This window comes from Heloderma suspectum, chromosome 6, assembly GCF_057233095.1.
Source record: "Heloderma suspectum isolate Gila_16-S chromosome 6, 16-S_ref, whole genome shotgun sequence".
NCBI classification, from domain to species: Eukaryota; Metazoa; Chordata; class Lepidosauria; order Squamata; family Helodermatidae; genus Heloderma; species Heloderma suspectum.
In genome coordinates this window covers 111,835,708-111,906,914 of record NC_139463.1, presented here as the reverse complement: position 1 = coordinate 111,906,914, position 71,207 = coordinate 111,835,708, and the positions used below count along the sequence as shown (strand labels likewise).

General features: G+C 46.8%; 3 protein-coding genes across 4 annotated transcripts; 1 reads left to right on the top strand and 2 right to left on the bottom strand.

Annotated features, from left to right (window-relative positions):
- Positions 1-6,374: 6,374 nt before the first annotated feature.
- On the top strand, positions 6,375-12,697 carry LOC146342540 (uncharacterized). 2 transcript variants are annotated; one of them, XM_084808585.1, is made up of 4 exons: positions 6,375-6,438; positions 8,042-8,182; positions 9,122-9,201; positions 12,000-12,697. In XM_084808585.1, exons 1-4 carry the CDS (start codon positions 6,390-6,392, stop codon positions 12,057-12,059), a joined length of 330 nt encoding a protein of 109 aa, XP_084664711.1. In that variant the 5' UTR covers positions 6,375-6,389; the 3' UTR covers positions 12,060-12,697. The 2 variants fall into 2 exon arrangements, with proteins under 2 accessions (XP_084664711.1, XP_084664712.1); XM_084808586.1 differs by lacking the exon at positions 6,375-6,438 and adding an exon at positions 7,349-7,527 and having other exon boundaries at positions 8,037-8,182.
- Positions 12,698-30,347: 17,650 nt separating this feature from the next.
- On the bottom strand, positions 30,348-49,109 carry LOC146342539 (vomeronasal type-2 receptor 26-like). The gene is made up of 4 exons (XM_084808584.1): positions 48,954-49,109; positions 42,546-43,400; positions 31,320-31,446; positions 30,348-31,246 (listed from the first exon to the last, which is right to left on the bottom strand). Exons 1-4 carry the CDS (start codon positions 48,987-48,989, stop codon positions 30,348-30,350), a joined length of 1,917 nt encoding a protein of 638 aa, XP_084664710.1. The 5' UTR covers positions 48,990-49,109.
- A 901-nt stretch (positions 49,110-50,010) lies between these two features.
- LOC146342538 (vomeronasal type-2 receptor 26-like) lies at positions 50,011-66,539 on the bottom strand. Its single transcript, XM_084807886.1, has 2 exons — positions 65,865-66,539; positions 50,011-50,187 (listed from the first exon to the last, which is right to left on the bottom strand). The coding sequence occupies exons 1-2, from the start codon at positions 66,537-66,539 to the stop codon at positions 50,011-50,013; spliced, it is 852 nt and encodes a 283-aa protein (XP_084664012.1).
- Between the last annotated feature and the right edge of the window lie 4,668 nt (positions 66,540-71,207).

Here is a 71,207-nt window from a genome sequence, read left to right as displayed (position 1 = left end):
ACTAACCATTTGTGTGATGCCATTGGAGACAGTAAGTCATTTCAGGAGACATAATTCCAGGGAGGGCAATCTTCACACATCTGACACAAGAGGCACAGCAAAGGGGTGGGGTGGGGGTGGCATCAGTGGAGGGAATGAAAATGAATTGTATTTATGTGTTTGTTTGTTTGTTTCATTTCTATACCGCCCAATAGCCGAAGCTCTCTCTGCAGTTCACAACAATTAAAACCACAGAGTGCAGTATTGTTGTTGTTCAGTCGTTTAGTCATGTCCGACTCTTCGTGACCCCATGATAGGGATGTACAAAAGGCACTTACCTTTCATGGATTATGTTGATGGTGGGGGGGAGGTGCTCCGTCCCTCCCCCTGGAATCCTGGACGGGGGGGAGGTGCTCCGTTCCTCCCCCCCCGGAATCCTGGCCGACCGGCTGTGCTCTGCAGGGATTCTGTGGAGCCACCGGCAGGCTCTGCCAGCAGCCGGTCATCAGGCTGCTGGCTAGCAGGGACGCAAGTGGCGGTGGCCATAGCTGCCGCCATTTGCATCCCTGCAGTCAGCCGTGAAAGGCTACATAAATGTTTACGTAGCCTATCATGGCTGACTTAAAAAACAAAACAAAACAACGCACGTACGCAAATGGTGGCGGTCACGGCCGCCGCCATTTGCGTTCCTTATTTTGGCACGTCTTAGTCTATGTCAAGATTTACGTAGACTAAGATGGCGAAAATAAGGGGAACGCAAATAGCGTAGCGGACGTAAATCTTGACGTAGACTAAGACGTGCCAAAATAAGGAACGCACCACCATTTGCGTATGCGCGTTGTTGTTGTTTTTAAGTTGTTGATAATATTTTTTTTTTTTTTTAAGTTGTTGATAATATTTATGTAGGCTAGAATGGTGAAAAATAGCAAACGCAAATGGTGGCTGCTGTAGCCGCCAGTATTTGCGTACGCGTTTTTTTTTTACTTTACCGTGATAGGCTACGTAAATATTTATGTAGCCTATCATGGTTAAGTACAGGGACGCAAACGGCGGTGGCTACGGCCACCGCCATTTGCGTCCCTGCTGCCCAGCGGCCGGATGTCCAGCTGCAGGTGGAGCCGGCCGGAGGCTCTGCAGAATCCCCGCGGAGCGGAGCCGACTAGGCAGGACTCCGGGGGGAGGGACGGAGCGCCTCCCCCCCATCGAGGATTCCAGGGGGAGGGACAGAGCACCTCCTCCCCCACCGCGAAGCAGATTCGCAAAACAGTAAGTGGCTTTCATACATCCCTACTTCTGCCTAAACATGCTTAGGACTGTGCCTAAATGGCTATTCATAATTAATAGTCTCCATTTATCAACATTTAAAAATATACTATTTCCCTGTGAACCACATTCATTAGCTTCTCTCTCTCTCTCTCTTTGCATTTTAATAATCTTGATATAGATTCACATGTAAATACACTCCAGTAAGTAAAGATTTCTGAATTACACTAAAATAAAATGGAGAACATAAATTGGAGAAATCCCAGGTGCCTATAGAAAAAGGTTTACTATATGATGATGATGATGATGATGACGACGACGACGACGACAACGCGTTTTGGAAATATTGGTTTCCTTCGGGGGCCACAATAAAAAGATATTAATACATCATCTTAGTTATTACATGTTAGTCCAGGACATATAAAACATCTCAAACACTTGTAAAATAAATGATTACTATAAAATTGTTTAAATTTCACAACACATTTTAACCTACATACAATTATGGGTTCAATCCTATGCTTTGCTGGCTGGGGAATGCTGGGAGTTGTAGGCCTTTTCTCTTTCTAAAAATGCATAGGATTGTGCCAAATACTTCCAACATCCATGTAAAAATCAAGAAACATTACTTTTGCACATATTAAAAACAACAGGGTGAAAAATGTGGACAACAAAGTGCAAAAATTTGTTATTGTCTCTGTGTATAAAAGACTTCAAATGAGAACATCAGGATTACTTTAACCACAATAATTATCGTGTTAGAAAATAAAACATCAATACTTGTTTGTAATGTTAAAATAAAAACCTTCCTCACATAAGAACAGATCAATAACTTGTCCATCTTATATTGCACACTTGAAACTAAGCAGTACCTTTTATATAAGCGTATTAACATATTAACAGCAAATCATATAGATTGTGTTGAACAACCTTTATAGCAGGATGGGCTTCATGAAGTAAATTTGTAGTAATGAAAATGTACCAATTGTAAATAGCTCCCCAAAACAGCATCCCTAAAGCATACTCTTCAAAGAGAGGATTTATCAAAGAAAAAACCTAAACTATAATTCCCTTATATTATGCCACCATTAAAGTCCTCACATCATCCAATTTTACAGGGGAAAAAAACCTTTTTTCTTTTTCTTTTTTACAACAGGCATTTGTTCTCCTGTGAAAGTCTGCTGTTCTTTAGAATTGCCTTAAATGGTTAAGGGAGCAATCCTATGGAGATAGGCGGCTGCCCCCGAACTCGGAGGCGACCTCCTATCCCATGCAGGGAAGGAGAAGCACAGAGGGATCATTCCCCCCACACTTCTCCTGCCCTGCATTTGTGGCTAAACAGCCAATTTCAGCTGTCCAGCTATGTGAAGGCGGAGTGGGGGAGGAGGTTGCCATACAACACATAGGATGTGTCATGCCAGCATTTCCTCCTTCCCCACCCCAGAAGACCCCCCCAGAACACTCCATTTTGGCAGCTCTATGCTCCCCTTTGGAGCGCGGAGTGTGGCGTTGTTCCGTGCTCCCTGCATGGAAGTGGGGGAAGGTCAGTTCCCAGAAAACCAGATATTCTATGGCTCTCTAGCTGCTGACTAGCAGCCATCGGATTGCTCCCTACGAAACTTTATTTGAATGGCCAGGAAGACAAATAGGTAAGGAAAGAGAGGTTAGGAATATCCATACTAGAAAATGGTTTAATACACAACCTAACCACAACTTTATGCCCTTGCATCTTGTGCCAAATACGAACAGAGGGTAGACTGACCAAAAATATTTTATACTCTTGAACAAGCCATAGTTTTCCCAAGAAAATGATTTGCTTAATGCCCACGAAGTCACCTTATCTTGTAGTCAATATCCTAAGACAGACAAACCTTGTCCATTTATTGCCAGAAAGGCTCCTGAGGGCTAGCTCAAATCATTTGGATAAAATGCCCATAATTGGCTACATTGGCCTGAAATATTGATGTTATGTGAGGGGAACAAAATCTCCTCTCTGCCTTTCCTGATTCTGAAAATACATACATACATACATATCTTAGAGGATTATTATCACGTTTACAACAATGGCAAATAATCAACATCTTCATTCAGTCCTATGGGAGAAACACTACAAAGGTTTAAAATCCAAAATATTTCTCGTCTAAGGAGCAATTCATTATTAGAGCCATGCAGTTTTTCTATTACCCAAAAGGTAACAGAAGTATCAACAACCTCAGATATGCAGACGATACCACCCTAATGGCAGAAAGCGAAGAGGATCTAAAGAGCCTCTTGTTGAGGGTGAAAGTGGAGAGTGCCAAAGCTGGTTTGAAACTCAACATTAACAAAACGAAGATCATGGCATCTGGCCCCATCACTTCCTGGCATATGGAAGGGGAAGACATGGAAGCAGTGACAGATTTTATTTTCCGAGACCAATCTCGGAATCAGGCTCTGCAATTGCTGCTTTCAGATTATTTTGGCTGCCACATTTGTAATTTGGACTTTAGGGGTGGACGAAAGTCACTTACCTGTCCTCGAAGATTTCCCGCGGTGGGGGGGAGGCGCTTCGTTGCTCCCCCCACGAAGTTCAGACCGGGGGGGGAGGCTTCCCGCCTCGCCCGGCCGAAATTCAGGCCGGGGGGGAGGCTTCCCACCTCGCCCGGCCGAAATTCAGGCCGGGGGGGAGGCTTCCCACCTCGCCCGGCCGAAATTCAGGCCGGGGAGGAGGCGCCTCGCCTCGCCCGGCCGTGAAATAAACAGTTAAAAAAAACAGAAACGCCCCCGTGATTGGCTACGTGACGATTAACGTAGCCTATCATGGCTAGATCTGCAAAGTCAGCCGTGATAGGCTATGTAAATCACCACGTAGCCTATCACGGGTGACTTTAAAAAAAAAAAAAGCATGTACGCAAATGGCGGCCCCCATAGGGAGCCGCCATTCGCGTTCCTTATTTGGTCACAGTAGTCTACGTAAATGTTTACGTAGACTACGGCGAAAATAAGGGCAATGCAAATAGCAGAGCACTATTTGGCAGAGCACTAACTCCACCTCATCCCTGGAGCTATGCACAACACCATCTGCATCTGTATTGTGGTGGATGAAAATTGGGGCCCGACTGCCAACACAGCTGATGCTCTTGAAGCATAGAAATCACCAAAACCCTTCCCAAGAAAGGAGGAAGCTGTGCTACAAGCCCTGCCAATGGGGAACCCTGCCTTGGAGAAACTGTTGAGAAATTTGCCTCCCCCTGGAGAAATTCAGTGAAATTGTCTCCCAAATTTCTCTGTCGGCAATAGGGATGGGGGAGAATTTCTCCCCGAAACTTCAGGGGGCCGAGTGCCAACGCATTCGGCTCCCCAAAATCGGCGGTGAAATTCTCCGCCCCCCCCCCGGGATGGGACTTACCTTTGAAAAATGTCCCTCTCGGCGGCAGGTCCCAGCGGCGGTTCACCGGGTTTTCTTCGGGGGTGGGGGCGGAAGCCGGGCTTTTGACCAGCTGCCGCCGCCACCATTACAAGTGAAGTAAAAAAACAACAACCCCGTGATAGGCTACGTAACGATTAACGTAGCCTATCATGGCTAGATCTCCAAAGCCAGCCATGATAGGCTACGTTAATCGTTACGTAGCCTATCACGGGTGACTTTGAAAAAAAAAAAAGGATAAACTCAAATGGCGGCACCCATGGGGCACCGCCATTTGTGTTCCTTATTTGGTCCCTGTAGTCTACGTAAAGATTTACGTAGACTAGGGCGAAAATAAGGGCAATGCTATTTGCATTGTCCTTATTTTCTCCGTAGTCTATGTAAATCTTTACGTAGACTACAGGGACCAAATAAGTGTCAAGGGCTCCTTGGAGGGCTCTCTCAGTCTAATCCAGTAGCCACGTCCAGACACAGACAAAGGGATTCTTTTCAAAGCTTTATTCTTCTTTTACAACTTAACAACTCTACAGGTAGCAACTAGGTCTGAGCAGCAGAATACCTATGCCCTAAATTGGAACAGTTGGTCCCCGTTTGAAAGGGAATTACTGGCAGACCCCTGAACTTAAGGACTAGGGAGAGTCCCTCCCCTTTTCCCTTGGATCCTCTGGGCGCAGCCGTTGTTTGAGCACCAACCGGGCACTACGCCTCCTTTCTGCGCCCTCCATCAGGCGCCGCTCTCTGCGTCTGCGTCGCGCGTCCACCAAGACTGCTTCCTGCACTTGATCACTCCCTGGACTGCTTTCTAATCTAGGAATGCTGGTGGGAGGAATCTCCGTCAGCTGCGGGCCCTGGGAAAGAGGAGTGCGCTCCTCTCCCAGGAGCGACTGCTCTTCCTCAGAATCAGAACTACTCTGGGATTCTATGGGCTCAATGCCCACCCTGACAATAAGGAATGCAAATGGTGGCACCCCATGGGCGCCGCCATTTGTGTACGTGCTTTTTTTTTTTTTCAAAGTCACCCGTGATAGGCTACGTAACGATTTACGTAGCCTATCACGGCTGATTTTGCAAATCTAGCCATGATAGGCTGCGTAAATCATTACATAGCCTATCACGTTTTTTTTTTTTTTTTACTTTTGTAGTTCGTGGCTGGGGAGATGGGGCGCGTCTCCCCAGCCTGAATTTTGGGTGGGTGAGGCGGGGCGCCTCCCCCCCGCCCTGAATTTCAGGGGGAGAAGTGAAGCTCCTCCCCCCGCACCACGAAGCAAAGCTGTGAAATTTAAGTGACTTTCGTACATCCCTATGTAGCCATGATAGGCTAAGTAAATACTTACGTAGCCTATCACGGCTAATGCAGGGATGCCATTTGCGTCCCTGCGGAAGCTGTGATAGGCTACTTATGTATTTACGTAGCCTGTCACAGCAAAACTAAGGGAACGCAAATGGCGGCAGCTATAGTGGCCACCATTTGCATTCCCTTTTTTTTCCTTTTTTTTTTTTTGCCATTTTAGCCTAAGTAAATATTTACGTAGGCTATTACAGGGGGGGGGGGAAGGGAATGCAAATGGCGGCCACCGTAGCTGCCGCCATTTGCGTTCCCTTAGTTTTGCTGTGACAGGCTACGTAAATACTTATGTAGCCTATCACAGCTTCTGCAGGGATGCAAATGGCGTCCCTGTGTTAGCCGTGATAGGCTACATAAGTTTTTACTTAGCCTATCACAGCTACCTGGAAGAAGCGAATGGCGGCCTCAGACAGCCTCATTCACAAGTCAGCACATACGGCAGCAGGTAGGTGCTCCATTAGGGCCCATTTCGCAGGGGGGGGCGGGGGGGCTTCGTTCTGCCACGGATTTCAGGGGCTGAATGCACTGGCATTCGGCCTCAGTGAGATCCGTGGCGGAATTCTCTGACATCCCTAAGTTTTTCTTCTGCTGTTATTAATGTAACATACACATGCTTAGGCTGCCTTTCTGAGCAGGAAGAGAAATGTGCAGTTCCAAACATTCCCAAATTCACTGCAGACAAATCCGATGAAATGGGTTTTCCTGCCTGACTGTAGGGATGTATGAAAGTCCCTTACCTGATCCCGAAGCTTGATTCGCAGTGGGGGGGAGGTGCTCCGTCCCTCCCCCTGAAATTCTGGCTGGGGGAGAGGCACCCCGTCCCTCCCCCATGAAATTCTGGCCGGGGGGAGGCGCCCCATCCCTCCAGCCTGAATCCTCCTGTCCTGCCGGGACGCAAATGGCGGCCATAGCCGCTGCCATTTGCATCCCTGCAGTCAGCCATGATAGGCTACGTAAATGTTTACGTAGCCTATCACGGCTGAGTTTAAAAAAAACCAAACAAACTGTGCATACGCAAAGCCGCGATTTACGTTCCTTATTTTGGCACGTGTAGTCTACGTAAACATTTACGTAGACTACAGCGAAAATAAGGGAACGCTATTTGCTTTGCCCTTATTTTCGCCGTAGTCTACGTAAATCTTTACGTAGACTACAGGGACCAAATAAGGAACGCAAATGGCAGCTCCCTATGGGGGCCGCCATTTGCATATGCGCTTTTTTTCCCCCAAAGTCACCCGTGATTAGCTACGTAACGATTTACGTAGCCTATCACGGCTGACTTTGGAAATCTAGCCATGATAGGCTACGTTAATCATTACGTAGCTTATCACAGGGGTGGGTTTGTTTGTTTTTTCGCGGCCGGGTAGACGGGGCGCTTCTACCCGGCCTGAATTTTGCCAGCGAGTGATGGGGCGCCTCCCGCCCGGCCTGAATTTCGACCGGGCGAGGCGGAGCACCTCCCCCCCCCTCGCATGAACTTCGGGGGGAGAAGCGAAGTGCCTCCCGCCCACCGCGAAGCAAGCTTCAAGGACAGGTAAGGGACTTTCGTCCATCCCTAGTGAAGAATAGGAAGACAGCAACATACTTTTTCTGGACATGAATACACTTGTTTCCACATTGTCAATGCAATTTCATTGCCTGACTTGTATTTACAAAATCACTACCCCAACTAGAACTGCAACCCTCTTGCCAGATGAGTGGCTCAGATTGTGCTGTTCAAAGTATCAGGAACAAGACTGTCAGGCGCTGTCTGCACTTTGCCCCACTTTTGAATGCCACATTGGCTATTAATATCATCCTTCAGTCTTATTTAGGGGTGGACGAAAGTCCCTTACCTGTCGTCGAAGGACATTCATGGTGGGGGGGAGGCGCTTCACTGCTCCCCCCGCGATGTTCCGGCCGGGGGGGGAGGCTTCCCACGAAAAATAGGGAATGCAAATGGTGGCCACCGTAGCAGCTGCCATTTGTGTACGCTGTTTTTTTGGGGGGGGGTTAGCCGTGATAGGCTACGGACATTCTTACATAGCCTATCACTGCTGCAAGGACAGCAATGGAGGCCGCAGCAGCCCAGCTGCGGCCGGCCAGGAGACCAGCCGCCACTGCCACCACTGCCGCCACCGCCGCCGGAGCCGCTGCCGCCGGAACTGCTGCCGCCGCCGAATCTACCACATCTGCCGCATCTGTCCCAGGTAAGTGCCATCCCAGGGGGATTCTGCGGAGGGGGGCTGGGGGGGAAAGGAGGCCAAAAGAATCCGGCCTCACTGGAATCTGTGGCGGAATTCTCTGCCATCCCTAGTGTACACTGTTCTCACAAGGCAGCTTATAAAAGTATTAAAAACATGAACATACAAATTACAAGTTATAGGTATTTAGGGATGTACGGAAGTGACTTACCTTTTGCGGATTATCTTGATGGTGGGGGGGAGGCGTTCCGTACCTCCCCCTGGAATCCTGGACGGGAGGGGGAGGCGCTCCGTTCCTCCCACCTGGAATCCTTGAACGGCCGGCTGTGCTCCGCGGCAGCTCCACGGAGCAGGTGGCCAGGCCCAGCCTGGCCAGGCCAGAGCCGTCCGCAGCCAGATTTCTGGCTGCAGAGGGCTCCGGGTTAAAAAAAAAAAAAACCCAACGCGTACGCAAATGGCGGTGGCTACAGCCGCCACCATTTGTGTTCCTTCTTTTTACCGACTTAATCTACGTAAGTATTTACATAGACTATGGGCGAAAATAAAGGGGAACGCAAATAGCGTAGTGGGCGCCATTTGCGTCCCCTTTTGATTTCCCATTTTAGCCTACGTAAACATTGACGTAGGCTAAAACGGTGAATGAAAAAGGGACGCAAATAGCACCGGCTACGCTATTTACGTTCCCCTTGATTTTTGCCGTCATAGTCTACGTAAATATTTACGTAGACTAAGATGGCCAAAAAGAAGGAACGCAAATGGCGGTGGCCATAGCCGCCGCCATTTGCTTATGCGTTTGTTTTTAAAACCCACCCCCAACCATGATAGGCTATGTAAAGATTTACGTAGCCTATCACACTTCTTTTCTTTTTTTTTTAAACCTAGCCATGATGGGCTACGTAAAACTTTATGTAGAGTATCATATCTTTTTTTTCTTTTTTTCACAAGCCTGGCTTTCGGAAGACCAGCTGCCGCAGCCAGAGCCGGAACCTCCGCGGAGCTGCCACCGCCCGGAAGATCCGCCCCAGGTAAATCTCGTCCCGGGGGTAGGGATGTACGCAAGTCACTTACCTGGTCTCGCAGCTTTTTTTGCGGTGGGGGGGAGGAGCTTCGCTTTTCCCCCTGAAGTTCAAGCGAAGGGGGGGAGGCTTCCCGCCTCGCCCGGCCGAAATTCAGGCCGGGGAGAAGCGTTCCGTCTCCCCTGCCGCGAACTACGAAAGAAAGAAAAAAAAGAAAAAAAGACCACGTGGCCATGATAGGCTACGTAAATCGTTATGTAGCCTATCACGGGTGACTTCGGAAAAAAAAAAAAGACCCCGTGGCCGTGATAGGCTACGTAAATCATAGACGTAGCCTATCACGGGTGACTTTGGAAAAAAAAAAAGCGCGTACGCAAATGGCGGTGCCCATGGGGCGCCTTATGCATTCCTTATTTACCCCTGTAGTCTACGTAAAGATTTACGTAGACTACGGCGAAAATAAGGACAGCGCTATTTGCGTTGCCCTTATTTTCGCCGTAGTCTACATAAAGATTAACAATTACAACGTAATTGTAAATATTACGTTGTGATTGCTTACGGATTTCCTCCGTAGGGGGGAATTCCCCCATTGCTTCCGCCGTACTCTCGCCATTGTGGATTGCCTTGGCCAGAACTTTTCCACTATTTTCGTAATTATTTACGTATTTTTTGTTGTTGCTGCCCGAAATATGTTTCCCACTTTCCCGCCTTTTGTGTCCTCCCATGCTGTCTTGTTTTCTTGGACAGAGACAGGGACTGTGATTTTATTAATTTCTGTGTATTTGTGCTTAATGATCCTCACGTTTACTGGGTCTTGTTAACCTTACCCTAACCGCCTCACAGTCACAATAAAAAAAAAACGGGGCTGCAGCTCCACTTCCGCAAAATCTGTCGTCGACTTCCTGCTAACTTCCTGAATGTCGCCTGCATTTGCACTTGCGTCTGCGTGGGGATTTGTGGGTGGAGTTCTGTGGTGTGGTGGTGGTGGTGTGTTAGTGGTGGTGCTTGCTTATTATTGGATTTCCTGTTGTTTGTTCATTGTTGTGGTTTTGTCTTGTCTGTGTGTGTGTGTGTAGTTGTGCATTGTGGTGTTTTTGTCCGGTTTGGTCTGTGTGTGTGTGTAGTTAAGTGGTGGTTGTGCGCGTGGCTGTCTTGGTGTGTGTGTTTGTGTGCAAATTGCAAAATGGCTGCACCAGTGCGTGGCAGGAGGTGGGACCATGAGGAGACCAAGGCCCTCCTCATCAACAGTAAGCGCAGCGAGGTGGTGGCAGTGCTGTTTGGCAGCTCCTCCTGCCGCAGTGAACTTTATTGGGCCCAGATAAAGAGGAGGATGGAGCGAGCGGGCCACCATCGCACAGTTGGACAACTGAGGTCCAAATGGAAGGCACTCAAGCAGTCCTTCGTCAGAGAGGGGATTGCTGCTGCCGAGCGGAGGGCACCGCTGTCCAACCCCCCCGCCTACTACTGGCGCATCTGCAGAGTGTGGGTCCAAGCAGGCCGGCTCCCATTTTTGCAGAAGTTATAGCTATCCCATCATCAAGCTCAACTAAATATGAAGACAAGGATGTGTACCAAAAATGAAGCTATCTCTTTGTGGTCTCATGCAGAAACAAACAAATCCTGACATTTAGCCTGCAATCCTATGCTTGCTGAACTTGGACAGAAAAAGGTCCCATCATCTTCCGGCCACTTTGGCTGGTTGAAGAAGGGATGCTGGGAACTGCATTGTTTTTCCCTGTACAACCACATACATAGGATTATGCGGGCCTGGCTACTACAACTCATATTACACACTGACACACTGTCCATTTCCAGGGAAATGCTGCTGCTGCCAGTCTCTGCAGTGCACACAGGAGGACTGGCACCAGCCCAGCAGCAACAGGACCAGCCTCTCGGTGTGTGCACATAATCCTTCTTCATGTAGTGATTGCTGAATTTTTGCACCCCACCCGCCCCACCTTTCTACCAAGACATTGTCACTCAAGTCAACTCATGAGCAAGTGTTCATCTGAGACCTTGGAGATCTGGGTATAGTCCACTCAGCCATGGAAGCTCGCTGGGTGACTTTGGCCCAGTCAGAAAGCCCCAGCCTACTACCTCAGTGTTGTTGTCAGCATTAATGGAGAGGAAGAGGCTAATGTGAGCCGCCTTGGGTTCCTTGCGCTAGGAAAAAAGGTGGCATTTATGCAATGCATCACTAGAATGAACAGATACGATGGCATTGCAAATGTAGAAGTGGGGTGACTAGAAGTGCAATCCTGTGCATGTTTACAGAAGTCCAATGGTCCCCATCACACCAAAACTGTCAGTACTGTATAATCTGCCTCCCTAATTATCCCCTCATCATTAGACCTTGTGGTGGGAGGACAGAATCAGTGGTCCTTATGGTAGTGGGGATGGTGATAGACAGATCAGTGACTGTGGTTTTGTTCACTCACCACATATATAAAGGCATTCATTCTGTTACTGTGACATCCCACAGCTGCGCATCGTGCCTTGCTGGTGGAGGAGGCACTGAGGGCCGCGGAGAGGGAGAGGACAGAGGAGGAGGAGGAGGAGGAAGAAGAGGAGGAGGAGGAAGAGGAACAGCCAGCAGCAAGAGGAGCAGCATCTGTGGAGGAAGGCCACCCTTCTTCCACAGATGAAGCCCCTCCTCTTGTGATCCTGACGTGTCTGATAAGAGACGTCCAGATGCTCAGGAGGACCTGTAAGCAGTACTACAGAATGGCACCTGACCTGAGCTAACAACTCTGCCTGCAAGATGCATATTACCATTGTGCTTTATTCTTCTTTCTTTCTACACACAGGTGACGACCTTCGAAGAAGGGTGGAGGCCCTGGAGTGGGAAAGCCATCCTCCTCCTATGAGCTGAGGCCTGCAGCCACAGCCAGCCAGCCCAACATTGTTTTTGAATTGTTGAATTGTTTCTGTGTTTTGTTTTGATCTGTTCTGTTTGTATATAAAGTTCTTTCTAAAAAATAGGTTACAATTCCTTGGTTCAAGTCCACAGATATAATTTCTTAAATCTAGATCATTGTACACAATGATCTCTGTGTTTGCTTACTGTTAACCGCAACAAGAATGCCTCCCCAGAACCCCAGCCAAACGAGAACAGCTTCCCTCATAGGGAGATGGACAGTCCGCATCCCTGATGTTATGAATGAGTGCATTCAAGACGAGGCTGGACAGCCATCTGCCAGGGATGCTCTGACTTGGATACCTGCATTGAGCAGGGGGTTGGACTCGATGGCTTTGTAGGCCCCTTCCAACCCTATGATTCTGTGGCTCTACGATTCTATGAAGTATGCTTTGTTTTATGTGTAGGTGCATATCACATACATGTAAACTGGACGCATACCAGAGGGATCTTTTCACATAGAGCTCTCGGTGCTTAGGAAAACCCAAAAGCTGAGGGAGTCCAGGGAGAGACCACAACAAGGTTTTTGAAAGCAATTCCATGATTTATGAAAGAATTTTAAATGAATTAAAAGCACATGGTAACATCAAGAGAAATAGAACTATACATACATTTGGGGAATCAGAATCATACTAACATTCAGAGGGGTAAAGACACACATATACAGTCAATAGCGGAGTACACTGGGATGCATAGAGAACTCTGTGTGTGTGTGTGTGTGTGTGTGTGTGTGTAGTAGGGATGTACGCTGTTGTATAGTCCGCCACACACAGTCAGGTAGGGCAACTGGATTCTGCATGTGAGGTATTATAAAGCTCCGCCACATATCGCCAGTGCTTTGGGCTCTGCCCAGGCCAGACAGGGACTGCAGGTTTGGACAAAGTTCTGAGGGACACCTCAGTGTGACCACTCACAAGTTGTATCATTCTGCCTCATTGTCCCTCAGAACTCTGGCTCACACTAGCAGCAGTGTCATCATCCCAGGGGTCCTCCTTGTCACTTGATGACTGCTCTACTCTGCTGCTGACAGCTGGGGGGAGGTGCTCCTTGGGAATCCATCCCCTGTTGGAGCGTATGAAGGCGAAGGTGGAGACATGTTGTGGTGTGAGTCTGCTTCGGTGGGCGGTGACAATTTTGCCTGTGGTGGAGAAAAGCCTTTCAGAGGCCACACTCGAGGGAGGGCAAGATAGATGCCAAATGGCGACTTTGGTCAGATGTGGCCAAACGCCACGTTTTGTATCCCAGTATAGGAGAGGATCACTCTCTGGGTTGATCTGTGTTCCCGAGAAACTCTCTCTTGAATAACCTTCATGTTCCCGGACAAGCACATCATAGGCTGATGCTTTCCTGGCTGCTTTGGCACATTCCCCCTGCCTGCGCCCACTTACACCAAGCTCCACTGCCATTGAGGAGTAAAAGCTGAACTTGAGACAAGATGCCCCTGTGTCTGACTCTGTTGGTGTGCAGCTGCTGTGGCGTCATCATTGCCCCTCCTGCTGGTGATGGTGCTACTGCTGCAGATATTGTCTTCAGGGGAGGTAGTGGTCCTACTAGCCTCACCCAGCTCCTTCTCATCCAGCTCATCTCTCTGGAAGCACTCCATGACTTTCTCAGTCAAATATTCTTTTACACTTTGGAAGTCAGGGTTGTCATTTGGAGGCTCCGCACTTGTTGTGCTATCCCTGAACTGTGGTTCAAGGAATGCAGCAGCAACGTATTTCATGTCCCCCCTGACTGAAGTGATGTGTTTGTTGGTGCCCAGCTCCTGCAGAAGGAATTCTGCAAGCCTAACTGCAGGACTGGGGAATAATTGACTGCCTCCAGCACTGGTGCACTCACAAATCTCAGAATGGCGTTTTCTCAGCACCCCCTCTATGATCCTCAGCACAGGTAGCACTTGGCCCAGTGTGGCATAGTCTGCACTCAGTACTGCTGTGCATTCATCAAAAATTTTTAAAATGTCCACCAGGTCTTGCATCCAGAGCCACTGATGCGGTGTGACAAAAAATTTGGAGTGGTGTTGTTTCTCAGTGATGTGGTCATTTATAGCTGGTCTCTGCTCACAGAGTCTCTGAAGCATATGCAATGTGCTGTTCCAGCGTGTGGACACATCCAAAATGAATTTGTGTTCTGGAAGGCCACGGCTACGTTGGATGGCGCCAATTGCCTCCATTGCTGAGCAGAACTGCCTGAAGTGGGTGCAAATGGATCGGGCCACCTTAAGCAGCTTGCCAATTTTAGGGGAGGTGTTGCTCAATCCAGAACGCACCACAAGGTTCAAGCAGTGCGCAACGCACGGAACGTGGTTTAGCCGTGCACTGTGGGCTGCTTTTAGGTAGTTTGAGGCATTGTCTGTTGCTACACAGCCCACTGTAAGATTTAAGGGGGCCAACCAGGACTGAACAACACCACTGATGCTGCTGCTGACGTTTTCCGCTGTGTGTGTCCCTGAGAGCATTGTGAGGGACAATGTCGCTGTTCTACGACTCAGTCGGCTGCTCGCACTGATGGATACCCATTGCACGGTGACACAGATAAGACTTTGTTTGGTTACTTGTCCATGTGTCACTCGTCAAATGTACACTTCCTCCAACTGCACATTTCAAATCCTGTTGGAGCACCCGTCTGATTGCAGAAGCCAGGGCTGGAATGGCTACGCCACTAATGTAGTGACGAGAGGGGACATCCCACCGAGGGCACATGCTCTTAATGGAGGTCAAAAGGTCTTCATCTTCCACCAGGGAGAAGGGAAGCATACGTGCTGCAATGGCCACTGTCAGGAGGTGGGTCCACAGTCGTGCCTGGGCACTGTCAGAGGGTAATTTCTGTGTCAGCGCAAGGCATTTCTCCAGCGAGACCTGCCTCTTAGCGAAGTTGCCTTCTGTGCCCTTCCCACCCAGACCACTTTGCGTGAGGTCTTTGGAAGATGAGGCAAAGGCGGTACTGTTCTTTTTGGATGGTTGTGGCTTCCCATTGCTATCTTTGGGCACAAGAAGCAGATGATGCACCTCCATGTGTCGCCTCATGGCAGACGTGCCCACTCGTGGACAGCCCCCTTCTTTTCCTAGCCGCACACAGCTTCGACAAATATCGCACATCACGACATAGTGGTCATTCTCTGCATATTTGAAGAAGCACCACAAATAGGGGCTCACCCTGCCACCACCATTTCTTCTTTGGGGAATGGGGGTTTCGGTTCCAGATGAGGTGGCAGCTGGAGCTGCATGTTTCCACTCATCTGTGGATGGTGTTGTTGATGGTGTTGCTGATGGTGCTGACCAGTGCTTAGCAGGGGACGTTTGTTCCTGAGGTTTGGGATTGCTCCCACAGAACCCAGAAGGCTGGAAGTGGAGAACAGAGTCAGACCCAGTCTCAGCAGGGACATCATTGATATAGAAGAGCTCCTCATCATCTTCGCTGTCCGGATCACTGATGACGCTAAGTCCTCCGGCCTTTTTTTCAAAATCACATGAGCCGCCGCCCATGAGGTGATCATCAGCAGGCAGCTGTGGACCTGGTTCACCTGTCCCACTTCTGCTGTCTGATGCAGGGAGGATGGTTGTGGGTGTCTCTGTAAAGATTCAAAATAGATAGAAGCAGAGTTTCATGAGAAATGCGACTTTTACACATGAGTAATAGCCAAGAGAATAAAACTGTGTTGTTGTAGCAATCTATGAAACATAGCTTGGAGGACTTGCAATCAATCCACATGACACAAGGTGCAGTTGTAAGCTACTCCTGCACTACCGAGCACTGAGAAAACACATTAGGTGCAAAAACAAAAACAAAAACAACTGTACAGACTTGGAAACTCAACGAGAGTTATCTAAACGTGTCCTCACTGGTGAAAGTCTGAAAAGCATGGGGGAGGAGATATCTGGCTCCCCTGCAAGGTCCACTCCTTTCATCAGCTCTATTATACCATTGTGTGGGACTCATCACCCACAGGGCTGGCCCAAAGCATTTTGGTTCCTGAGGCAAAGGGTAAAATGGCACCCCTCCATCCTACATAGGGCGATAGCTGAATCTTACTTGAACAGTGACAATGGGAGAGCCTCTTCCACCACACCAGAGGACAACAAGCTGGCTGAGGAGCTACAAGGCAGTCTGAGGAGCACCCCCAGTTCTGTGCCACAACACCTCGCTGCTCCCTAACGATAGGGCTGGTCCTGACCTAAGCACATACTTGGCGAATCACACTGCCTTTTTACAGGGTGCATTTGTGGTCTCCCAGGAGCAGTGCCTGATTAATCAGGCCCTCTTTTTGTAGTAGCCATATCGGGGGTCAGACTAAAAAGACTAAATAAATCTCTGACTCAGATTTCTGCAACATTTTAAAAACCATCCTCAGAAATGTAATTGCTTAATCAATTCACATTGCAGCTCTAGTTAAAAGAGATCAAGCCCAAACAAGACAGCAAACTATGATGAATGGCTTTGGAAACAAAGCAAGCACAAAACACTGAAATGTTTTCCCATCGAAAAGGTGTATCATTTGAGAAAGTATTGCAGTTCTTTTAAAGACTTGGGGTTTTCTTTAGTACTGGAGCACCATGTAACATTTAAATAATATGAAATATGTTCACAGCAATGAATATGAATGAATGTAAAACAGTTGTGTATGTTTTGTTGTGTTGAAGAAGAAGATCCCTTCCCCAAATGCTCCCCTCCAAAGGTTTTGAACTTCAGCTCCCATCAGGCCCAGCCGGCATGACCAATGGTCAATAATGCTGGGAGTTGTAGCCCAAAACATCTGGAAGACTGCAGGTTGCAGAAGGCTAATGTAGGGACTATTCAAATATTCAAAGATATTTATTTGTATCCAGATATTCACAAGCACCTGTGGTGACAGAGTCTTACCAGATTCATCCTTTGGAATGAGGTAGATATCTTGACTTTCATCCCGCCACTGCAGAGTCTCCTTGGGAACATTTTCATCTGCTTTGGGTTTGGAGACACTGCCCTTCCGCTCACCATCCAAGAACTTTCTTCCTCTTCCTCTGGAGTTGTGGCCGGCTGTGCCTGTGCCACTTTCTGTAGCGGAAATTGGTGGTGTGTGCTGCTTATGGGTGCGGGGTGGACTGGGGCTGGGGCCGCTGTTGCTGCTGGTCACACCTTGGGCTTCCTCCACTTCCATCTCATTATTAAAATACCGCTGAAATGCAACCTCAGCGGTGTATGTTCTCGCCGGGCGTCCACGCCTCTTTTGAATGCTGGATTGACCACGGGTTCCTCTTTTCTCCATGTTCATGTCTCTGGGCAGAAGGAGACATAAATGCATGTGGCAAAGCTGAAATCATGTGAACAGCCTACAATCGCAGATATAGTACAGTGTAGAAGTAGTTACCCTCCAATCCAGCCATTCAATGCTAACTAAATAGGGGCATATTGTACAGCAGACTAGGCTGAAAAGCCCAGGATGGAGGATGTGGTCCATCCATGCCCAGGAGGATGGGGGATGGAATCCTTCCAGCTCCCCCCTCCCCCCACCCCAAAAAGAAATACATAGGCAGGCACATGGGTGAATCCTGGAAAGCCCAGGAGGATGGGGATGGAGGCCTTCCAGCTCCCCCCTCCCCCTGCCCCAGAAAGAAATACATAGGCAGGCACATGGGTGAATCCTGGAAAGCCCAGGAGGATGGGGGATGGAATCCTTCCAGCTCCCCCCTCCCCCCACCCCAGAAAGAAATACATAGGCAGGCACATGGGTGAATCCTGGAAAGCCCAGGAAGATGGGGGATGGAGTCCTTGCAGGATGCCTTCCCACCCAGTTCCCCCTGTTCCTCCATCTCACCCCAAAATCACTACGCATAGGGGCACATTCAGGTAAAGTAAACATACCTTCACTGTAATAAAGAAAAAAGAAAAAAGGTTGAACTGCAGTGCCGTAGAACGTGGGGATGCAGAGAAAGAAACACCCTCCTTGCAGCAGCTGGGATGGAGCAGCAGCGGCGCCTGTTCTAGTCTGTCTCTGGACTCTGGAGTCTAGCTTGGAGCAAGTGAGGCTGCTGCATGACCGCCGTCCTATCTATGTGAACTAAAGTTGGGAATCCAGGGGATAAATGGTCGATGAGTTCCCTCCCCTCAATGACGTTATCTTCCTGGTGGGGTGGGGGGGTGGTCTGGAGGGATCTCACTCACGTGACCTTACCTGACCTGAACCTGACCTCACACAGACAATAAAACTATAAAACAAAAGATGAGGCTATGCAGCTCAGCCTCAGGGCAGGCAGGCTACATGCACTTCGTGACCCCGTCCCTCCCAGCGAAAGAAAGCTGCGTCGTAGCAGGAAAGGAAACTGCATGTTTATTAAATAGTTTTGTGAAATCCTTTTCGCCATCTTTCATCCAAATTTGCGAAGTTGCCTTCGTAAATACCTTCGTAAAACTTTTGGCAGATAAAAAAAATAAAGTGTCGTGTGAGCTCACATTCGGGTAGACCGGGGTGCCCCATCCTGGAATAGGGTTCGGCGAACCGAATGTGGCTGATTTTGGGCCCATTTCACTTTCGAGAGAATTTCTCTGACATCCCTACCCGGGGGAGATCTGCGGGTAGGGATGGCAGAGAATTTCTCCCCGAATCTTCGGGAGGCCAAGTGCCGATGCATTCGCCCCCCCTAAAGTGTTGGGGAAATTCTCCGCCGGTCCCACGCCCCCCCCCCCCCGGGATGGGACTTACTTTCGGTGAATGTCCCTCCTGGTGGCGTTTTGGCGAGGGCGGGGGTGGCGGCCAGTCTCCCGACTGGCTGCCGCCACCACCATTACAAAATACAAAAGTAAAAACAAACACACACACACCCATGATAGGCTATGTGGCGATTTACATAGCCTATCATGGCTGACTTTGGAAATCTAGCCGTGATAGGCTACGTAAATTGTTACGTAGCCTATCACGGGTTTTTTTTTTCCTTCACTTTTTCTTTCACTGCCGGGGAGGAGGGGCGCCTCCACCCCCGAGCCTGAACTTCGGGGGGAGAAGAGAAGCACCTCCCCCCACCTCGAAGCAAGCTGCGGGACATGGTAAGTCCCTTTCCTCCATCCCTATCTGTGGGGGGGGCAGGGGGGGCAGGCCGTTCTGCCACAGATTTTGGGGGGCCGAATGCACTGGCATTCAGCCTCATTGAGATCTGTGGCAGAATTCTCTGACATCCCTATAGGTTTTATTTATTTATTTATTTATTTATTTCATTTTTTTATACCACCCAAAAGCTGAAGTTCTCTGGGTGGTTCACAAAATTAAAACCACAAAAATAGAACATAAATTACAATATAAAATATAATAGATTGAAACTATGGAATAAAAATACAAGTGTAAAACCTAGCAGCGCGCGCACATATGAACATGCACGCGCATACACACACACACCAGTAGCAGCAGAAGCTAATGATGTTTAAGCACCGTTAGCATCTGCAGACTGGAATGAATGTGTTCAGTTATGCCTTAACCCCCGCGCCAGCTTGTGTGGCTGATGGGGGGGCCTTTGTGGGCGGGTGGGCTAAGAGGACATGGCCGCCAGTCATTGGTGCACCCCCAGTGGCATCACCATGGAAGCAGGGGCTGGCAGAGTTGCCTTAAGCTCTGCCCCCCTCCCATCTTCAGCTGTCTCGCTCACATGGCTCTGTCAAGTGCGAGGAGGAGCCGACGGCAGAAGACTCAGTGAGAGGACAGCCTCGTCCGCCTGCTTTTTTGCCTCTCACCCAGGGCGCGGCCTTTCTGTGCACCGCCACCTGCTCCATGGACACAGCGGGTGCAGTGGCTGGCACCAGCTGGCCTTGTACTTGCAGCTGCCGGCACGCAGCAGTTTTTTGGGGGTGCAAGTGATTGCTCTAAACGCCGCACCATGTCATAGAATCATAGAATCATAGAATAGGAGGGTTGGAAGGGGCCTACAAGGCCATCGAGTTCAACCCCCTGCTCAATGCAGGAATCCAAGTCAGAGCATCCCTGACAGATGGATGTCTTGAAGGCCCCCAGTGTGGGAGAGCCCACCACCTTCCTAGGTAATTGGTTTCATTGTCGTATTGCTCTAACAGTCAGGAGGTTTTTCCTGCTGTTCAGCCGGAATCTGACTTCCTGTAACTTGAGCCCATTATTCTGTGTCCTGCACTCTGGGATGATCAAGAAGAGATCTGGCCTTCCTCTCTGTGACAACCTTTCAAGTACTTGAATAGCACTCTCATATCTCCCCTCAGTCTTCTCTTCTCAAGGCTAAACATGCCCATTCCTTTCAGTCTCTCTTCATAGGGCTTTGTTTCCAGTCACACAATCTCACGCCCCTTATCAGCCCTCTGCGTCGCCGCTTCCACTTGCGCAGCGGTAGGCACAGTCCCAGCCTGCACCTGGAGGTCCCCGTCGCCAGCAGCTGCAGGCTCTGGCTGGGTCTGTCAGGCGTCGGCTGCCGTTCCGGGCACCGCGCACACCCCACGCCTTCAGGTGCTCCTGGGGGTCCCCATCGCTGGCGGCCACCAGCTCTGGCTGGTCCTGTCAGGCGTTGGCAGCCGTGCTAGGCAGCTTGAGTGCCCCTGCATCGTCCCCTTGTGTCTGCTTCCGGCCATTCGGCCAGGGTGGATGCAGCAGCCAGATCCAGCCAGCCCTGGTTTATCACTGGCAGTGAGTGGCCTCTGTCAGTCTGCAGGCTCCTTGCCAGGCACGCTGTACCACGGCGACCGCTGGGCCTTCCCTCATCTGTCACCCATGCATAGGGATGTACGAAAGGTTGGGGGGGAGGCGTTCCGTCCCTCCCCCAGGAATCCTCGATGGGGGGAGGCAATCCAGTCCTCCCCCCCAGAATCCTCAATGGCCGGCTGTGCTCTGCGGCAGCTCTGTGGAGCCGCCACCAGGCCCAGGCCAGAGCCGTCCGCAGCCGGATTTCCGGCCGCGGAGGGCTCTGGGTAAAAACAAAAATACGTACGCAAATGGCGGCAGCTACAGCCGCTGCCATTTGCGTTCCTTATTTTTCGCCATCTTAGTCTACATAAATATTTACGTAGACTATTACAGCGAAAATAAAGGGGAACGCAAATAGCGTAGTGGGCGCTATTTGCTTCCCTTTTTGATTCGTAAATATTTACGTAGGCTAAAACGGCGAATCAAAAAGGAATGCAAATAACGCCCACTATGCTATTTGTGTTCCCCTTTATTTTTGCCGTAAATAGTCTATGGTATAGTCTACTATTAGTCTACTATTAGTCTAAATAGTCTACTATTAAGACTAATAGTCTTAGTCTACGTAAATATTTACGTAGACTAAGATGGCGAAAAATAAGGAACGCAAATGGACAAAATGAGGAATAAACATACCAGGGAATATGAAGAACTATATTCTTCCATTATGTGTGTGTGTGTGTGGGGGGGGAATCTCCCTCAATCCAGCTGTTCCCTGGAAACCCCCCCCCCATTCACCCAAGGGTCTTCTGAGATAACTAACAGGAGGTCTGATAATGAACTGGATGTGGAAATACAAAGCTGAGCAGAGAGGAGAACCAGCTCTGTGCATGTCTACTCAGAAGTAAGCCTTATTGAGTTCAATGCAACTTACTCCTACACATGTCAGCACCCCGCTTGCCCCCAGCTCAGCTCTGTATTTCCACATACAGCTCATTAGCAAACCTCCTGTTAGTTATCTGGGTGACATTGGGCTGGACTGTCACCACTACACCATACTTCTGTTATATGAAACTCTTGAAGAAAAAGAGACAGTATAATGGAAAGTTCTTTCTGAAGGAGTCACACTTCACTTGTACAAATGCAGCATGTAGGGAAAGATCAGCAACTTATATTCTCTTTGTTTGAATAAAAAGCACACTCTGCACATGCTCAGGGAATGGACAAAATGAGGAATAAACATACCAGGGAATATGAAGGACTATATTCTTCTTGTGTGTGTGTGTGTGTGCGTGGAATCTCCCTCCATCCAGCTGTTCCCTGGAACACCCCCCCTTCACCCAAGGGTCTTCTGAGATAACTAACAGGAGTTTTGAGAATTCTCTGACATCCCTAGAACATGGTAGCTAATCCTTCATTCAATTCCAGTAACTTCTTCAGTCATTTAATGAAGATCTAAATCTAGGAATGGGTGAGATGTTGCCAGCTGTACGGTACCAATAGTAGTTTCAATGAAGGAGCAGAACAGAATAACACAGTTGGCCAATTGTTAGCCCACCCATCTCCTCATCATTGACCCTGACTTGCTGGCCTCAGAAGCCAGAATTACAGTGACTGTCTTGGCCAAAATGCAAGGAAGCGGCACCAAGAAAGTGGCACTTCTCTCAGGCATTTAGCAGCATATAGCGCGAGTCTCTTGATGGTCTCTGGCTGATTCTTTTGAATTGTTTTACATATATGTTGTTGCCGTGTGTGTTATTTGCTTTATGCCATTATATGAATGCTTTTTTATATTTCATATAATGTATTCTAATGGTTTTTAATTGTTGTGAACCACCCAGAGAACTTGGGCTATGGGGAGGTATAGAAGAAATATAATAAATGAATGAATGAATGAATGAATGAATGATTGAATGAGAAGATCATGCCAAAAGCAGTTTGTCAAAGGAGGCATGCCAGATGTTCAGTCTGGCAAATCAATAAGGCACCACAAAGGAAAGAGAGCTGGAGGGATATTGGCGGAGTATAGGTAATAGGTTATATCCCTATTGTTGACTTTGACTAAGGGGGTCTGCTGGTGCTTCATGAAGATCCCTCCCAAGCACCAAAGCTGTGATGGAAGAAAATAACTAATATGGATATCCAGGTTCAATTTTCATAAGACAAGAAGCCTATATCTTCAGAAAAATAGAAATCTTGGTCATTATTTGGATAATGGTCTTCTCGGCATTGAAAACAGTAATCCATGTCTGAAAAAGAAAACACGGTTTTCAGCAAACGGCAACTCTATGTATAGTACAGCTTTCCCTATTTGGTGCCCTCCTGATGCATTTGGACTACAATTCCCATCATCTCCAGCCAGCATTGGACATGCTTGCTGGACAATGATAGGAGTTGTGGTCCAACCCATTTTGAGGGTACCAGGTTAGAGAAGGCTGGTAAAGAGCAATATTTCAATCAAGTATGCCTCCCCTTTAAAAATCATATGAAATTATGAGGATCCCTTTTTTGATTTTATGTCCCCTTGTTTTACCCACTGCCTCCCAACACATTGGCTCCCTGGGTGAATGGAGGAACCTTCTTTTTCAGCCAAGCAGGAGAAAGCCTTCAAAGTTTGGATTTCACTGGCTATTTAGGGCACAACCCTATGCATGTTTAGACAGAAAAAAAGGCCTACAACTCCCAGCATTCTCCAGCCAGCATGGCTGGCTGGAGAATGCTGGGAGTTGTAGGACTTTTGAAACATGCTTAGGATTGTGCCATGCAATTCATCTGGCAGAGCTTGGCATCTTTTAAAATATTTTTTTTAAGCAGTTCCTTTAGGTGGGAAAGCACTGCTTGGGTGGGAAAGCAGTGTCTTGTCACCTCCAAATCAGGAGGCAATTTGCTTTCATTGGGATTCCCCTCCATCCTTGAAAAGAGGCAGACACAGGCAAACCTCCAGAGTTTGCAAATGGCAAACCGGAGAACAAGAACTGGATTCAATGGCTGTGGATGATAGAACGAAAGATCCCTAACAATCTACGAAAAAGAAACGGAACAAATTTGATAACATTCGTACATAACTACAGTAGAGCTGGGCATCATCAGCATATTGGTGGCACCAAACTCCAAAACTCCGGAAAACCTCTCCCAGTGGTTTCATTTAGATATTAAATAATGTGGGGGACAGAACAGAACCCCAAGGGACCCCACAAGCTAATGGCCACCAAGTCGAACAGGCATCCCCCAACACCACCTTCTGAGTTTGTCCCACTAGGAAGGAATGGAGCCACTGTAAAACAGTACCCCCAAGTCCCATCCCAGTGAGGCATCCCAGAAGAATACCATGGTTGATGGTATTGAATGCCACTGAGAGGTCCAGCAGAACTAACAGGGAGACACTCCCCCTATCCTGTTCCTGGTGTAGGTCATCCACCAAGGTGACCAAAGCTGTCTCCATCCCATACCCAGGCCTGAAACCAGATTGAAATGGATCAAGATAATCCATTTCATCCAGGAACCCCTGGAGCTGGGAGGTCACCACATGCTCTAATACCTTGCCCAAAAATGGTATGTTAGGGACTGGATGATAGTTATCTAGTATGGGATGGTGGGATTCAGGGATGGCTTCTTCAACAGAGGTCTCACAACCTCTTTTAAGCATAATGTTCCAAAGAGGGATTAACCACTCCCATTACCCACTCAGCCAGTCCTCCTCTGGCCTCTTGAATAAGCCATGAAAAGCAAGGATCCAGCATACATGTGGTGGCTCTCACCACTCCAAGGATCCTGCCCACATCCTTGGGCTGAACAAATTGAAAACAATCCATCGACACTGAACAAGCAGGAGCCAAAGTGACATCCACAGGATCTGCATCAACTACAGCATCCAACTTCCAAGTCAGAATGGTTCCAAGCGATTTTATCAGCAAAGTGCTGAACAAATTGTTCACAGCAGGCTGTCGAGTAGTCAGAATTTTTATCACATGGGCCAGGAAGTAGAAGGCCCCTGGCCAGTTGAAATAGCTCCGCTGGCTGGCTCCCTACAGATGCAATGGTGGCAGGAAAAAAAGACTTCTTTGCTGCCCTCACTGCCATGGAGTAGGCTCTAGCCCGTTTTTGATCGGACTTGTTCCGAGTTTTCTGCCAACGTCTCTCTAGTCTCCGTCTCATTCGCTTCATCACCACCAGTTCCCTAGAGAACCAGGGTGCTGGTCTGGCTCCAGTCCATGAGAGGGGATGCTCAGGAGCAATCGTGTCCACCACCCTACCCATTTCCCTATTCCAGAGATCAGCCAGGGCTTCGACAGAACCACCTGCCGAGGCAGCAGGAAAATCCGCAAGAGCTGTCAGGAAACCATCTTGATCCATCAGCCTCCTGGGACCGACCAGCTTAAATGGTCCCCCATCCCTGCCGAGGCACTGAGTTCCAGTGAGTCTAAACCCCACCAGGTAGTGACCTATCCATGACAACAGAACAACAGAAAGTTCCTCCACACCCAGATCACCGTCATCCTGCTCAGCATAGAAAACTAGAGTGTGACCTGCTGTATGAGTGGGGCCAGAAACCCCTTGGGACAGACTCATAGTCATTATGGAGGACATGAAGTCCTGAGCCACTCCCAACTAGGGATGTATAAAAGTGACTTACCTGTTCGCGGATTATGTTTATGGTGGGGGGAGAGGCATTACGTCCCTCCCCCCGGAATCCTTGAATGGCCGGCTGTGCTCCGCAGCAGCTCTGCAGAGCAGCCGGCCAGGCCCAGCCAGGCCCAGCCAGGCCAGAGCCGTCTGCAGCCGGATTTCCAGCCGCGGAGGGCTCTGGGTAAAAAAAAACCCCATGTACGCAAATGGCAGCGGCTATGGCTGCCGCCATTTGAGTTCCTTCTGTTTGGCCATCTCAATCTACGTAAATATTTATGTAGACTATGACGGCGAAAATGAAGGGGAACACAAATAGCATAGCAGGTGCTATTTGCGTCCCTTTTTCATTCACCATTTTAGCCTACGTAAACATTTATGTAGGCTAAAATGGTGAATCAAAAGGGGACGCAAATAGCGCCCGCTATGCTATTTCCATTCCCCTTTATTTTTGCTGTCATAGTCTACGTAAATATTTATGTAGATTAGGACGGTAAAAAGAAGGAACACATTTGCATACGCGGTTGTTGTTTTTTTAAACCCACCCAAGCATGACAGGATACGTAAAGATTTACGTAGCCTATCACGTCGTTTTTTTTTTTTTAAACCTAGCCATGATAGGCTATGTAAATCTTTACGTAGCCTATCACGTCTTTTTTTTTTTTTTACACAAGCCTGGAAATGGCGGCGGTGGCAGCCAGTCGGAAGACCAGCCGCCGCAGCTGCCACAGCCACCGCAGCTGCCATCACACAGAAGATCCACCACAGGTAAGTCTCGTCCCAGGGGGTATCCGCGGGGAGGGGCAGGCCATTCTGCCACGGAGTTCGGGGGCTGAATGCACCAGCATTCGGCCTCACCGAGATCTGTGGCGGAATTCTCTGACATCCCTACTCCCAACCGGGCAGGATCAGCATGGATGTTGAAGTCTCCCAGCAGAACAAGCCGATGGGATTCCATCCCCGCTGCCGAGATCACCCCAGCTAGCTCAGGAAGGGAGACTGTTGGGCAACAGGGTGGGCAGTACACCAAGATAATCCTTATTCTGTCCCGAGCACCCACTTTTAAGTATACACACTCAAACCCAGTAGACTGTGGGCCAAGGCACCTGGTGAGGGGGATAGTATCATGATAAATCACTGCAACTCTGCCCCCCCACCCCCCAGGTCTAGCCTGCTGTTCTACAGAAAACCCTGGAGGACAAAGCTGAGATAGATTAACACCCCCAGCTTCATCCAACCGGGTCTCTGTAATACATGCCAGGTTGGCATGCTCATCCAAGAGCAAGTCCTGAATGGCAGCTGTCTTACCTTTCACCAACCTGGCATTCACCAACAGTATTTTCAACCCAGGGAGACTGCTGCTAAGGCTATCCAGGTTACTTGTATTGGGGGACTGCTTGGGGACAACCATGTAGGGATGGCAGATAATTCCACCACGGATCTCAGTGAGGCCGAATGCCAGTGCATTCGGCCCCCCGAAATCTGTGGCGGAACAAAGCCCCCCCACCCCCCACCCTGCGAAATGGGCCCAGAACAGAGCCCCCAACCCAGGAGGTGCGCGTGAAACAGAGCACTTACCTGCTGCCATCCGCACCGACTAGCGAACGGCGGCCGCCTCCACGGCCACCATTCGCTTCCTCTTCATAGATGTGATAGGCTACGTAAATACGTAGCCTATCACGGCTAACCAGGGATGCTTTTTGCGTCCCTGTGGAGGCCATGATAGGCTACATAAGAATTTACGTAGCCTATCATGGCAAGGTAAATCAAAACAAAACACACACATGTACGTAAATGGTGGTGGCTACGGCGGTCGCCATTTGCATTTCTTTTTTTTGCTGTTTTAGCCTACGTAAATATTTACGTAAGCTATTATGGCGAAAAAAAAGGAACGCAAATGGCGACCACCGTAGCTGCCCTCATTTGCGTATGCTTTTTTTTTTTTTTACTTTGCTGTGATAGGCTACGTAAATATTTATGTAGCCAATCATGGTTAAATAACAGGGACGCAAGCGGCAGCGGCTACGGCAGCCGCCATTTGCGTCCCTGCTGCCCAGTGGCCGGATGTCTGGCTGCGGGAGGAGCTGGCTGGCGGCTCCACGGAATCCCCGCGAAGTGGAGCTGGATGGGCAGGACTCCAGGGGGAGGGATGGAGCGCCTCCCCCCTCGTCAAGGATTCTGGGGGGAGGGACAGAGTGCCTCCCCCCCCACTGTGAAGCAGATCTGCGAAATGGTAAGTGACTTTCGTACATCCCTACAACCAGGACCCTGTTATGGTCCCCACTCCCCTAAACACGCAACTGTCTCCCCAACCATATCTCCCTCTGCCCTCTATACTTGTGATGGCTGCTCCCTGTGTCCCTTCATCTCCCCTTCTTTCTTCGAAGCACATCCCTCCAAAGATAGATGTGTACCAACACCCCCACCCCTCCATTAACAAGGGGCATGACCCTCGCCCTCGTGTGCTCCAAAAGTGGGTCCCTCAAAGGGGTGAACCCCTTTGTTGTTGACCCTTTGGTGGCCGTCCTGCTCCCACAGGAGCCTAGCTTTTATGCCCCCAGCCCAGGAAGGTGACACAATTGTGCTGGGAGGGAGTGGCAGTCCTGGGAGAAGCTGCTGAGTCAGGGCTTTAATCCTGAGAAGAGGCAGCGCTCACAATGATGTGGTGGATCAGGAGTCCCAGAGGCAGAAGCAGAGGTCACAACAAGCAGCAGACTCCCTATCCTTCCACCTTGCAGTTGTTCTTGGTTGGGGTCCTTCTCCCCCTTCCAAGGAAAGGTGTGGCTTTCACCCTCCTTGATGGGGAAGGAGAAAGTCACTTCTGATGGTGACACATAGTTCTGAGGTTTGCCTCAGGCGGACCAATTGCACCAGACCGTTTAGTATCGCTCTACCAACCCTCTGGAACATATTAGCAAGTCCCATTACACAAGCATCAACTGTTTTAATGTTTAAATATCTTCTTATGACCCATCTTGTCACTCAGGCTTTCCTCAATGTGTTACTCAGCCAGATATAGTCTGTAGTACCCAGCAGAGTGTATTATTTTATTGCAATTCAGTAATTATTTACTTTTGTATTTTAGTATTTTACTTCTTTATTATAGTAGCAATTACACTGTCTGTTCACTGCTTTGATAACTTTGTGGAAGGCATTATCTACATTTGTGTATTAAATGAAATAAATTAAAAGCCAAGGGACTAGCCATGATAGCCTTGTCTGGACTCACTCAGGAGCTGAGATACCCAGTCTGATATTTAATGGTCAGGAAAACCCCAACTTTTTCATGAAAGTTAGGAGCATAAGAAGAGCCATGCTGGATCAAATCAAGGATCCATCTGGTCCAGCATTCTGTTCACACAGTGGCCAATTAGCTGTTGACAAGGAGCCCACAAGCAGGACATGAGTGCAACAGCACCCTCCCACCCATGTTCCCCTGCAACTGGTGTACATAGGCTCACTGCCCCTGGTACTGGAGGTAGCACATAGCCATCAAGACCAGGAGCCATTGCTAAACTTTTCCTCCAGTAATTTGTCCAAACCCCCTTTAAAACCATCCAAACTGGTGGCCATCACTACCTGGTATTCTCTGGTAGCAAATTCCATAGTTTAACTATGTGTTGTGTGAAGAAGTACTTCCTTTTATATGTCCTGAATCTCCCACCAATCACCTTCATAGGATGACCCTGGGTATGCTCAGAGAGGGAGAAAAGTGAATCACTTTCCACATTATCCACACCATCCATACCCGTACCAGTTCCTGGAGAACATGAGGAGGAGGGTGATGTTGCACTTTGGGATGTATGAAAGTCACTTACCTTTTCAAACGGCGACATTTGTGGTGGGGGGGAGATGCTCCGTACCTCTCCCCGAAATTCTCTCCAGCCAGTTCCGCTCCGCAGTGAACCAGACATCCAGCTGCTGGGCAGCCTGCAGGTGCACAAAAGGGGGCTGCTGTAGCCGCCACCATTTGTGTCCCTGTATTTTGCCGTGATAAATATTTACGTAGCTTATGTATTTACGTATGTAAATATTTACGTAGCCTATCAGGGCAAAAAAAAACCAGCGAACGCAAATGGTGGCGGCTATGGTGGCCGCCATTTGCATTCTTTTTTTTTTTTTGCCATGATATGCTACGTAAATATTAGTGTAACCTATTACGGCAAAAGAGATGGGCGCAAATGGCAGCCACTATGCCATTTGCGCCCCTCTCTTTTGCTGTAATAGGCTACGTAAATATTTATGTAGGCTATCATGGCCAAAAAAAGGGAACGCAAATGGCGGCCACCATAGCCACCGCAATTTGTGTTCCCTTTTTTTGCCATGATAGGCTATGTAAATACTTATGCAGCCTATCACGGCTTCCACAGGGACGCAAATGGCATCCCTGCGTTAGCCGTGATAGGCTACATAAGTATTTACGTAGCCTATCACGGCTATAGTGATGAAGCAAATGGTGGCCGCGGATGCAGCCACCATTTGCAAGTCAGCACGAACGGCAGCAGGTAGGTGTCCTATTTTGCATGCCTTTTGTGGGGCGGAGGGTGGGAAGGCTTCATTCCACTACGGATTTCGGGTCCGTGGTGGAATTCTCTGACATCCCTAGTTGCACTCATGTCCTGCTTGAGGGTTCCTGGTCAACAGCTGGTTGGCCACTGTCTGAACAGAATGTTGGACTAGATGGACCCTTGGTCTGGTCGAGCATGGCTCTTCTTATGTTCTTAATATAGATTTGTCACAGCAATTGTATTCTGTTTAGAAATATGAGGAGAATGAAATATTAACACTATACATGAATTTAGATCCACTCATGACTTCAAACTATTTGCTACATTTATGTTCAAATAAAGGTACAATTTTGAAGTATAATGCAGGCTTATATCCAGGAAAAGTCAGATATGAAGAAGTCCCAGTGGGACTATCAGACAAATTGTCTCAGTTAAGTTACCACCCAATCCTGACAGCAATAACTAACTTCAGCTGTATCAAGATTATACATGTTTATAATATTTAATGTGTTCTTCTTAGCTGCTCTTTCCTGTTCAGTTCCGGCCTCAGTACAATGATATAGCATTTCAGAGAAAAAATGCAACCCAGTAAGCCTGCACTGGAGGCTAAGATGGAGAAGACCTCCACAGCCACCATGTATTTCCCCTTGGTACTCAGGTAGGTTGGAACGAAGGATAACCAAACACTGCAAAAGACCAACATACTGAAGGTGATAAACTTGGCTTCATTGAAACTGTCTGGCAATTTCCTGGCTAGGAAAGCTACAGTTAAACTGACAATAGCCAAGAAGCCCAGAAAGCCCAAGACACAATAGAACATGTTGACGGACCCTTCATTACATTCCAATACCATTTGCTTTGTCATGGAGTGCATGTCCAAATCTGGATATGGATGAGAGGTTGCCAGCCACAAAGTACAAATAGTGGCTTGAATGAAGAAGCAGGAAAGGACTATGAAGGTTGCCAATCTTTTCCCTACCCATTTCCTCATCCTAGTTCCAGGCTTGGTGGCCATGAAAGCCACAATAACAATGATGGTTTTGGCCAACACACAAGAAACTGCCACTGAGAAGATGATGCCAAAAGCTGTTTGTCGAAGGAGGCATGTAACTTCCTCAGGTTGCCCGATAAATAGAAAAGTACAGAGGAAGCAGAGCAGGAGGGAGATCAGAAGACTGTAGGTGAGGTTCCGGTTGTTGGCTTTGACCATAGGAGTATTCTTGTGCTTCATGAAAACCCCAAGTACCAAAACTGTGATGAAAGAAAAGGAAAGAGCAAGAATGGCCAGACTGACTCCCAACGGTTCTTCATAAGAGAGGAAGCTTATTTCTTTTGGAATGCATAGATACTTCTCATGGTTTGGATACTGATCTTCTGGGCACTGAAAACAGTCATCCATGTCTGAAAAAAGAAAAAAGAAAAGGTTTGAAATATGGCAACTGCATCACAGCCAGTACTTTTGAATATGTCTTACCATTTTTGTTAGAAATCTTCCCTTCTGGACATGGAAGGCAATCATAGCAGCAAAACGGTTTCCCTTCCTTTTTGGCTTTTCTATAACCCACAATGCAATTGTCATTACAAACAGAGAGGGGCTGCACCTGTACATACATGAAAAATGTGAATGCTTCAAATCAAGATTCCAAAAATATGTTTTCTTAGTATCTTAGTTTTTATTATACAATTAAGTTGTGGTTTGATGGGCAGGTATAACAGGGTTATTTCTTGACAGTGCTGTATATTCAACCTCCATCATCATTTATTAGGGATGGTGATGGAGTCTGGTTGGGGGCTTGAGCTTGGTGGATTACCACCAGCTCGCCCCCCTGGACTGGAGTCTGCAGACTGCCACACTTGCCTGACTTAGCACACATTGAGTTGGGCAAGCACGGCAGGTCTCATTGCTCTGCCAAGCCCCCATTCTGTGTAAAATGGCAGGTCAGCCTTTTCTGTAAAGGCCGAATTTTATGCAAATGGCAGTTGTAAAGAGACCAATTTATTCAGCTTTACAGCTGTAAATGGTAAATGGTAAAATTGGCCTTTATGGAAAAGGCTGAGCCACCATTTTGCGCAGAATACAGGCTTGGCAGAGGAGTGAGACACCACACGCCACACACCGGGCACCCGCCCAGTGGCTCACTGCAGATGGCGAGCAGGGTTGAGCATCCAGTGGGCATCCGGAGAGCAGTGCCCAGCACAGAATGGGGAGAGTTCACACATCCTTATTATCTATTGCAATATTGAAAATGCTGACAATGTGGGAATACTTTGCCTTCATCTGAAGGCATATTCTTTATATTGTTTCTGGTATGTTTTACATTTTACTCTTCATTTCTACTAAGCCTTTCACTGTGACAATTGTTAAAGCTACATGTATGAAGAGAGTTCTATATGTTGAAGTGGCAGGAGTGGGCTGCCTAACTTCCTCAACCCCCAGTTTTTTGCAGGCTCTGTTTGGAATGTGAAAATATGGGTAAACCTGTGCTGCTGTTGAAAGTCCCTGACACATAGAGGATCTTTATTCCAGGAGTAGCTGATCCACCACCACCCTTTTTGGATTGGGAAATGTACGTAGGTGGTGTTGATTAGTTTTTTGTATATAGAGTGTGATTCATGATAAACATGCAAATTCTTTGATGCAGTAAAAAGGAAGTGTGCTTTGTCTGTGCATATTATACATCTCCACAAGGGCCTGTCTTAAATTTTTGATATAAATGGATATCTAATACATATGTAAAAACTAGTTGACATCAAAGATAGCATTTTATCCATCTTAAAAGGAATTTCAGATACATGTTGCCAAACTCCTTTTGGTTTAAAGGGAGCGAGGCATGAGAACAACTTTCCTTTGTTATATTAGGCATTTAATGTATTGGGACTCTTCCAAGAGGAATCTGAAAACATATGATAAGAGTAGGGGTGCACGAAAGTCACTTACCTGGTCTTGTAGCTTGCTTCGCGGTGGGGGGGAGGCGCTTCGCTGCTCCCCCCGAAGTTCAGGCAGGGGGGGAGGCTTCCCTCCTCGCCCGGCCGAAATTCAGGCTGGGGGGGAGGCTTCCCGCCTCGCCCGGCCGAAATTCAGGCCAGGGAGAAGCGCCCCGTCTCCCTGGCCGCGAACTTCAAAAGAAAAAAAAAACGCCCCTGTGATAGGCTACGTAACGATTAACGTAGCCTATCATGGCTAGATCTGCAAAGTCAGCCGTGATAGGCTACGTTAATCGTCACGTAGCCTATCACGGGTGACTTTGGAAAAAAAAAAAAGCGCGTACTCAAATGGCGGCCCCCATAGGGAGCCGCCATTCACATTCCTTATTTGGTCCCTGTAGTCTACGTAAAGATTTACGTAGACTACGGTGAAAATAAGGGCAACACTATTTGTGTTGTCCTTATTTTTGCCGTAGTCTACGTAAATCTTTACGTAGACTACAGGGACCAAATAAGGAACGCGAATGGCGACTCCCTATGGGGGCCGCCATTAGCCGTACGCGCTTTTTTTTTTTTTTTTTTAAGTCACCCATGATAGTCTACATGACGATTAACGTAGCCTATCACGGCTGACTTTGCAAATCTAGCCATGATAGGCTACGTTAATCGTTACGTAGCCTATCACAGGGGTGTTTTGTTTTTTTTTACTTTGCTTGTAATGGTGGTGGCGGCAGCCGGTCGAAAGACCGGCTGCCGCCCCTGACGAAGACCTGCCGAACTGCCACCGGGACCCGCTGCCAGGAGGGACATTCGTGAAAGGTAAGTCCCATCCCAGGGGGGGGGGGCAGAGAAGTTCTCCCCGAACAACCTTCGGAGGACCGAATGCATTGGCGCTTGGCCCCCCGAAGTTTCGGGGAGAAATTCTCTCCCATCCCTAGATAAGAGGCCCTGTAACAAGCACACTTGAGACAAATAGTAAAACATGTTAGTCAGCTCTGGCCTATATAATACAAATCAGAAGATCTGTTTTTCAAAGGTACTGAGCACCACTATCTCCCATTGACTTCAGCCCCTCTCAACTTTTAAAAATCTAACCCTGTTTCTGTAACAAAAGTGGATATAACATATGGGTGATAGGTTTAGATATGCTGGAAATTAATTTTAATGTTATTTGTGCAGGGCTATCTTGTTAGCATATGCATTTTTGTCTATGGGTAGTAATTCAGCAAGGCCTTTTCTCAGACACCCAACACTCATGCATAGAATGCAGACTTCCTGTTATCTGTGGTCCCAGCTTGCATTGCAGAATATACACATAGAGGGGAATGCACAAAGACATCCACTGCTCAGACATCCAAACTCAACTAGTTCGAGATTGGGGGACACAGCCAGGCAGCCACATGCTATCATAGCAAGGCCAACATCATGTTCCCACTGCCCTTTCAACACAAGAAGCCCCCATCATGCATATAATGCATACAGTGGCCTCATGACTGAGCTAACTCAGTGCTTGAAGAGTGAACCACTTCTGAAACATTGTGGAATACACTTGACACCCCCCTCCCCCAAAAGATTTTACCTGGTTGAACTCAGGAGGCCATATGATGGAATCTTCATCAATAGTGACAACTTTTTCAGAGGGAGCTTTTGGATCTGTCTTTCCAATTCTGGCTCTATGAAAGGACTGGTTTGAGAACGTCACCCAATTGATGATATCAAATCCTGCTACTAATTCCCCATTTTGATTGAAAGAAATTGTTTCTCCAGCAGCATTGTTAAATGAGACACTTGTCAGAAACTGATGGAGCTAAATTGGAAAATAAGGAAAGAATAATGATTTACTCAGGCAAATATACAATAGGGTGATTATAATAAGAGATCTGTGTCAGAACCTGATTTCCTGGAGCCAAGGCAAAAATCACACTAAGACCTTTTATTGCAGTACTTTCTGTAATTAGCTATGAGCTTTTGTAGTCCCAATAATGATCCAGTTAATGGATTACATCCTAGTTCCCTGACAAGAATCAGTTCATGAACATGATAACAAAAGACCCAGACTGCCCTGGGTTCAAGCACATAGAATAAATCCAAATACGTTCACAGTTCTAGTGAAACCAGGAAGCTTCTTTCCAGCTTACCAATATGTTGCTTCCAGCAGAGTATACTTCTGGTTTGTTGTTGTTGTTGTTGTTCAGTCGTTCAGTCGTGTCCGACTCTTCGTGACCCCATGGACCATAGCACGCCAGGCCTTCCTGTCCTGCGCTCTCTCCCGGAGCGTGCTCAAGTTCATATTCATTGCATCCGTGATGCTATCTAGCCATCTCATCCTCTGCCGTCCCCTTCTCCTTTTGCCTTCAGTCTTTCCCAGCATCAAGGTCTTTTCCAGGGAGTTTTCTCTTCGCATTAGGTGGCCAAAATATTGGAGCTTCAGCTTCAGTATCTGTCCTTCCAATGAGCACTCAGGGTTGATTTCCTTTAGGATGGACTGATTTGACCTCCTTGCAGTCCAGGGCACTCGTAAGAGTCTTCTCCAGCACCACAGTTCGAAAGCATCAATTCTTCGGCGCTCAGCCTTCCTTATAGTCCAGCTCTCACAGCCATACATTACTACTGGGAAAACCATAGCTTTGATTAGACGGACCTTTGTCGGCAAGGTGATGTCTCTGCTTCTTACTATGCTGTCTAGGTTGGCCATAGCTTTCCTCCCAAGGAGCAAGCGTCTTTTAATTTCATGGCTACAGTCACCGTCTGCGGTGATCTTGGAGCCCAAGAAAGTAAAATCTGTCACTGCTTCCATTTCTTCCCCTTCTATATGCCAGGAGGTGATAGGGCCAGATGACATGATCTTCGTTTTTTTAATGTTGAGTTTCAAACCAGCTTTTGCACTCTCCTCTTTCACCCTCAACAAGAGGCTCTTGAGATCCTCTTCGCTTTCTGCCATTAGGGTGGTATCGTCTGCATATCGGAGGTTGTTGATAATTCTCCCGGCAATCTTAATTCCGACCTCTGATTCATCCAACCCGGCATTTCTCATGATGTACTCTGCATATAAGTTAAATAAGCAGGGTGACAATATGCAGCCTTGTCGTACTCCTTTCCCAATTTTGAACCAATCGGTTGTTCCATCTCTGGTTCTTACTGTTGCTTCTTGATCCTCGTACAGGTTTCTCAGGAGACAGGTAAGGTGGTCTGGTACTCCCATCTCTTTAAGAATTTGCCACAGTTTGTTGTGATCCACACAATCAAAGGCTTTAGCGTAGTCAATGAAGCAGAAATAGACGTTTTTCTGGAATTCTCTTGCTTTCTCCATGATGCAGCGAATGTTGGCGATTTGATCTCTAGTTCCTCTGCCTCTTCTAAACCCAGCTTGTACTTCTGGTAGTTCTCGGTTCGCATACTGCTGAAGCCTAGCTTGTAGGATTTTGAGCATCACCTTGCTGGCATGTGAAATGAGTGCAATTGTGCGGTAGTTTGAACACTCTTTGGCGTTGCCCTTCTTTGGAATTGGAATGTAAACTGACCTTTTCCAGTCTTGTGGCCACTGTTGAGTGTTCCAGATTTGTTGGCATATTGAATGCAGCACTTTAACAGCATCATCTTTTAGGATTTTAAATAGCTCATCTGGAATACTGTCATCTCCGCTAGCTTTGTTGTTACTAATGCTTCCTAAGGCCCACTTGACTTCACTCTCTAGGATGTCCGGCTCAAGTTCAGTGACTGCACTATCATGGCTATCAGGGACATTCAGATCTTTCCTGTATAGTTCTTCTGTGTATTCTTGCCACCTCTTCTTAATCTCATCTGCTTCTGTTAGGTCCCTGCCTTCTTTGTCCTTTATCATGCCCATCTTTGCACAAAACGTTCCCTTGAGATCTCCAATTTTCTTGAAGAGATCTCTAGTCTTTCCCATTCTGTTGTTTTCCTCAATTTCTTTGCATTGTTCATTTAAGAAGGCCTCCTTGTCTCTCCTTGCTATTCTCTGGAACTCTGCATTCAGTTGGGTATATCTTCCCCTTTCTCCCTTGCTTTTCGCTTCCCTTCTTTCCTCAGCTACTTGTAAAGCCTCATCAGACAGCCACTTGGCTTTCTTGCATTTCTTTTTCTTTGGGATGGATTTCGTTGCTGCCTCCTGAACAATGTTACGGACCTCCGTCCATAGTTCCTCAGGCACTCTGTCTATCAGGTCTAATCCCTGAAATCTATTCCTCACCTCCACTGTATATTCATCAGGGATATGATACTTCTGGTTACACTGGTTTAAATACAGGGGATTGGGTGCTAAAGGTCATTATTGCACATTCAATCCTGGCAGCTAAAACATGCTCTCAGATGGTTGCTGCACCTCACTGGATGCCACTGAACCACCCTCTTTAGTTGATGGCACACCAAAAGTGACACCCCTGAAACTCCCTCTCCTGCAGAGATCTTCTCTAGCTGCCTTGTTCCCATGGAAGATGTCCCTGGTTGAGAAACAGGGGCCTCTAGCAAGGTCAGATCTCCAGACTGTGGAAGGTAGGCCATATCAGTGTCCTGAGACTCATCCCCTCTGGACTCATTAGCCAATCAGAGGCCTGGTAGAACTGACTTCTCAGTTATTTATTCATTCATTCATTCATTCATTCATTTCATTTCTATACCACCCAATAGCCAAAGCTCTCTGGGCGGTTCACAAAAATTAAAACCAAACAGCACACAATAAAACAATTTAAAATATATAGAACATTAAAACCATAATATAACAATACAACCACAATAAAACCTAGCAGCAGTGCAGGAGTTTAAAATACAGATTTAAAACAGCAAAGCCAAAAGTCTAGAAAGCTAAAATGCTAAAATGCCTGGGAAAATAAAAAGGTCTTCACCTGGCGCCGAAAGGAATACAATGTAGGCGCCAGGCGAACCTCACTAGGGAGCTCATTCCAGAGCCAGGGTGCCACAGCAGAAAAAGCCCTCCTCCTAGTAGCCACCCACCTCACTTCCTTTGGTGGGGTCTCATGGAGAAGGGCTGCTGACGATGATCTTAAGATCTGGGCAGGCACATATGGGAGGAGGTGATCCTTCAGATAACCTGGCGCAAGCCGTTCAGGGCTTTAAATGTTAATACCAGCACTTTGAATCGGGCCCAGAAATAGACTGTCAGCCAGTACAGCTGAAAAAGTACTGGCATAATATGAGCTCTCAGGCCAGTCCCTGTTAACAATCTTGCTGCCCTATTTTGGACCAGCTGAAGTTTCCGGACCATTTTCAAAGGCAGCCCCATGTATAACACATTGCAGTAATCCAGAGTCCAGACGAGAAGTTATCAGAGCATGGATAACTTAGCTAGGCTATCTGTCCAGATAAGGGCGTAGTTGGTATACCAGCCTAAGCTGATAAAAAGTGCTCCTTGCCACCGAGTTCACCTGTGCCTGAAGTGGCAGTTCTGGATCCAAGAGCACCCCCAAACTATGAATAATCATCCTTTAGGGGGAGCGCAACCCCCTCCAGAACAGGTTGAATATCACCTAGCCGGTTAGACGAACCACCCATTAACTGTACCTCCATCTTGTCTGGATTGAGTTTCAGTTTATTCTTGGCCCTCATCCAGTCCATTACCATGCCCAGGCACTGATTCAGAACAGACACTGCCTCACCTGGTTTTGATGAGAAAGAGAGGTAGAGCTGGGTGTCATCCGCATATTGATGGCACCTCAGCCCACACCTCCAGATAACCTCCCCCAGCGGTTTCATATAGATGTCAAACAGAATAGGGGATAAAATAGAGCCCTGTGGAACCCCATGGCACAATTGCCATAGCACAGAGCAATAATCCCCCAGCACCACCTTCTGGAATCGGCCATCCAAGTAGGAGCTGGAGCTGTCCTACAACCACCCACTCAAGCACCTTGCCCAGGAAGGGGATGTTGGCCACTGGTCTATAATTGTTAACATCCTCTGGGTCCAGGTTCAGCTTTTTCAGGAGTGGTCTAATTACCGCCTCTTTTAAAGCAGCAGGCACCACTCCCTCTCTCAAGGAGGAATTTACAGCCTCCTGGACCCAGCCAGACATCCCCTCCTTGTTTGATTTAATAAGCCATGAAGGGCAAGGGTCAAGCACACAAGTGGTCGATCAGACTTGGCCAAGCACCTTGTCTGCATCCTCAGGCTTCAGTAACTGAAACTCATCCAATAAACCTGGACCAGACGGTGCTCTGAACACCTCTACCAATGGAACTGCATTAATCGTGGTGTCCAATTCATGACAAATCTAAGCAACTTTATCTTCCAAGTGCATTGCAAACCTATCACAGCGTGCCACCGAGGGTTCCACCATCTCTCTCCCTGGCCCAGAATGTAACAGGCTGTGAGCCATGTGGAAAAGCTCTGCTGGATGACCCTGAGAAAATGCAATGCTGGTGGAAAAGAACTGCCTCTTTGCCACCCTCACCACCACAGAGTAGACTTGATAGTGGGCTCTTACCTGTGTTCGGTCAGACTCAGCACGAGTTTTCCTCCTCCTCTGTTCTAGCTGTCTCCTCTCTTGCTTCATTGCCCTCAGCTCAGCTGTATACCAAGGAGCTGGCCGGGCTCTGCTCAGCAGGACAGGGCACTTGGGCGCGATCGTGTCAACCGCCTGAGTCATCTCTGCATTCCACAGAGCGACCTGGACTTCGAGAGGAGCACTAGTCATACCAGCAGGAAAATCCCCCAGAGCCCTCTGGAATCCATCGGAATCCATTAATCTCCGGGGGCAGACCATTTTAATAGGTCCCCCACCCTTGCATTGAGGGAAGGCTGCCAGGAGTCTAAACCTCAGCAGGAAGTGATCTGACCATGACAAAGGGACAGATGTTAATTCCTCCACTTTCAGATCACCATCCTCCTGCCCAGTCGAGAAAACCAGATCAAGCATGTGTCCTTTTATATGTATTGGGCCAATGACATGTTGGGGTGAGTTAATTCCCCTGTGCCCACCCCACTGTGCCACTCATCAGACTCCCATCCCCCTGTGTGCCCAACCCCAGTGGGCACTGGACCATCCACAGGCACCCAGAAAGAGCTCAAGGCATCCCACTTGTCCACGAGCCACCATTTTGCATAAAATCACTGGTAAGCATTTTAAGAAAATTACCATTTTGTGTAAATAGCATGATTCACACAAAATTGCAGATGTAAATGGTCTAATTAGACCATTTATGCTTGCAATTTTGCATAAATGGCACGATCTATGGCCACCATTTTCCACAAAATGGCAATTTTCATAAAAGGCTTACCCACAATTTTACATAAAATAGTTGTTCGTGGACAAGTGGGATGCCGCAAGTTTGCCCAATCCAGCATACACCAAGTCGGGCAAGCTCAAGGGGCCACGAGCTGGTGTCCAGGGGGTCGAGATGGTAAAAACCTGCTGGGCTTGAGCTCCAAACCGATTCCTCCAACATCCCTATTCTCAACTGTCTGGCTTCCCATGGCAGGATCTGACTCAATAGCTTCCCCGTCTGACTCAGAATCAGTGTCACAGGGTGTAGCTTCCTCGGACTGGAACAAGGTCTCACAATCTGAGAGCTGGGCTTAAAGATACCTTTCAGAATTCTATATAATCTAGTAGTAATAGTAGTGGTAGTCATGGTATTTGCATTGGGTATAAGAACTTGAAAAGTTAGGCTTTGCAACAAAGATAATCATAACATTTAATATATATGTCACTTCATCATATAACACAAGCCAAAAGGCCATCCAACACCAACCTGGTTCAGCTCTTGATCAGCTATTCTATTAAAAAAATTCAGCATTTTAACAAATACTAGAAGTAGACTGTACTATGACTGTCAGGATTCCTTTTGCCACCACTGAGCTTCAAACACTGAATTGAACACAGACAAGAGGCTTCGGCCTACAGCTTTTAATCCATTACTTCAAAGGGCCATACAGATACAAATTCTCAGTGACACTCAGTCTACAAAGGAAATGCCTTCAGGGGGTTCAAAAGATAGCTATGAAAGTTGCCTGCCATTTGAAAGAAAGGCAGTCTCACTAGCCTAACTTAAGGGGTGGGGAGAGGTCTCTCTCTTGTGAGGCTTCTAAGTGCCGTTGTTCACGCTGGGCCAATCGGGCAGACCATCTAAGTTCCACTCCAGCCATCTGTCTCTTGGCTCTGCATCTGCACCTGGTGTCTATTAATTCAGACTCTCCAAAACCTGCCTCTCCCTGTTCATTATCTCTCCTGGGCGGGGGGGAGGTGAAGAGGGGCCATCTCCATCCAGCTGGACCTTTGAAACCTGAGGAGCCTGCCTAGCCATGTCTGGACTAGCCTGGGAAAGTACCTCCCCCAGGTCTGGCAGCTGCAGTTCATCTTCGGAATCTGAACTACTCTCCCAGTCTATGCACTCAGAAGCATTCGTGACACAGGCTTGCTTTCACTCAAATATGGCTGACAAAATGTGTCCAACTCTGACAGCTGGGTAAGTTTGCTTGCAGCCTTCACTGCATCACTGTAAGTGCTATTGCCACCTGTGCTATTGCCACTATAAGTGGTATTGCCACCTGTGCCAAATATGCCTACTCCCACCCCCTCTGCTGTGCGGAAGCACCCCATCAGGGGGATTCCACTCCCTCAGGGGGCTATGGGGGTGCACAATGGCAGGGGCCTTGCCTAGGGGTAGCATCAGGCTGTCAGGATGTAAAATGTAAAATGTTGAGGAAGAATAGCGTGTAAGCTGCTTGGGTTCCTTGAAAAAAGCTGGGATATAAATGTAAGAAGAAAATAAATAAAAAAATACATTTTAATCCTGCCTTTAAAAATATATATTAAAGAACAGAGGTTAAGACTGGAGAAACTCTCAGAGTTCTAGTTCTGGAGTTCTTGCATCAAAATATGTGTACAAAATGCATATACTAGGGAAATAATTTTAAAAAAACACACACATTATATTACGAAAATTGCTTGGAGAAAAAATGCCTGCTGGCAAATATGTATTTAAAATGCTTGCTTTAGGATAAAAATGTTCAAAAAATGCTTATAAAATTGAGAGTAGGAGGATCACGGGTTCCTTGAAAGAGGAAAAGGCAGAATATAAAGTTAATACTTAAGAGAGAAATCCTATTGCCCCTAGACATTTTCTGAGCGGCCATAGGATAGGGGGGTTCCCCCCTCCAGAGTCAGAGAGAGTGCTCCAACCTCAGAAGGGGGAGTCAGAGTTATGCCCTCTTCCCTGCTCCTTCACAGCCTGTACAGAAAGAACAGCTGGCCTCTAAGGTTGGACAATCAACCTTGGAGAAAGAGGAAAGAGGGTGTTCCAGTGCATGGGAAGGGGAGGAGACCAGAAACCAGGATACAAACTATCCTGAGTCTCTTCCAGCCTGCTCCTGTATCTCTCTGAAGCACCACTGCTAGATGGGCAAAAAAAGGCAGCGTAGTGAAAAATGCAACAATCAAAGGATGGAGAAGCAAAGATCGCCTCCACCACTCCTCCCATCCTGCTGGTTTCAGCCTAGCAGGGCATCGGTTACATGGAAGCTTCTGAGTTTTGAGGCTTCCATCTCACCAGGGTGCAAACCATAGGATTGTGCCCAAAATAAGTTTTAAAAAATCATGTGAATGCGTGTGTGTGTGTGTGTGTATATATATATACACACACACACATATATATATATATACACATACATACACACACAGAGAGAGAGAGAGAGAGAGAGTTTAAGATTGGAGAAATTACAGATGAACAGAATTTAAGATTAGAAAAATGAGAAACTGAGAGAAATGAAATGGACAGATGCATCCATCCCTAGATGTTACCTGCCATGGCTGTTGATTTAGAAGCTTCCACCTCCCTCCCTCCACCATTACTCTGTGCTTCAATGTAGATAAATGCATAGCATGCAAAGCTTGTGCCACAGCATAGACAGCATTGTAGATGTTGTAGCTGTGGCCAGTCATGGCTGTTTCAAAAACAGACCCAGGAAGGGTTTCCAGCTTCTCCTCCCCAGTGCAGGTATTTTCAAAATGACTATCTAAACTGGAGTTGGGTAACGAACAGTTAAATGCCTGTTCCCAGAAGTCACTGATGAAGCCATCTTCATTTTCTGAGGTAGGATTTGTGGACTGAATAAATTTTTGAAATCCAAGCATCTCCTTTGAGTGCATTGCAATGGATATAGAACCATGGAGGAAGTGTAAATCCCAACCTCTTTGAATGATATATGATGTGAAATCCATCTGGGCTGTCATCATCCAGACTTTTGTTTTTAGTGGTATATCAAAATATTCTGAAAATTTGAGTGTATTTCTCAGACTTAGCATGGAATGAGTTTCACCATGTAAGACCAATACATTGGCAGTGCTTTCCATGACAACTGTATAAGTTTCCTTCGTCTCCTCTATCACTTCAACAATGTCATCGTAAAAAGTCATTGTTGTGAATTTTCTTATGAAGTCAAAGCAGATTCCTCTCTGAAAAAATGTGGGAAGCACATTCTGTAGAAAACGCTTTCCACGGTCATCATCCAGATAAAGCACCCCAATCCATGTCCACTGGAAATGCAGCAATAAGTGGAGAATCCCCTCATATTGATGGGCTCCATTTGGGAACATCTGGTGGAAGAAAACCCCTTGGGCTTTGTCATTCATTGCTGGAGCAGAGCCATATGTGAGCTAAAGAAATTAACCAAAAAGAAGGATATGCATGTGTTTACTGATCCGCTTGCCAAATTAGGTTGTTTATCCATCAAATACATCCAATCTGATTTTCATCTGTATTTATGAACCCAAGAGGACTTTTCCACTTCTTTACATTTTTATGAGTGTCATGCAGTTTGAGACAGCAAGTCATTCCAGAAGACTTAATTCCAAGGAGGGAAATCTGCAGCACAGCTTCTACCAGAGGCAAAAACAGTAGGGGCTTTTTTTGGAGGGGGGGTTTGCATGTGTGGAGGGAATCCAAATGAACGGTATTCTCCTTCATCAAATACTCTATCTAATGTATTAATAATAGAATTTATAATCCACTCTGTATCAATAGATATCAGAGTGATGTACGACAAAAATACAAAACAAAATTATTATAAAAGCAGAAACATCAACAAAGTTGCTGGGATTTATTCAGTTTGTAAGGAGATGCTTGCCTTAAAATAATGTTCTTAATGCTGAAAAAAACAGGGTAAAACTGGTGCATGCCTAATCTCTGTTGGAAGGGTATTCCATTCAGTGGGAGCCAATGCACTAAAGTCCCAACTCCTGATGGATTCCAAGAGGATCTCCGACCCATGGGATACTACCAGTAGTGCTTCCTCAGCAGACCTCAGATTCTCAGGATATCTTTACACCAACCTAAAATCTTGCATTTAAAATGGGGCTTTCTGCTTCCATTTTAAATGCAGGATCACAATGACTCCCTTTTTCACCTGCTTCCTTTCCCCTTCCCCTTTCCCCCTCCTTCTCCCCATATCAGAGTCTTCCATTATCATTCATGGATCTTGCTCCTCTTCTTGCCGCTTTTCCTTTTTTCATGAAGGGAACTCAAGCAGAACACAAGGGGGTAATTTGATAGCTCATTATCTGCGATCTATTTAAAAAATGGAACAAAGGGCATTTAGTGCAGGAGACGCCTTGGAGGTTCATGCTGTCATGTAAAGAGCCCACAAACTTCCGTGAAGGAGCAATCTCAATCGCAGGATAAAAGCTCCATGTGAAGAGAGCCTCAGGCAGGATAATAAGGGAGAAGGTGTGTTCTCAAGTATCCTGGCGCCAAGTTGTTCAGCACTTTACTGATTAGTACCAGAACCTTAAATCTGGCCTGGTAGCAGATGGGCAGCCAGAGTAAAGCCTTCAGCAAAGCCATTTTGTGCATGTCTATGTGCAAAAAATGTGCACATAAACATGTATGTGGGTGGCTCAGCGAGCATGGGAGGGAGTCAAGCTGGGGCTTGGCGGGAGTGGTTGAAGGGCATGGCCAGTCCGCTGGAATCCAGGACTGAGATGGGCACCTGCGCCATCCCTTTGTGTGGTATTGTCCAAAGGACTGAACCAATCAACTATCTAGGCAAATGGTCTGTCTGTGCCAATTATCTGGACAGACGTGCAGTGTGGTTAAAATATCCAACTCCTAGTCCTTACAAGAACTCAACAATCTTATCCTCAAAGGGATGTTACATGAATGTTATCAGGGATGACAATACCTGGGAGTGCCTCTCCTGAGATGAACCTACCCATACACTATTTTTGTTGTTCAGTCATTAAGTCATGTCCATGACCCCATGACCCCATGGACCATAGCACGCCAGGTCTTCCTGTCCTGCGCTCTCTCCCGGAGCGTGCTCAAGTTCATATTCATCGCATCAGTGATGCTATCTAGCCATCTCATCCTCTGCCATCCCCTTCTCTTTTTGCCTTCAATCTTTCCCAGCGTCAGGGTCTTTTACAGTGACTTTTCTCTTCGCATTAGGTGGCCAAAATATTTGAGCTTCAGCTTCAGTATCTGTCCTTCCAATGAGCACTCAGGGTTGATTTCCTTTAGGATTGACTGATTTGATCTCCTTGTAGTCCAGGGGACTCATAAGAGTCTTGGCCAGCACCACAGTTCGAAGGCATCAATTCTTCAGCGCTCAGCCTTCCTTATAGTCCAGCTCTCACAGCCATATGTTGCTACTGGGAAAACCATAGCTTTGATTATATGAACCTTTGTCAGCAAGGTGATGTCTGTGCTTCTTACTATGCCGTCTAGGTTTGCCATAGCTTTCCTCCCAAGGAGCAAGCGTCTTTTAATTTCATGGCTACAGTCACCGTCTGCGGTGATCTTGGAGCCCAAGAAAATAAAATCTGTCACTGCTTCAATTTTCTTCCCCTTCTATATGCCAGGAAGTGATGGGGCCAGATGCCATGATCTTCGTTTTTTTAATGTTGAGTTTCAAACCAGCTTTGGCACTCTCCACTTTCACCCTCAACAAGAGGCTCTTGAGATCCTCTTCGCTTTCTGCCATTAGGGTGGTATCGTCTGCGTATCGGAGGTTGTTGATAATTCTCCCGGCAATCTTAATTCTGACCTGTGATTCTTCCAACCCGGGGTTTCTCATGATGTACTCTGCATATAAGTTAAATAAGCAGGGCGACAATATGCAGCCTTGTCGTACTGCTTTCCCAATTTTGAACCACTCGGTTGTTCCATGTCTGGTTCTTACTGTTGCTTCTTGACTCTCGTACAGGTTTCTCAGGAGACAGGTAAGGTGGTCTGGTACTCCCATCACTTTAAGAATTTGCCAGAGTTTGTTGTGATCCACACAATCAAAGGCTTTAGCGTAGTCAATGAAGCAGAAATAGATGTTTTCCTGGAATTCTCTTGCTTTCTCCATGATCCAGCGCATGTTGGCGATTTGACCCATACACTATGCTCAACATCCAAGGCCCTCCTCCAGCTGCCTACTCCGAGGGAAACTCAGAAGACAGCAACAAGGGTCCACCAATTACAGAATGATCTCCCCAGTGAGGCTGTCTGGCACCAATGGTGTTATCCTTTTGACACCAGGTTAAGACCTTTCTCTTCTCCCAGGCATTTTCCAGCATATGATAAATTTTAATCTATCCTGGTGTCAAGAATTAGAGATGGGTGGAATGCTGGTATAGAGTGGCACCAGAGAGCAGTTGAGCAATTGCATTCTATACTAGTTACAACTTCTGGAAGGAGATCCTATAGTAAGGCAAGGTATTACTAGAAATATGACAAAAAAGGAAGGTATTTTATTGGAACATATGGAACTTTTATCCAGGAAGCATTTATTGCGTGGTCATCATTCCTTACTCACAGTTGATTATAAGTTCTTTAGACAGCATTGCAACCCTCCAGTTTCACACGTGTGTGTGTTTTAAGAAAACTTTCCTGTTTTGTTTTGTTTTTCAGAGTAGGGGAAATAGAGTATTATATGTGAAAATGAAAGGGAATGGATTTTCCTACTTGAGTTATTCCAATATCCCACTATAGCACAGTGCCACCTATAAATTATGTAGGAAAAGCAGGAAATTAAAAAAAAAACCATTTGTGTAGAGCTTGCATCTCAGTTCTGCAATGAAACTGAAAGTCGATACAACAGATTAATAGCTTTGTGGAGAAAAGCTCATGGTTAATATAAAAACATTTGTCTCCCCAAAATTGTTCACATTGTATTGAAATAGATACAAATATGTCAAATGGGTTGAAAATAACATGGGAAGAAAATATTGGGTAACAATAGAGCAAAATATATAGAATAAAGTATTAATGACTCAATCAAAGAAAATGAAATCAATAATCAACATGAAGAATTCTTTCAAATTCCTAGATCGATAGTATATTATTACAGTGATGAGTTTGGCAAGGATAGAAAATACAAACAATCCTTGTTGGAGAAATGGCAACCAACAAGGTTTATATATTCATATGTGGTGGTCCTATTCTCTTGATGTGCTACAATTTTGAAATATGATATTCTCAGGAACAGGCAAATACTTAATAACTCCCTACGTCATGGCAGCTTTGCCTCTATTAACAATACATGAAGAACAAGATGCAAAAGTGACATCTAAGAAATTATTTGGGTTCATTATGATGTTGGCATGCATGGTAATAGCTAAAACTGGAAAACTGATGAACTTTTAACATTGAGGTCTTGGTACATGGAACTGTAGCAAATAGCTATGGCATAAAAATAATGTATCAACTGAAATTAGCTAAAAGCAAAGTTAAAATATCTGAGTGTTATACAATGTGGCATATTTTATTTCATATTCAAAATGGGGACATATGCAGCAACGTCTATCAAAGCCTTTCCTGACACTATGGAAAAGAAACTTCGGGCACAATCCTATGCATGTTTAGAGAGAAATAATCCCTACATCTCCATGCTGGCTGGGGAATGCTGAGAGTTGTGAGACTTCTTTGTCTAAACATGCATATGATTGCACATGAACTTAGTTTTCTATTAGGAATAACCTTAAAGAAAATCTCCAAGCAGCCTATGGATTCCACCTATATGTTTGTCTGTAAAGTAAAATGAGGGAAAAATGTTAAATATATCATCCTCTCTCGATAACTGGACTTAAACTTGATGCAATTCCTTTTTAATCTTTTTTCTTCCTCTTTTTTTTAAAAAAAACCTTGCCCATCCTTTACGTCCTTTTCTTTTATTTGGATTGGAGGGGGAGAGAGAGAAAGTAGGTGTGCGTATAGAATAGAACTGGGCCTAGCATCCTGTATGGGATTCAGAAGACTAGAAGCAAACATCACAGTGGGTCTGATGAGTTTTTTTCCCCCATTATTCAGACTTGTTATACTGTAAAGTTGCTGAAAATCATGGCCAGGGGTGCTTTAGGTTAATACACCAGGAATGCAAAACATTGGGCTGTAATTACTTCTAAATACTATTAATACATTTGAGATAGTTCACGGTGATGGAACACCACAATAAATTCATCAAAATCAACAAGTTGTTACTGTCATAGGCACCATAATACATCTCCTCCTGTAAAAACAATTTTTAATTGTTAAAAATTTTAGTTTTAATGATGACTTTGGAATTTTTCTTTGGAATTACTACATGCTGGATATGATGGCCAAAGTCATGATGGTGAGTCATGTGTATGAAGAATAAGCAGTCAGATAGATAGATAGATAAATAGACAGACAGACAGACAGACAGACAGACAGACAGATAGATGCTGCAATTCTGTACCCACTTATGGATCCAATGGGGTTTACTTCTCAGTAGAGATGAATAAAATTGAGCTATTTCACTATGAAACAAATACGAAAAAAATCCTGTATCCAAAATAACAGAATTATGTAAATTGTTCTTCATGATGAATAGGCTCCAATTATCAACAGCTGGAAACAAACCATTTCTCCTATGAACCAAGTTCATTAGCTTATCCATTTAAAAACAAAATAAGGATTGTTGATACAGATTCTTACATATGCATAAATATAAGTCCAAGTATCAAACATATAGTTGACATTCCAGTTAGACTTTTTTAAAAAAAGAAAGAAAGAAACAGCTTGATATTTTGCATAAAGGTTGGGGAGAAACAGAAATTCAGACCTTGGTTATCTGGATCTAATTGTGCAGTACCCTGGATCCTGTTTATATTTTCAGGACCAAGAACGTCAAAATACTCCCCCCACCCCCACCCCACATGTATTAAAAACTTGTTCAATGTCCATTCCCCATGCACATATCTTACCTGGGGAATTTTGTAGATGCTCAAGATGGTTGCCATGTGGAGACCAATCTCAGAATCAGGTCCTGCAAGTGCTGCTTTCAGATTATTTGGGTTGCCACATTTGTAATTTGGGCTTGATTTGTCCCATGTGGAGAGAAGCTCCACTGTGGCAAGATAAGTCCAGCTTGCACTGAAATAGCTATTATAGATGTGAAAGCCCAAAGTGACATTTGGTAAAATCAGAGGATTTCCATTTATCTCCTTTACCGCATATTCCAAGGCCAAGATGTGCTGGTAGTTCTGAGTCAGTACTCTAGAATAAAAGTTACATGCTGCATTACAGTGCATCTGCTCCAGAACTTATTTGCTACATTTCAATTCAATATGTATTTACAAACCACATCACACTGAACTAAATTGTATAGATAGTGACAGTCCAGGGTAGCATGAAGAAACTCTGGCATGCACACAACATGACTTTTGACATCTCCAAACAACAGCTCCACACCATTACCCTTGGGAACATACAGTTACAGACAGGTATGCATGCAAATTCAGAACCATCTCCAAAAAGTATTTCTGTTTTGATTTGGTCTTTGTTATTTGCCTTTGAAAATATCTCATATTGTATGTTAGGGAAAGGTAAGTTAAAAAAAATGGTAAAAATACTTGAGCCCCACACATCCACTGACTTCCATCATGATGCTATTGACAGTTTACTCTTTCATGATTTCAAATTCACCTTGATTTTAGGAAAAGTGAGATGCATTAACATCCAGCTTAGAATGGTGCTCCAACTGTGCCTGTGCTGAAAATGTCAGAGCTGGCTATGGCAACACATCCCTATTTACATCAAGACTGGATTACTACAATGTGATTTATATCGGAATACCTTTGAAGAGTCATCCGAAGTACTTCATGTTTTACCTAAAGGTTGTGTTTTATCTGTGATCTCATCTCTGCCTCTGTTGTTGTTCCAAACCAAAGGGTTTTCATGCCTGGGAATATTATCTAGAAAGATAACTAGAAAGTAATCTAGAAGTAACCTAGAAAGATATGGATAAATAAAAGGAACTCCTTACATGCGCTCATTAAGCAGTTCATGAGAGGGATGGGTTTCAAAGCCTAATGGACTGGAGAAAGTGTAGATCTGAGAAAGGATGCCAGCCATGAGGAGCTCACCTGAATGATAATACTTATGAAGAATAGGAAGACTGTTGATGGTACATTGAACAAGAGGAACTTTGCATATCACCTGAGAGAACATCACTAATATCAACATCACAACTACCAGCATTTTTCGGGAACATACTTTTTCTGGACATGAGTACACCTGTTTCCACATTGTGAGCGCAACTTCACTGCTTAACTTGAATTTACAACATCATTAGCCCAACTTGAATTTCAGCCCTCTTGGATAATGCTGCATCAAGGAACAGACTGATGGGGCAATTTCTACCCTTTGTCCCAAGTCTCAGTGGCACAGGAGCTACTAATAACATCCTACAGTCATATTTCATACATTATCGAGTCGCCATTGAAACTCTTTAAGGATCTGGAGATGGTTAGAAATAATCATACTTAATTTGATAATGATAGGGGAAATAATGAGACATTGCAGGGGGGAAACAGGGTTATTGTATCTCAACAGTATTCTCCTCTGGTCTCAGACTATGGGACACCAAGAGAAAAAATAGTCTTGATGCTAACTGTGTGTTAGCAGTTCCTGTGAAGGGCATGTTTTTTGTTTTGTTTTTTTAATTCAGACTTCATCAGGTGGGGGTGCTAACAATTAACAGGGTAAGCATGGAGATGGAGGGTAACCTTTTCCTTTCCTGCTGTAGACCTGAGAAAAAGCCCTCCTGTGTAGCTAGAATTTGCATTGGGGGGGGGGGAAATCCCCACTTGGCACCACTATCTCTGAGATGGTGAAAATCAATGCCCATATAGCCTGAAAATAAGCTTGCAAGTTTATTCCATGGGTTCTATGTTGAAGGTGTGAAGAAGAAAATGTAATTTACCTATGATGCATTAATTTAGATTCTGTCCTAGCTTCAAAACACTGCATCCATCATGTCATTTACTCTGTACTGAGTTAAGAAACCCACATCAGAAAACAAGCTTCTGTCTGTGTAAAGTCAAACAGGATTAAGTTCACTGAAACCAAAGGAACAGGCTAGTCTTGCAAGAGTCTCCCCACCCTTGCACCTCCAAAATGGTAATTTGTACAAACTGGATCTGTATTTGGGGGGAGGGGGATCTTGAAAACTTTGTAACCGGGGTCCTAATTTTCATATGGTGATCTTGTGCAAATGTACACAATCAAAGTCCACCTGTCCTCTACATAGCCCCACAGAAGCATATTCCCTTCTTGTAAATATTCTTGGGCCCATCGACATCAGAAGTGTTCTTCATTGCTTTTGTGGCTTAAAGCCGTTAGGGACACATGATGTCACGGTCACTCTGCAGCCACCCCAGAGTTTACCTGTGCAGAAGCTATATTTTTGCAGAGTACCTTTACTCCATTGTTTTTCTTTAATTCAGCTCCCCTGAGGTTCAGTTGCTGTGTGCCCATCCCTCTGCTTTAAATTCAGTAAGATCAGGGCGTGGTTATGCCCTCCATAACCACGTAACTTAAGTAACTCACTTGCCTTTCCAGTACATCAAATCCCTAGAGCACTTTTTCGAGCCTTCAGAATTCTAGGGACGTCAGAGAATTTCTCCACGAATCTCGGGGAGGCCGAATGCCAGCACATTCGGCCCCCCGAAATTGGTGGCGAAACGGTCTGCCCCCCGCCCCCCCCGGGATGGGACTTACCTTGTGCGAATGTCCCTGGTGGCGGCGGCAGCTCCGGCGGCGGTTCAGCAGCGGTTCGGCGGCAGCGGCGGCGGGTCTTCCAACCGGCTGCCGCCGCCACCATTTCCAAGTTAAAAACAAACAAACAAAAAACGTGATAGGCTACGTAAAGATTTATGTAGCCTATCACGGCTAGATTTTTAAAAAACACTGTGATAGGCTATGTAAATGTTTATGTAGCCTATCACGGCTGAGTGAAAAACAACAACAACTGTGCGTACGCAAATGGCGGCGCCCATGGGCGCCGCCATTTGCGTTCCTTATTTTGGCACGTGTAGTCTACGTAAACATTTACGTAGACTATGGCGAAAATAAGGGGAACTCTATTTGCTATAGCATTCCCCTTATTTTCGCCATAGTCTACGTAAATGTTTACATAGACTACACGTGCCAAAATAAGGAACACAAATGGTGGCGCCCATGGGCGCCACACCGCCACCATTTCCATACATGCAGTTTTGTTTTGTTTTGTTTCACTCAGCTGTGATAGGCTACGTAAACATTTACGTAGCCTATCATGGCTGACTGCAGGGACGCAAACAGCAGCGGCTACAGCCACCACCATTTGCGTCCCGGCAGGACAGGATTTGCGGAGGGAGGGACGGGGCACCTCCCCCCCGGCCAGAATTTCAGGGGGAGGGACAGAGCGCCTCCCCCCCACCACGAATCAAGTTTCGGGTTCAGGTAAGGGACTTTCGTACATCCCTAGATTTGCCCTGCGCTCCCTTTTCACCAGTCGCAGTAATTAGCCTCAGTGATTACTCTGTGCACTTCTCTGATGTTTGTGTTACCTCTCTTCCCCAATGTTGTGTTAAATCACTTCCCTGATGTTGTGTAACATCACTTCTCTGATGCATAAAAGTTTATTAATGTGGTGATCTGGCAAGGTCTCAGGATCACGGGAGCCTGTCACTGAAAGAGTGAGAAAGTGCTCAAAGAAGGAGAAAGGGTGTGTGTAACTCTAACAGTTTTCTGAAATGGGGTGAAATGGGGGGTGATGCTCTCAGATGCTGCACTTGAGAACTGGGGATTTTGGCTTCTTCTGGCAAAAGTGCACACATTGGAGAAAAAGGTGGGGAGAACAATAACACTGTGACAGTTTGCTGGAATGGGGCAAAACTGGGGTTTGGGGTGAGATGCTCTCAGGGGAGCCTTCAGATGCCTCACTGGAGAATTAGAGATTTTGGCTTCTTCAGGGAAATCTGTGCACACTGGGAAAAAATTGGGTGGGAGCAATACGTCTGTGACAATTTGCTGGAATGGGGCAAAATTGGGGTGGTGGGCTGCTCTCAAAGGGAGCTTTCAGATGTTGTACTGGATAATTGGGTTGTTCCTAGAGAATTGTGAATTAGTTACTCTCCATTCCTAATAATGTTGTAGCAGGGGGAGGGGAAGCCTAGACATGGGCCGGGAAAAAAATCTTTCTCATTGGTTGAGCAGCTCCTGCCCATTTGAAGATATTGAGTTCTACTCCCCCCCCCCCGAAATATGGTCCTTTCAAGCACTATGTGACCTGTGAAAACGGGATTTTAAAGGTATGGCACACTCAGTATGTCCCTGACAGACCAAAGCTGATTCCATGAAAATCCAGATACAACTCCAACACACTTCTCATTCCATTGTCGTGAAGATGCACCCACACACACACTTGTCAGTTTTATCCTTTCCACACACTACTTTGTTTAGCCTAGCAGAGCCATATTCCCTACTTCTCAAAGAATGTGTCAATTGCCCTCCTGCACCCTTTCACTTGGGAAGCACTGAAGCAGAGGATGAAACTGACAATCCCCGTCTTGCCTTAAGGTGGTCTCGTACCCATGTTCCTGCTCTCCATCTTGTAGGTTGTTGTTGGGACAGCTTTTCATCCTGCCTGATGGAGAAGGGGAAAGTCATTTCTGCTGGTGCTACACAGCTCTGAGGTTCTCCTCAGGTGGGTAGGACTCAAAGCATTCAGCACCATTGTAGCCACAGTCTGTATCACATTAACAATTGTCATTACACAAGCACTCACTGTTTTAATGTTTAGACATCTCCCTAAGCACCATCTCTTCATGCAGTCTTTCCTTGAGCTCAGCCAGTGCTACTCTGCAGTACACAGCAGAGTGTACAGTTTTATTGCCACTTAATAATTATTTATTATTGTATATTTGTGTTTTACTGTTATATTACATTGGCAATTACATTGTATGTTCACAGCTTTGATAACTTGGTGGAAAGTACGGATGTATGAAAGCCACTTACTGTTTCGCGGATCTGCTTCACAGTGGGGGGGAAGCTCTCTGTCCCTCCCCTGAGAGTCCTGCTCAGCCGGCTCCGCTCCGCGGGGACTCCGCGGAGCTGCCGGCCGGCTCCACCCACAGCTGGACATCCAGCCTCTGGGCAGCAGGGACACAAATGGTGGCGGCCATAGCCGCCGCCGTTTGCGTCTCTGTACCTAACCATGATAGGCTACATAAATATTAACGTAGCCTATCACGGCAAAGTAAAAAAAAACTCGTATGCAAATGACGGCGGCTACGGCGGCCGCCATTTGCGTTCACTATTTTTAGTCGTTCTAGACTACGTAAATATTTACGTAGGCTAGAACGGCTAAAAATAGCGAACACAGATGGCGGCTGCCATAGCCGCCGCCATTTGCATATGCTGCGCCCAGCTGGGAGACCAGCCACCCCCGCGCCCGCCCCCGCTGCCGCCGCAACTGCCACCCCCACCACCCCTGCCTCCGCAGCTTCCGCTGCCCCCGCCGCTGCCGCACTGTCTGCCGCCGCCCCCGCTGCCACTGCCCATGCCGCCGCCACACCTGCCACCCCGCCACCCCTTCCGCCGCCGCCGCACCTTCCACTACTGCTGCTGTGCCACCGCGCCGCCGCTGACGAAGCTGCCGCCACATCCACCCCAGGTAAGTGCTGTCCCGGGGGATTCCACGGGGTGGGCTAGGGGGCAGGAAATGGTTCTGCCATGGATTCCAGGGGGCTAAATGCCAGTGCATTCGGCCTCACTGGAATCCGTGGCGGAATTCTCTGCCATCCCTAGTGGAAAGCAGAATATAAATGTGTGTAAACAATAAAATAAATAAGAAGTCAAGGGACAAGCCACAAAAGCCTTATCTGGACTCACTCAGGAGCTGAAGATATCTAGTCTGATATTTAATGGAAAGAAACCCCAACTGTGTCAATCATGTGGTGCAACATTTTGCTCTCACTCTACCAGGGATGTTTTTTTTGTCCAGAGGGCAAAATGGCCACACCACTTTCAGTAGCTCACCTAGAAGCAGATCCCAAGCTTGCTTGCTCATTTAGTCCTCCCTCCCTCCCTCCCTCCCTCCCTCCCTCCCTCCCTCCCTCCTTTTTAAAGCAAGTCTCTAGTAGGGATGTCCGAGAATTCCACCACGAATCTCGGGGAGGCCGAATGCCAGCGCATTTGGCCCCCCGAAATTGGTGGCGGAACGGTCTGCCCCCCCGCCCCCCCGGGACGGGACTTACCTTAGGCGGATCTTCCTGGCGGCGGCAGCTCCGGTGGCAGTTTGGCGGCAGTTCAGCGGCGGCGGCGGCCGGTCTTCCAACCGGCTGCCACTGCCGCCATTTCCAGTTAAAAAAAAAAAAAAAAACGTGATAGGCTACATAAAGATTTACTTAGCCTATCACGGCTAGATTTTTAAAAAACACCGTGATAGGCTACGTAAATGTTTACGTAGCCTATCACGGCTGATTTGAAAGAAAAAAACAGAAATGCGCGTATGCAAATGGCGGCGCCCATGGGCCCCACCATTTGCGTTCCTTATTTTGGCACATCTTAGTCTATGTAAACATTTACGTAGACTAAGACGGTGAAAATAAGGGGAATGCAAATAGTGTAGACATTTGCGTACACGCGTTTGTTTGTTTTTTCTTTTAAATCAGCCATGATAGGCTATGTAAACATTTACGTAGCCTATCACGGCTGAGTGCAGGGACACAAACGGCGGTGGCTACGGCCACCGCCATTTGAGTCCCTGCTAGCCAGCGGCCAGATGTCCGGCCGCTGGCGGAGCCGGCCAGCGGAGCCGGCCGGCGGCTCTGCAGAATCCCTGCAAAGCGGAGCCGGCCAGCCAAAATTTCAGGGGGTAGGGACAGAGCGCATCCCCCCTCAGCCAGAATTTCGGGGGGAGGGATGGAGTGCCTCCCCCCCCTCGAATCAATTTCACTTAAAGGTGAGTGACTTTCGTACATCCCTATCTCTAGTAGGGGTGTATGAAACCCCACTTACCTTGCTCTGCTGGGGTCTGAGGGGGGGAGGTGATCCGGTCCTCCCCCCAGAATCCTCGATGGGGGGGAGACGATCTGTTCCTCTCCCCCGGAATCCTCCCCAGCTGGCTCTGCTCTGCAGCGTGTCCGCGGAGCCACTGGCTGGGCTGATCCGCAGCCAGGCTGCTGCAGTCACAAATGGCGTCCTGCGTAGGGGACACCATTTGTGTCGCTACTGTAGCCGTGATAGGCTACGTAAATATTTACATAGCCTATCACAGCTAAAGTGGGGACACAAATGGTGTAGGAGACACCATTTGCGTCACTGCTTTAGCAGTGGTAGGCTACAAATAAAATTTACGTAGCCTATCACAGCTAAAGCAGTGACGCAAATGGCATCCTCTATGCAGGACACCATTTGTGGCCATACATCAGAGCAGCAGCCAGCAGCAGCCGGATCTGGATCGCTGGAGGCAGGTCAGATTCGGTCTGTGGGGACTTCGCAGGGTGGTGGTGGGGGATTGCTCCATTCTTCCATGGACTCCGGGGGGCCAGATTCTTTAGAATCACTGGAGTCCATGGTGGAATTCTCCGCCATCCCTAGTCATTATAGATCTGCCATGCAAGACAAACCATGTGGGCAGTATTCTGCCTAATCTTGTTGTTGCCAATGAGGGAAGTCACAACTAGTATTGACAAAGAATGAAAGCATTCATATCCATAGCAATAGGGTATTTAGGGCACAATCCTATGCAAGAAAAAGGCCTACAGAGACAGAGAAAAGGCCTACAACTCCCAGCATGCCCCAGCCAACATGGCTGGCTGGGCATGCTGGGAGTTGTAGGCCTTTTCTCTGTCTAAACATGCATAGGATTGCTCCCTTAGAGTTAAATCCTGCTCTGTTGTGATACTCCCCCCACCCCCGCCCATACAGGTTAGAACTGACCATAGAGAACCATTCCTGAGAAATCTTGGAATTTAGGGTAGTTGTAATTAGTCTGCAGCATGACCACCCACAGATAAAATGCAGAAGGAAAGATGGGAGTTCATGCACTTTCCAGCTCACTTTTTGTTTCATGTGGGGAAAGGTTTTGAATTTTTGTTCTGGAAATTTTAAAACAATTTAGTTTACTCTCTTTTTCTCATTCTGGAAACATTGCCTGATTGAGAATTATACAGTCATTTGGTGCAGGGCTCTAATACTTCATTAAAACTCAATCAAGATGGTATTTAGGTACTTTTTATCACTTAGGGTTAGAGATGTACGAAAGTCACTTACCTTTCTGCGGATTATGTTGATGGTGGTGGGGGAGGTGTTCCATCGATGGGACACCCATCGGAATCCTCGACGGGGGCGGGGGGAGGCGATCCAGTCCTCCCCCCTGGAATCCTCCACGGCCGGCTGTGCTCTGCGGCAGCTCCGTGGAGCAGCCGGCCAGGCCCAGCCAGGCCAGAGCCATCCGCAGCCAGATTTCCAACTGCTGCGGGCTCTGGGGAAAAAAACCAAAAAACCGCATACACAAATGGCGGCGGCTATGGCCGCTGCCATTTGCATTCCTTATTTTTGGCCATCTTAGTATATGTAAGTATTTACGTAGACTATGACGGCGAAAATAAAGGGGAAGGCAAATAGCGTAGCGGGCGCTATTTGCACCCCTTTTTGATTCACCGTTTTAGCCTACGTAAATATTTTCGTAGGCTAAAACGGCGAATCAAAAAGGGACGCAAATAGCGCCCGCTACGCTATTTGCATTCCCCTTTATTTTCGCCGTACACGGGTTTTGTTTTGTTTTTAAACCCAGCCATGATAGGCTATGTAAATTTTTACGTAGCCTATCATGTTGGGTTTTTTTTTGTTGTGTAAACCCAGCCATGATAGGCTACGTAAATCTTTACGTAGCCTATCTGGTTGTTTTTGTTGTTGTTGTTGTTTTTTACAAGACTGAAAATGGTGGCGGTGGCAGCTGGTTGGAAGACCAGCCGCTGCCACCGCCACCGCCGCCGGAGCCGCCACCACCCGGAACATCCGCCCCAGGTAAGTCTTGTCCCGGGGGGGATCCGCAGGGGGGCGAGGATGTGGCAGGCCGTTCCACCATGGAGTTTGGGGGGCCGAATGCACTGGCATTCGGCCTCACCGAGATCTGTGGCAGAATTCTCTGACATCCCTACTTAGGGTGCAATCCTACTGAGATAGTTGCCAGCCTCCATGGTCACAGGCTGGTGACTATCCTATGCAGGTAGCATAGAGCATGGAGGGGATCCTCTCCTCCGCACTCTGCCTGCCCTGCATTCTTGGCTAGATATGCAATTTTGGGCTTGGAGACTCCATAGGAAGAAGCAGAAAGGGGCTTCCGCAGTCTCCCCCCATACCCGCCCCTGGGAACACCCCCTTTTTGCCCTCTCCACACTCCGTTTTACAAGCACAGAGAGGCAGCTGCCATGGTTCTTTCCATGCAGGCTATGAAGGGGAGGAGAGCTCTGTTTCCTGGCTCGGAGTGCTATCTACAAGCTTGGTGCCAGTACACTGAAAAATCCTACTGTGTCTAGTGGCCACAGGATTGTGCTCTTAATCATTTAAGAAGGATCTAATATGTCTGCATAAGCCTGGATCCAATGGAGCTTCCATGAACGGAAGAGGGATGGAAAGGGACAAGGAAAAGGCCATTTTTGCCAATTCCCCCTGCACCATCTCTACAGTATTCTGGAAGGTCCCCCAACCCTCCAGAGCAGATTTTCAGGGGACTGAATGGGAAAGAGAATTGAGATGCAACACTACCTCCTTCTATGAGCAGAACTCCATATCACAGGTTCAGAGATATGTGGTTAGGGGCCAACACAGACATTATTTTTTTCTAATTTATTACTGTAATGTAAGCACAGGGAGACCTGAAGTAGGGATGTACGAAAGTCACTTACCTTTTTGTGGAATTTTTTCATGGTGGGGGGGATGCGCTCAGTCCCTCTGCCCAGAATCCTCGAAGGGGGGGAGGCGATCCAGTCCTCTCCCCTGTAATCCTGCCCAGCCAGCTCCGCTCTGCAACGGCTCCGTAGAGCAACTGGCCAGGGCTGTCCACAGCTGGCGTTCCGGCCGCGGACAGGCTGCTGCGGACGCAAATGGCGGCTGCCATAGCGGCCACCATTTGCATCCAGCCAGGCTGCCATGATAAACTATGTAAGTATTTATGTAGCCTATCACGGCTGGGCAAAACAACAACAACAGCGTACGCAAATGGTGGCGGCTACAGCAGCCGCCATTTCTGTTCCCTATTTTTCATCGTTTTAGCCTACGTAAATATTTACGTAGGCTATTACGGTGAAAAAAAGGGGAATGCAAATTACGGATGGCGGAGAATTTCACCACGGATTCCAGTGAGGCCAGATTCTGCAGAATCTGGCCCCCCGGAATCCATGGCAGAATGGCCTCCTGTCCCACCAGCCCTCCCAGAATCCCCCAGGATGGCACTTACCTGGGGCAGATGTGGTGGATGCCACAGATTCGGCGGGTGCAGCTGCAGTGGCAGAAGGTGCAGCGGCAGGTGCAGCAGTGGCGGCGGGTGCAGCGGTAGCAGTGGCAGGTGCAGTGGCGGATGCAGCGGCTGGTCTCCTGGCCGGCTGCGGCAGGGCGCAGCATATGTAAATGGTGGTGGCTACGGCAGCTGCCATTTGCAGTCGCTATTTTTCGCCATTCTAGCCTATGTAAATATTTACGTAGGCTAGAACGGTGAAAAATAGTGAATGCATATGGTGGCCGCTGTAGCCGCTGCCATTTGCGTACGCTTTTTTTTTACTTTGCCGTGGTAGGCTACGTAAATATTTATGTAGCCTATCACAGTTAAGTACAGGGACGCAAACGGCGGTGGCTATGGCCACTGCCATTTGCCTCCCTGTTGCCCAGCGGCTGGATGTCCGGCTGCAGGCGGAGCCAGCCGGCGGCTCCGCGGAATCCCCGTGGAATGGAGCCAGCTGGGCAGGACTCTGGGGGGAGGGATGGAGCACCTCCCCCCCCGTCGAGGATTCTGGGGGGAGGGATGGAGTGCCTCCCCCCCACCGCGAAGCAGATCCGTGAAACTTTAAGTGACTTTTGTACATCCCTAACGCAAATAGCATAGTGGGCGCTACTCTTTTTTTTTTACCTTTTTTTTTTACCTTTTTTTTGCTGTTTCAGCATACATAAATATTTACGTAAGCTATTACGGCAAAAAAAAAAAAAAAAGGAACACAAATAGCAGCCACTACGCTATTCGTGTTCTCCTTTTTTTTGCTGTAATAGCCTACGTAAATATTTACATAGGCTAAAACGGCAAAAAATAGGGAACACAAATGTCAGCTGCTGTAGCTGCCACCATTTGCGTACGCCATTTTTTGTTTTTTGTTTTGCTTGGCTTTTGTGATAGGCTACGTAATTACTGACTTAACCTATCATGGCAAAGACCAGGATGCAAATGACGGCCATGGCAGCGAGTCGAAAGACCAGCCGCCACTGGAGCCGCCGCTGGAGCTGCCGCCGCCTGGAACATCCGCCCCAGGTAAGTTTCGTCCTGGGGGGAATCTGCGGGGGGTGGGGGGGCAGGCCATTCCACCATTGATTTCGGGGGGAAAACCTGAAACCCGTGGCGGAATTCTCCGCCATCCCTAAGCTGAAGTGAGGATGGGTTTAGGCGAGTTTTCCATCTGTATTCCCCCTCCCCTCACACACAGCAGCAAGTTATATTGCAAGTTAGTGATGCATTGAAGTAAATTGATCACTGTTTTGCAGTACAAATCCTAGGGATGGCGGAGAATTCCTCCACGGATTTCAGAGAGGCTGAATGCACTGGCATTCAGCCCCCCGAAATCCATGGCGGAACGGCCTGCCACCCCCCACCCCCCCGCAGATCACCCCCGGGACGAGACTTACCTGTCGCGGATGTTCCGGATGGCGGCGGCTCCAGCAGTGGCTTTGGCGGCGGAGGCAGCTGGTCTTCCAACCGGTTGTCGCCACCTCCATTTATAGTCTGGGCTTTTTTCTTTTGTTTTACATAGACGTGATAGGCTACGTAAAGACTTACGTAGCTTATCACGTCTGGGTTAAAAACAAAACAAAACATGCATACGCAAATGGCCGTGGCTATGGCAGCCGCCATTTGCGTTCCTTATTTTTCGCCGTCTTAGTCTACATTAATATTTACGTAGACTACTAAGGGAAAAATAAAGGGGAACACAAATAGCCTCGTGGGTGCTATTTGCGTTCCTTTTTGATTCGCCATCTTAGTCTACGTAAATATTTATGTAGGCTAAAACAGTGAATCAAAAAGGAACACAAATAGTGCCCACTACGCTATTTGCGTTCCCCTTTATTTTCACTGTAATAGTCTACGTAAATATTTACATAGACTAAGACAGTGAAAAATAAGGAATGCAAATGTCAGCCACTGTAGCCACCGCCATTTGCATACACTTTTTTTTTTTTTAACCCAGACGTGATAGGCTACGTTAATATTTAATAGCTACATTAAGCTGCCATTTGTGTCCCTGTTAGCCAGTGGCCAGATGTCCGGCTGCTGGCGGAGCTGGCTGGTGGCTTCACGGAATCCCCGCAGAGTGGAGCCGGCCGGGCAGGACTCCGGGGGAAGGAATGGAGCGCCTCCCCCCTGTCGAGGATTCCGGGGGGTGGGACAGACTGTCTCCCCCCCCACCGTGAAGCAGATCCGCGAAACATTAAGTAACTTTCGTACATCCCTAACAAATTCCAGATGTAAGTTCCCAATCTGGATCAGGCCCAAAGTGCTGGGAAGGTTAAATCCTCCCTACCCACATGCCAGGGTCCCAATCCATATAATCCCCTGCACTTACACTAGAGTATTTATTACATTTATGTCTCGCTTTTCCTACAAGGAGCCCAAGGCGGCATATATGATCCACCACTCCTCATTTTGTTCCTCACATGACATTGTGAGGTAGGTTAGGCTGAGAGTCAGTGAATGTCCCAAAGTCATCCAGGGAGCTTTATGGCTGAGTGGCGACTAGAACCCAGGGCTCCCGTATCCCAATGCAACACAGTTAAAAAGAAGATAACACATAGCTGCTTGTTTTGTCTTTAAGGTAATGTCTGCTTTAGCCCTAAGAGTTGCACAACATAATAAGTGGCAGGCAACCCTCTGAGGGAGAACATTACACAACAGGGGTGACAGCACAAAGAAGTCCCTCTATCACAGCCACCCATCTGGCCTCAGGTAGCGCAAGCTCCTGCAAGGAGCCTCTACCAAAGATCTAAATGTACAGGCAGGTATATTTGGAGACAGGTGGTCCTTCACGCACCATGGTCCAAAGTCAGGATGGGTGAGAAATTCACTTTGTTCAGTTGTTTACGTGGATTTACCCAATGTGCAATTCCCGAGACTGAGCTGAGACTGAACTGTTTTCTGAAATCTGCATTTTTGTAACCTTTTGGATGCAGATTATCTCAGGGAAAATGGAAACAAACATATGCATATTCTGGGAAAGTCATAATGCATATATATAAAATGCCTATATTTGAAAAAACATGTACACAAAACAAAGTCTTAGCAATATAAATCATTGAAAAAAATGTACGTTTTAAAAATGTGCAGAAAATGCGTACACAAATGCAGTCTTCCCCAGCATGGTAGCCTCCTGCAGATGTTTGAGACTCTCATCAGCCCTAGCCAGCATGACCAATAGTCAAGAATTTGGGCAGTTGTACACCTGGAGGGCATCAGATAGGGAAGGACTGTATTAACGCAAACAGTATTGCATCAATTATCCCTCCCCCAAAAAAGTGAACAAATAGTAGGATATTTGTTTGCTTGGTTTGGTTTGGTTTAAATTACAAGTTTGTGTAGGCCTTGTTGAGGGAGTCCAAGCCTCTGTGAGCTAGTTAGGGAAACTCAGCATGGTAGAGGTTTCCCATCACTATACTAAGCCATGATTATCTTTAATGGTCAAAACTAGGACATTGATTTGGGCCAGGAAATGAACTGGAAGCTAGTGCAAGTCGCATTAGGGATGTATGAAATACTTACATCCAGGTCTGGGGGGTGGGGTCTGCAGGGGGGGAGGCGATACCTCCCTCCCCCTGGAATCCTTCCTGGCAGGCTCTGCTCCATGGCAATTCTGCGGATCCGCCGGCCAGCTCCAGAGCAGCAGCGATACGGCCGCCATTGCCGTATCGCTGGCTGGGCTGATTTACTGCAGACACAAATGGCATCCACTATGCCATTTGCATCCGTAAGGGTCTTAGTTTAAGCTAAATGCAGCTGGGCTGATTGATTGCAGACACAAATGGCATCCACTGGCTGGGCTGATTGACTGAGGACACAGATAGCATCCACTATGCCATTTGCGGCTGTAAAGGTCTTAGTTTAAGGTAAATGCAGCCATTTGCAGCTGCATTTAGCTTAAACTAAGACCTTTACAGCTGCAAATGGTGCAGTGGATGCCATTTGCATTTGCAGTCAATCAGCCCGGCCAGTGATATGGCAATGGCGGCCATATCACTGGCACTTCAGAGCCAGCTGGCAGGGAGGATCCAGCCATCAAGGATTTCTCTGGGTTGCGGAGGTAAGTCTTCTGATCCTCCACAGACAGAGGCTGGATTCTTTTAAATCTGGCTTCACTGGGCTCCGTGGAGGATTTCTCCGCCATCTCTAAGTAGCATAGACATCTTGGAGAGTATTCAGTGTGACACTACTGATAACATAAATTACATTGCATTGGAATAAATGACCTCTCTAGCCCAATCCCAATAGTACTTGCTGGCACAACGAGTTTCTCCTGAAAACCCACCACACCAGCAAGTACTGTTGGTGTTGCGCGAGAGGCCATTTCCACCAGCACATCATAATTTATGATAGTGGTAGTGTTGCATTGGATACTGCCCCTTGTAATGCTAGTTTTATCTAATCTTAGACTATGTAAAAGAGTATTTCTAAATGTTAAGCAATATCATAACAATTATGGAGTATTTATCTGAAAGTGGGAGAAAACCTCTAATGTTTTGGTCAAATCTGAGAAATCTAATGCTTTAGTCACATGCATTTTGTTTAGGTTAGGAAATGTAAGGAGAATTGAACATAAATTATATCACACGTCAGTGTAGGAGTACTCCCAAAGTCACATTTCGCATTACATTTACATTTGATTTGAATGCAGAAATTAACAGCACAACTGATACTACAGGCAACAAAGCATGATTAATTCCCCCCTGTATGCCAATAGAACTAATTAGTGTCAAATTGCTTCTTCGTGGCTAATGTAAGCTGGACTAAGGCCATGGAATCTTGCATATTTCAATTTGTTCTTCTTAGCAGCTCCCTTTTGTTCAACTCAGGCCTCAAAATGATAATATAACATTTTGGGTAAAAGACGCAACTCAGTAAACCTTTACTTGAGGCTAAGATCGAGAAGGTCTCCACCGCAACCATGTATTTCCCTTTAGTACTCAAGTAAGTTGGAACAAAGGACAACCAAACACTGCAAAAGACCAACATACTGAAGGTGATGAACTTGGCTTCATTATAGGGGTGAACGAAAGTCACTTACCTTTTCTCGCAGCTTTTTCGCGGTGGGGGGGGAGCGCTTCGCTGCTCCCCCCGTGAAGTTCAGGCCGGGGGGGGAGGCTTCCCGCCTCGCCCGGCCGAAATTCAGGCCGGGGGGGGAGGCTTCCCGCCTCGCCCGGCCGAAATTCAGGCCGGGGAGGAGGCTTCCCGCCTCGCCCGGCCGCGAACTCGAAAGTAAAAAAAAAAAAAAAAAAGTCCCCTGATAGGCTACGTGACGATTCACGTAGCCTATCACGGCTAGATCTGGAAAGTCAGCCGTGATAGGCTACGTGAATCGTCACGTAGCCTATCACGGGTGACTTTAAAAAAAAAAAAAAAGCGCGTACGCGAATGGCGGCCCCCATAGGGAGCCGCCATTCGCGTTCCTTATTTAGTTGCTGTAGTCTACGTCAATGTTTACGTAGACTACGGCGAAAATAAGGGCAACGCAAATAGCATTGCCCTTATTTTCGCCGTAGTCTATGTAAACATTGACGTAGACTACAGCGACCAAATAAGGAAGGGGAATGGCGGCTCCCTATGGGGGCCGCCATTATCCGTACACACTTTTTTTTTTTTTTTAAAGTCACCCGTGATAGGCTACGTGACGATTCACGTGGCCTATCACGGCAAGATTTGCAAAGTCAGCCATGATAGGCTACGTGAATCGTCACGTAGCCTATCACGGGTGACTTTAAAAAAAAAAAGCGCGTACGGGAATGGCGGCCCCCATAGGGAGCCGCCATTCGCGTTCCTTATTTAGTTGCTGTAGTCTACGTCAATGTTTACGTAGACTACGGCGAAAATAAGGGCAACGCAAATAGCATTGCCCTTATTTTCGCCGTAGTCTATGTAAACATTGACGTAGACTACAGCGACCAAATAAGGAACGGGAATGGCGGCTCCCTATGGGGGCCGCCATTATCCGTACACACTTTTTTTTTTTTTTTAAAGTCACCCGTGATAGGCTACGTGACGATTCACGTAGCCTATCATGGCTGACTTTGCAAATCTTGCCGTGATAGGCCACGTGAATCGTCACGTAGCCTATCAGGGGACGTTTTTTTTTTTCTTTCATTGCAATGGTGGGGGCGGCAGCCGGTCGAAAGACCGGCTGCCGCTCCCACCCCGCTCGAACACCGGACGAACCGCCAGCCGGACCCGCCGCCGGGAGGGACATTCAGGGAAGGTAAGTCCCATCCCGGGGGGGGGGCGGGGGGGGCGGAGGATTTCTCCCCGAAACTTGTTCGGGGGGCCGAACACGTTGGCGCTCGGCCCCCCGAAGTTTCGGGGAGAAATTCTCCGCCATCCCTACTTCATTAAAACTGTCAGGCAACTTCCTGGCTAGGAAAGCTACAGTAAAACTGACAATGGCCAGGAAACCCAAGAAACCCAGAACACAGTAGAACATGGTGACTGACCCTTCATTACATTCCAGTATAATTTCTTCAGACATGGAGTGCATGTCAAAGTCTGGGAAAGGAGGAGTGGTTGCCAGCCACCCAATACAAATAGTCACTTGAATAAGGATGCAAGAAAGAACAATAGAGGATGCCAGTCTTTTTCCCACCCATTTCCTCATGATTGACCCTGGTTTGGTGGCCATGAAAGCTAGAATCACAATAATGGTTTTGGCCAGCACACAAGAAACTGCCACTGAGAAGATGATGGCAAAAGCAGTTTGTCGAAGGAGACATCTTCCCTTCTCAGGTTGGCCAATGAATGGCAAAGCACAAAGGAATGATAACAGGAGGGAGATGAAGAGAGTGTAGGTGAGCTTTTGATTGTTGGCTTTGACAATGGGAGTGTCCTGATGCTTAATGAAGATCCAAAGCACTAGAGCTGTGATGAAAGAAAAGCCAAGCGCAACAATGGCCAAACTGATCCCCAAAGGTTCTTCATAAGACAAGAAGCTTATATGTTTTGGAATGCATACATACTGTTCATGGTTTGGATAATGCTCTTCTGGACACTGAAAACAGTAATCCATGTCTGGAAAAGAAAGCATCAGATTTGACACATGGTATTTGTATATATAGTGCATCACATTAATCAACACTCAATAGTATAAAGCCCTGGAATAAAGGCTAATTATTTGAAACCTGAAAAAAGAAATGTTTGAAGCTTTCTCATGCAATTATAAGTGCATAAAGCCATACTTAGTCCAGGAGATACCCAGGTCTTAGGACATAAATCAGCCATGAGACTTGTATCACCATCCTGGAGAAATCCCTGTCTTCTTCAATCCTTTCCAGTTATGCTGTAATACTACATAGCTTGTGTCTAGGACTGTGGTGGAGAACCAAAGGGCCAAATATGTAAGGGCCAGGATGTGGAGGTTGCATGACAGCAGTGGGCAACTTCATTGCCCTAAGTGGGCAGAGACACTGCTGGCATGCACCCCCCCCTACACACACACACACACACACACACACACACACAGAGAGAAAGGTTTACACACACATAAGTCTCTCTCTTTCTCTCTCTCTCTCTCTCTCTCTCTCTCTCTCTCTCTCTCTCACACACACACACACACACACACACACACACAATTTTACGTGATGCCATCAACCTCCAGGGCCTCTCCTGTGCTTTCTGACCATTATTGCAGCTTTTTTCTTAACAGGGATAATGCAGCATTTAATGTTAAAAACGTTTTGAAGCACTCCAACATCTGGTGAATTTTTCTAATTGCACTATCCCAAATCTATCCCACAGCACCATGTAGTGGCTGTATACTGGAATATATAGAACTTGCAGAGAAAGTAAATCCCGGAAAAAAAGCATATGTAAAGGAGCCAATCTTAACCCCACAAAGAGTCCAGTAGCAGAAGCCCCAGTTAAGGCACAAGACAAAAGCATGTTGTAGAGAAGCCCAAATAGAATAGAATTAGTGTACTCTATTCACCAGTGAAGGATTTGTCTTACTTTAAAGACCCATTGTATGGGGTTGGAAAAGACCCCTTGAATGAAGGCAGAACATGGCACCTGGGTTGAGGCTATGTCTTATATCCTTATATTATGCCAATTTACATGCCTATTTCTATACTTCGTAATGATTATGTTTGTTGTTGTTCAGTCGTTCAGTCGTGTCCGACTCTTCGTGACCCCATGGACCATAGCACGCCAGGCCTTCCTGTCCTGCGCTCTCTCCCGGAGCGTGTTCAAGTTCATATTCATTGCATCCGTGATGCTATCTAGCCATCTCATCCTCTGCCGTCCCCTTCTCCTTTTGCCTTCAGTCTTTCCCAGCATCAGGGTCTTTTCCAGGGAGTTTTCTCTTCGCATTAGGTGGCCAAAATATTGGAGCTTCAGCTTCAGTATCTGTCCTTCCAATGAGCACTCAGGGTTGATTTCCTTTAGGATGGACTGATTTGACCTCCTTGCAGTCCAGGGGACTCGTAAGAGTCTTCTCCAGCACCACAGTTCGAAAGCATCAATTCTTCGGCGCTCAGCCTTCCTTATAGTCCAGCTCTCACAGCCATACATTACTACTGGGAAAACCATAGCTTTGATTAGACGGACCTTTGTCGGCAAGGTGATGTCTCTGCTTCTTACTATGCTGTCTAGGTTGGCCATAGCTTTCCTCCCAAGGAGCAAGCGTCTTTGAATTTCATGGCTACAGTCACCGTCTGCGGTGATCTTGGAGCCCAAGAAAGTAAAATCTGTCACTGCTTCCATTTCTTCCCCTTCTATATTCCAGAATTCTCTGGATTCTCACTTTTCTTGCCCTCTTCTCTGGATTCTCACTTTTCTTGCCCTTTTCTCTGGATTCTCACTTTTCTTGCACCTTTTCTCTGGATTCTCACTGTTCTTGCCCTCTTCTCTGTATTCTCACTTTTCTTGCCCTTTTCTCTGGATTGTCACTTTTCTTGTTCCCACTCTCAGGATTCTCACTTTTGTTGCCCCCCTTCTTTGGTTTTAGCACTGTTCTTGCCCTCTTTCTATGGATTCTCACTTTTCTTGCCCTTTTCTCTGGATTCTCACTTTTCTTGCCCTCTTCTCTGGATTCTCACTTTTCTTGCCCTTTTCTCTGGATTCTCACTTTTCTTGCCCCACTCTCTGGATTCTGACTTTTGTTGCCTGCCTTCTTTGGTTTTGTCACTGTTCTTGCACCCTTTCTCTGGATTCTCATTTCTTGCACCTTTTCTCTGGATTCTCACTTTTCTTGCCCTCTTCTCTGGATTCTCACTTTTCTTGTTCCCACTCTCTGGATTCTCACTTTTCTTGCCCCCCTTCTTTGGTTTTAGCACTGTTCTTGCCCTCTTTCTATGGATTCTCACTTTTCTTAGCCACTTTCTGGACTCTCACTGTTCTTGCCCTCAGTCCTTTTCTTTCCCCCAATTTTCTTCCCCCATCTCTGTTAAAGTCAGTGGAGTAATATTGCTCCATTGACTTTATATTAGGGAAATCAACACTAAAATGCATTGTATTAACAATTGCTTGCAATAATGTGTGTATAAGGCAGAAATGCATATATTAGGGGAATGTGCAGAAATCTGAATTTTCATGTGAACATAAACAAAACAAAACAAAGTCTGGGATGAACCAAATTTAAGATTGGCATAAGATTGAAACCAACTGAACTTAAGATGAGAAAAATGAGAAAATGTGAGAAAGCAAAACTGACAGGGTTGTACATCCCTAGTTTTAATAGACATAAAAATCCATTCATGGAGTTTGTGAGGACAATCCTATTGTCCCTGGGTGAGCATCTCAGGGACCATAGGATGGCTGGGAAAATCTCTTCCAAGGTTGGAGACAGTGCTCTGCCCTCCACCACCCTTGCCCCTTCACAGCAGGCCAGCTGCTGTGAACAACACCAGGCCAGCTGCTGTGAACAACACCAGCTGCTTCTCCGAGACTGGAGCAAACTGTCTTGGTAAGAAATGGAGAATCTTCACCATTATGTTACAGTTATTTTGAGGGCACAGGGGACTGCAATGGGGATGTGAACACCAAAACCCTATCATGTGCAGACATCTGCTTTCCTCACTTTGGAAACAACTCATTGTATCTTAGGGATATATGAGAAATTTGTTCAGTTTTTTTATTTTTTAATCAAGATGTACCCAGTTTGCACCTTCCATACTGAACATGAACTCAAATGAAATCTGTGGTCAAAGTCCGTATGATTCTGATCCTGCAATGTTATTCATGAATAAAACGAAGTGTGCTTGAAAATGTGTACCTGCTTTGAAACTTTTGCATGAAAAGTGCATACTTTTGAAAAAATGTGCACAGACATGCTCGAATCAATGGGAGAAGAATGTGTACATTTCAAAGCTGAGCAAAATGTATGTGCAAATTTGGAGAAATATGCACAAAAATATACATGAATTTTCATGCAAAAGGGGAAAAAAATGAAGATCACAAATGAGATGGAAAGAGCTTCAAGGTGGAATTTAGAGAATTTTGCTGAACTCTAGTTTTGCTTGTAGACACATCCTTATTGTATCCAAGGTGCTGGATCCAGACTACGTTAGTTGTGACATATGTTCCATTGATTTGGATGGAAACAAAATGCAACTAACTCAGTTTGGATTCCACCCAATGAAAATATGCTAGGTACATGTGTATAGGATTAAAATTAAAAAGAAGGTAAAGGTGTCCCCAACCAGTTGTGTCCGACTCTAGGGTGCAGTGCCCATCCCCGTTTCTAAGCCAAAGAGCCAGCGCTGTCCGAAGACACTTCTGTGGTCATGTGGCCAGCATGACTGGACACCGAGGTGCACAGAATGCTGTTACCTTTCCCGCCGAGGCGGTACCTATTTATCTACTTGCAATTTCTTGCTTTTGAACTGCTAGGTTGGCAGAAGCTGGGACTGGAGGTCACTCCGTCACGCAGCACTCAGGTCTCGAACTGATGACCTGCCGACCTTCCAGTCTGCAGTTCAGCGTATTAACCACTAAGCCACCACGGCCCCTAGGATGAAAATATTGGAGGTCAAAACACTGTAAAGTAATATAGCTTCAAAATTTTGTCAGCTGAAACTTCAGGGAAGAAAATTACACCTTAATGGACCTTACATAAAGCTGTAATGAGAAAGAGGGAGAGCTGTAATACTGTACGAATAGTGATCCACTTTTCAAACACTGAGGAAATGATGTGATAAACCCCCACATGTGCTTGAGCTCTTACCTGGTTAAACACTTGGGGCCAAACAATGACATTCTCATAAATGGTGAACACTTTGCCTTTTGGAGCCTTTGGGTCTATCTCTCCCACTTTTACTCGAAGAAAGGACTGGTTTGGGAATGTGACCCAATTGATGATATCAAATCCAGCCTCTAACTTTGCCTTTTGGTTGAAAGAAACTTTTCCCCCAACTGTATTGTTAAAGGAGGCACTTCTCAGATAGTGATGGAGCTAAAGTTGGGGCCGGGGGGAGAAAAGCCCACAATTCACAAGGATGTACAAAAGCCGTGGATATACAAAATGATACTGATATTTATTTCTTGAAGACCGTGGTTAGTATTCATGGCCATAACTCAATGGTAGAGCACATGATTTGCATGCAGAAAGTGCCAAGTTGAATCACCAGGATATTCAGATAGGACAGGAAAAACTCCTGCATGAAGTTCTGGAGAGCCACTGCTGTTCAGTGTCAACAGTACTGGGCTGGATGGCTACATCATCTGACTCCGATGTTCCTAT

Bases quoted from the DNA above. Each gene is read 5' to 3' on its own strand.
- LOC146342540 (XM_084808586.1), top strand. From the start codon at position 7,466: ATGAACTTCGGGGGGAGAAGCGAAGTGCCTCCCGCCCACCGCGAAGCA. The intron at 7,528-8,036 runs GTAAGGGACTTT...CACTGCTGCAAG, and splicing joins GAAGCAAGCTTCAAGGACAG to GACAGCAATGGAGGCCGCAG. The intron at 9,202-11,999 runs GTAAATCTCGTC...TTCTACACACAG, and splicing joins GCCCGGAAGATCCGCCCCAG to GTGACGACCTTCGAAGAAGG.
- LOC146342539 (XM_084808584.1), bottom strand. From the start codon at position 48,989: ATGGCAACCATCTTGAGCATCTACAAAATTCCCCAG. The intron at 43,401-48,953 runs GTAAGATATGTG...TAATTTCTTTAG, and splicing joins GCATCTACAAAATTCCCCAG to CTCACATATGGCTCTGCTCC. The intron at 31,247-31,319 runs GTAAGACATATT...TTCTTTTTTCAG, and splicing joins GAAGATTTCTAACAAAAATG to ACATGGATGACTGTTTTCAG.
- LOC146342538 (XM_084807886.1), bottom strand. From the start codon at position 66,539: ATGGATTACTGTTTTCAGTGTCCAGAAGAGCATTATCCAAACCATGAA. The intron at 50,188-65,864 runs GTAGGGATGGCG...ATGTTCTCTCAG, and splicing joins TGCCTGACAGTTTTAATGAA to GTGATATGCAAAGTTCCTCT.